Source organism: Homarus americanus, unplaced genomic scaffold (assembly GCF_018991925.1).
Source record: "Homarus americanus isolate GMGI-L3 unplaced genomic scaffold, GMGI_Hamer_2.0 scaffold52512, whole genome shotgun sequence".
NCBI lineage: Eukaryota > Metazoa > Arthropoda > Malacostraca > Decapoda > Nephropidae > Homarus > Homarus americanus.
The window spans coordinates 1,815,873-1,874,272 of record NW_024735442.1 but is presented as its reverse complement, the minus strand read 5'-3'; the positions used below and the strand labels follow the sequence as shown (position 1 = coordinate 1,874,272).

The 58,400-nt window shown below is 43.9% G+C and overlaps 3 protein-coding genes across 5 annotated transcripts; all 3 read left to right on the top strand.

Moving 5' to 3' along the window:
* Positions 1–6,388: 6,388 nt before the first annotated feature.
* Positions 6,389–37,869, top strand: LOC121870982 (glutamate receptor ionotropic, delta-2-like). 2 transcript variants are annotated; one of them, XM_042372983.1, is made up of 12 exons: positions 6,389–6,428; positions 24,348–24,857; positions 25,070–25,215; positions 25,394–25,487; positions 26,092–26,247; positions 26,824–26,971; positions 27,371–27,528; positions 27,679–27,830; positions 28,027–28,333; positions 28,883–29,041; positions 29,299–29,403; positions 37,431–37,869. In XM_042372983.1, exons 2-12 carry the CDS (start codon positions 24,357–24,359, stop codon positions 37,611–37,613), a joined length of 2,109 nt encoding a protein of 702 aa, XP_042228917.1. In that variant the 5' UTR covers positions 6,389–6,428; positions 24,348–24,356; the 3' UTR covers positions 37,614–37,869. The 2 variants fall into 2 exon arrangements, with proteins under 2 accessions (XP_042228917.1, XP_042228916.1); XM_042372982.1 differs by having other exon boundaries at positions 29,260–29,403.
* Positions 7,417–14,025, top strand: LOC121870981 (ionotropic receptor 93a-like). The gene is made up of 11 exons (XM_042372981.1): positions 7,417–7,926; positions 8,143–8,288; positions 8,804–8,897; positions 9,187–9,342; positions 9,927–10,074; positions 11,355–11,512; positions 11,849–12,000; positions 12,197–12,503; positions 12,770–12,928; positions 13,326–13,469; positions 13,640–14,025. Exons 1-11 carry the CDS (start codon positions 7,426–7,428, stop codon positions 13,874–13,876), a joined length of 2,202 nt encoding a protein of 733 aa, XP_042228915.1. The 5' UTR covers positions 7,417–7,425; the 3' UTR covers positions 13,877–14,025.
* A 2,190-nt stretch (positions 37,870–40,059) lies between the features above and the next one.
* On the top strand, positions 40,060–43,468 carry LOC121870980. 2 transcript variants are annotated; one of them, XM_042372979.1, is made up of 4 exons: positions 40,060–40,184; positions 41,155–41,347; positions 41,839–41,976; positions 42,240–43,468. In XM_042372979.1, exons 2-4 carry the CDS (start codon positions 41,160–41,162, stop codon positions 42,367–42,369), a joined length of 456 nt encoding a protein of 151 aa, XP_042228913.1. In that variant the 5' UTR covers positions 40,060–40,184; positions 41,155–41,159; the 3' UTR covers positions 42,370–43,468. The 2 variants fall into 2 exon arrangements, with proteins under 2 accessions (XP_042228913.1, XP_042228914.1); XM_042372980.1 differs by having other exon boundaries at positions 40,093–40,184; positions 41,110–41,347.
* The last annotated feature ends 14,932 nt before the right edge of the window (positions 43,469–58,400 follow it).

The window sequence follows — 58,400 nt, the reverse complement described above, 5'->3', positions numbered from 1 at the left end:
GTTCGGATAGCACCTCCGCAAGTGTGGTAGAAGCATCTTGCATGGTCCCATCCACCAGAGGTTGTGAACACCAGAGGTGAAGCTGCCTTGATCAACGTTGTACTACTACCACTACTACCTACTACTAATAATAATAATAATAATAATAATAATAATAATAATAATAATAATAATAATAATAATAATAATAATAAAAATAATAATAATAATAATAATAATAATAATAATAATAATAATAATAATAATAATAATAATAAATAATAATAATCTAGCCTCACAGCCCACAAGGACTCCACACTACTTGCCACACCCTGAGGAGTGAGGACCTACCACACCACGAGGAGTGAGGACCTGCCACAACCCAGGTGTGATGACCTACCACACCCCCGGTGAGGACCTGCCACACCCCGAGGGTGAGGACCTGCCACACCCAGGGAGGACTCACACCCGAGGTGAAGACCTGCCACACCCGAGGTGGGGACCTGCCACCCGAGGTGAGACCTGCCACACCCCGAGGTGGGGACCTGCCACCCCCGAGGTGAAGACCACCACACCCCGAGGTGGACCTGCCACACCCGAGGCAGACCTGCCACACCCCGGGTGGACCTGCCACACCCCGAGGTGAGGACCTGCCACACCCCGGAGTGAGGGACCTGCCACACCCCGGTGAGGACCTGCCACACCCGAGGTGAGACATGCCACACCCCGATGAGAAAGGACCTGCCACCCCGAGGTGATGACCTACCACCCGGAGTGAGCATGCTACACCCCGATGGGAAAGGACCTGCCACACCCCGAGGAGTGATGACCCACGGAGTGAGGATGCCACCACACACCCGGAGTGATGACCACCACACAGGGTGATGACCTACCACACCCGAGGTAATGACCTGCACACCCCGGGTAGGGACCTACCACACCCGGGGTGGGGACCCACACACCCCGAGGGTGAGGACATGCCACACCCGATGAAAGGACCTGCCACACCCCGAGGTGATGACCTACCACACCCCGGGGGTGAAGACATGCCACACCCCCGATGAGAAAGGACCTGCCACACCCCGAGGTGAGGACCTGCCACACCCCGAGTGAGGACCTGCCACACCCCCCGGGGTGAGGACCTGCCACACCCCGAGGCAGGACCTGCCACACCCTGATGAGAGAGGACCTGCCACCCGAGGTGACCTACACACCCCGAGGAGTGAGGACCTGCCACACCCCGAGGAGCGAGGACCTGCCACACCCCGAGGAGTGAGGACCTGCTACACCCCGAGGAGTGATGACCTACCACACACCAGCCACAGGGAGGACTGAAGGACACCTGAACAGCCCCAAAAAATTTCCTTCAACAAATACAAAACCAAATAAACCCTCACACATAATCTGTTTGTTTACATTGTGTGGTGTTTTACATTGTGTTTGTTTGCATTGTATGTTTGTTTACATTGTGTTTGTTTACATTGTGTGTTTGTTTGTATTGTGTTTGTTTACATTTACATTAAATTTTCTTAGCCGCGTAGTCTAGCTCTATGTGTTATGGTGTCTGAGTCGTGAGAGTCGCGTCTAAGACCATCTACATGGTTGACCCGCCCATGAAGATGATGGTCTGTACTGTAATGAGTGATTGTCAGACCAAACCTTACAGCCCAGAATTATGTCACATATAACAGCAAGTACACCACAGACCTCGTGGTACCACCACATCCGATTTGACACACCTCAGGTCGACCCAAGGGACTTGACCTGGCCCGCTAATGACGTGAGCCGGTGACCTACAACCGCACCTAGCCAAGACACCTGGCCAGGACCACACCTGCACACTTATCCAGATCAAAACCAGTTTAGTGTTGGTATTGGGGTCAGAAGCCGGCTGGGCCGACCCCATATAAAAGGCCTACAGTCCCGTCCACGGGGATTCCATATTCGGCATTCGATATTCCATTACCATTCTGATCGTCATTCTGATCCTGTTGAACATTCTGAGGAGTACTCTGGAGATTCTCAGAGTCAAGCTCACCCTCTCCCCAGGTCGGGAAGGGACTTCCCGACCAGACCTAACTAGCAAGCCTCTCATAGGAGGCAGCCCAGCCAGCACTCACTGGGCCTACGTCAGGGTACGTGAGTCTTGTCAGAACGTCTAGGGTGAGTTACCTACTGTGGGAAGTGTATTCATTCAGGTGTGTCGAGAGTCAGTGTCAAGTAACGTAAAGCATGATGTGTTAGTACCCCGATATAATAGTGATATTAATGTCCATGTCATTGGGTGAAGTAATAAATAGTTGTATTAAGAGGTGTTTAACAAGTTGTCCCTTTAAGAAGTGATATGTGTATAACATACGGGATAAGATAAGCGTAGTGACGCTGTGCAAATAACATCCAGGCCACGCTACCAAGTTTCCTATCTTTACATTCCTATACTCTATACTCTCTCCTATATATATATATCTTCCTCTTCTCTGTTTATTCTGTCTCATTACAGTACACTAGTGAGGTGCCTAGTCCTCACCACGGAAATCTCCACCAATAACGAATCGTTTTTGTTTTGTTTAAGCCCCGAGTGCTTCATGCAAACCGACCATGGGGCTACCACAGCATCGTGTACAGGGAAGTCCAGCCCAGGTCGGCATACTGACTGAGGCGCTCGGCCGAAATGAATCAACCAAAACCACCTTGAATTTTTTATTTTTTATTTTTATTGTATTTCAGTAAATAAAACGTACGATTTTTATTATGTAGATTCGTTTGATAGAGGAACTATATAGTAGTACCTTACGATGGTGTAGAAAACATGTAAAATGGTACTTCAAAAAATAAATAATGTTATCCAGTGCAACACTCACCAGCCCTAATGTGATGTAGATGTGTGTGGCTATGGGGAGGAGGGTGTTGTCGACTGGTATTCCACCGCGAGGTATACACTGGAACTGAAACTGTCTTGGCAACATACTTCTGCCTCCAAGCATGTTGATTGGCTTTTAAAACCCTCAAAACTGAGTGACAACATCCTGGTCTCCTTATTGACTGTGCTACGAGGTGCCTTTGTTATTGTTGGGCAGCACCATGAGACCCAGGCTATGCATAAGGCTGAAATTCCTATATATTTCAAGTCAAATTCACCTATATATATGAAGAATAAACGTTTCTAACCTCACTGATCTTAACACTCATCAAGGTGTAGCAACTTGGTTCCGTCATTATCCAGCCGAGCGCCTCCTGGACTACATCAACTTCATCACGGTGGGAGTGTGGATGGACCAACCTGGCCTTGATTGAGGGTCTCTTACATGAACCTGGAAAATATAATATATCTAATATAATAAGTTGCATATCGTCAGTCTTGTGAGTTACTCATATGGGAGGAATATGACATCCATTATGAGTGGTGAGGACGAGCGCTTCCTCCTCTTTGTTTACCTTTATCAACACACACACACACACACAACAAAATCCAGAGTTAAGCTTTCTGGCCCATCGAGCAATGACTCAATTTTGTATTTACTGAAACATAATTATGTGTAAGATATTTCCTCTCTCTTATCATTTTCGTATTTCAATTCTTCTTTTTCTTCATTCGGAAAATTTCATATATTCTGATGTACAATTTGCTCATCTCTGACTGAGCACTTTCCTTGACACAGTTTCTCACATTCTTTTGGGCTTCATATAAGTCAGAATCTATCATCATATCTAATACATTCCGCTATAATTACTTCAACAATCACGTCACTGGGCAGTATGTATGGTTCCATTAGCACCACTGGGCAGTATGTATAGTTCTGTCAGCATCACTGAGCAGTATGTATGGTCCCGTCAGCACCACTGGGCAGTATATATGGTTCCGTCAGCATCAGTGGCGGTATGTAGTTCCGTCAGCATCTGGGCAGCATGTATGTTCCGTCAGCATCAGTGGGCAGTATGTGGTTCCGTCAGCATCACTGAGCAGTATGTATGGTCCCGTCAGCACCACTGGGCAGTATATATGGTTCCGTCAGCACCACTGGGCGTTATGTATGGTTCCGTCAGCACCACTGGGCAGTATGTATAGTTCTGTCAGCACCACTGAGCAGTATGTATGGTTCTATCAGCACCACTGGGCGGCATGTATGTTCCGTCAGCATCAGTGGGCAGTATGTATGGTTCCGTCAGCATCACTGGGCAGTATGTATGTTCCGTCAGCATCACTGGGCAGTATGTATGTTCCGTCAGCATCACTGGGCAGTATGTATGGTTCCGTCAACATCACTGGGCAGGTATGTATGGTTCCGTCAGCATCACTGGGCAGTATGTATGGCTCCGTCAGCAACACTGGGCAGTATGTATGGTTCCGTCAGCATCAGTGGGCAGTATGTGATGGTTCCGTCAGTATCAGTGGGCAGTATGTATGTTCCGTCAGCATCAGTGGGCAGTATATATGTTCCGTCAGCACCACTGGGCAGTATGTATGGTTCCATCAGCATCACTGGGCAGTATGTATAGTTCCGTCAGCATCGCTGAGCAGTATGTGGTTCCGTCAGCACCACTAAGTGTTATGCATGGTTCCGTCAGCACCACTTGGCAGTATGGCTGGTTCATCACCATCACTGGGCGTGTTTATTGTTCCGTCAGCACCACTGGGCAGTATCTATGGTTTTGTCAGCATCACTGGGCAGTATGTATGGTTCCGTCAGCATCACTGGGCAGTATATATGTTGCGTCATCATCAGTGGGCAGTATGTATGGTTCTGTCATCATCACTGGACAGGATGTATGGTTCTGTCAGCATCACTGGGCGGTATGTGTTGAGTCAGCATCAGTGGGCAGTATGTATGGTTCTGTCATCATCACTGGGCGTATGTATGGTTCTGTCAGCACCACTGGGCAGTATGTATGGTTCCGTCAGCATCAGTGGGCAGCATGTATGGTTCTGTCAGCACCACTGGGCAGTATGTATTGTTCTGTCAGCACCACTAAGTGTTATGCATGGTTCCGTCAGCACCACCGGCAATGGCCATCACCATCACTGGGCAGTATGTATTGTTCCGTCAGCACCACGGGCAGTATCTATGGTTTTGTCAGCATCACTGGGCAGTATGTATGGTTCCGTCAGCATCACTGGGCGTATATATGTTGCGTCATCATCAGTGGGCAGTATGTATGGTTCTGTCATCATCACTGGACAGGATGTATGGTTCTGTCAGCATCACTGGGCAGTATGTATGTTGAGTCAGCATCAGTGGGCGGTATGTATGGTTCTGTCATCATCACTGGGCAGTATGTATGGTTCTGTCAGCACCACTGGGCGTATGTATGGTTCCGTCAGCATCAGTGGGCAGCATGTATGGTTCTGTCAGCACCACTGGGCAGTATGTATTGTTCTGTCAGCATCAGTGGGCAGTATGTATGGTTCCGTCAGCATCAGTGGGCAGCATGTATGGTTCTGTCAGCACCACTGGGCAGTATGTATGGTTCTGTCAGCATCAGTGGGCAGTATGTATGGTTCCGTCAGCATCAGTGGGCAGCATGTATGGTTCTGTCAGCACCACTGGGCGGTATGTATGGTTCTGTCAGCATCAGTGGGCAGTATGCATGGTTCCGTTAGCATCAGTGGGCAGTATGTATGGTTCTGTCAGCATCAGTGGGCAGTATGCATGGTTCCGTCAGCACCACTGGGCAGTATGTGTGAGGTTGTGTTACGGTTCTCTTCAATAAGTTTAATGACTATTTCTTATTCTCTGTCACCGAGGAATAAAGTTTTCTTTGTATGTTAATAAAAATAAATGATTCTGTTGCCCTGGTGACCGACATTCATTAATTTTATGGATTTTTCAGGAAAACTTCACATATCCTTCACCATTTAGTCCTAAGTGATCTACATCCTGCTCATCCATCTACCGAGTCTGTCCTTCTCGCCACACCAGTACTATGTGGAGAATTTCCTAATGATTCTCAAGTGTTTTTGCAGGAATCATAAAATAATCTGCCAACACTTCCCCATTACTCGTCCATATTGTGTGATCCCTGAGGTTTTCGTTTAATCATTATATTTGTGTAGTAATGAGTCCTCAAACTTTTCACTTGGTGTCACTGGTTAATAGACAGACACACAGACAGTTCCAGTCATGTTTATTTACGATCTTGTCTCTGTCTAACGGTCCAGCCACGCCCACCAATGATCCTGTCCATTGATCTAGTCAAGACCATTTGTCAAGGTCAGACCCGCCCACTGGTCTAGCCACGCCCACTATCCAGTTGTAGTCTCGGTCCATTTATCCAGCCACGCCCCCAGACCAGTGAGGGCCACTGTCATTGGTCCATCCTCGGCCACTGACCAATGAACATTGGCCAGCCTGCCCCCCCCCCCTCCATATGTTGATATAAAGACAGACACTAAGACGGACAAGTACTGACATAAGAACAACACTGCTGTACACTGACCCCCTATACTGCAGGTTAGTTTATATCTTGTTCACATAATAACTCTTTACTAACCTTCTGTATTCTCACACCAATATAAAACAACTCATATGTGTATAAATGAGTGTGGTTCTATAAATCTCTGTGTCTGTATAAATCTTAGTGTGTGTGTATGTACAGTATGTTGGGTAAAATAAAGTATCGCAATATTCTAACATTTAAATGTTTCAAGAATTTGTTGTTGCTTATATTAGATAAATATCACAGCCAAGTATTGTTGGTAATTATTAGTGAGTAGAGAGTAAGTTGTTCTCATAGTTTACGTATCATAAATACTAATAATGTTTTATTATTTATTTCCGTTTGTGTTCTGCTCATAGAACACACAGTATAAAGAGTATTCTCCTCACGATATTGTTGATGATACAGTGTTTGGGGGTCTCAACACCTCAGGTCTATAAGTGTGTTGTCTAAGTAACACACGAGTCATCAAGAGTTACATAATAAGAGACACCAGACACTACTCAACACAACTGGCAGCTTCCATTATTTCTTGACACGTTTTATTAATACAATCCTCTACCTTAATAGTGTTAACATAATGCTCTTCTTTTATATATGTATGATTTTATATACTCTATCTTAGCCCCTTAATCTGCTAAGTTATTATATTTTAGTTCAGACTCTAACCACAAAACGTCAGGGCTACCAACTGCTCAGGCCGTACAGTGTTAAGGGTAAACAACAGTCCTCTCAGGGTGTATGGTGATAACTCGTCTAAAGTCTATAGTTCTCATTTATTCTGTTAATACGTCAGTTAACTTCCATAATATCCCGCCATCCTCAAAGTGCTTTATTAAGTGTGTCTGTTTGTGTTTAAATGTGTTTGTACTTTCTGCTGTATGTTTGATATTGTCACATTTATCCCTCGCCATCCATGCTCTTCTATCCATGTTTACAGCTTCCTCCTGCATCTTGATTCTCATGGAAATGATTAATAAAATTTTAATCTTACATGTTTGGTTGAGTATTATGCGTGGGACAAATCTTCTTCCTCAACTGACGGTGATTCTGGTAGCGTCCAGTACGGTCTACAGTGTTTACAACAAGCACAGTAACCACACCACCTACCTGCACGCTGCCTCCTTCCCTCAACCCACCACTGCTAACGTCGAGGATAAACTGGAATCTCTGTCTACAAATTCACATCATCTTCCCTTCACTGAGATGCCGTTTAACCTTCACACTCATCCACCTTCAGTGTACCAACTTGCTACTAGAAGGTACACAGGTAAAGCGTCCACTAAACCCTTCTCTATATCTCCGCCACTTATCACTCACACATCTCCATCATCAAGACGATACCGTAGGATGATAAAACTACCTGTACGAGACGAAGACTCCCTGGCCGTGCTGCTGAGCGCTATCGTGATCGAGCAGTTGAGGGAGTGCGTCCTGGTGGTGGCTGCCGACCAAGGCTTCTGGAGGTCACCAGTGATGGACCGCCTCCTGCGACTCCCTAACCTGAGACAGGTCCGGATATTGCTCACACCACTTATGCCACAACACAACACAACACAACACAACATACTGTAGTCTATTATGTGTTTGTATGTGTGGAACTTGAATATTTTTGTCGTCAATAAACTTGTCTAGCCACACACACACACACTCACCTGTGATGAAATATACAAATACTGCCAAAAATATACACAGTGATGGTCAATTGTGTTTTAATGTACATAACAGGTGGTGAACGTGGTGGGTGTGCAGGACCTGCAGAAGGCGGTGTTGAAGGCACAGCAGTGTCGAGGTTACCTGCTGCTCCTGAGCGACCCAGCGCCGCTCTACACCTTGACCGACCCAGTGACAGGCGCCTGGGACTATGACGGCAGGTGAGACACTGGCTGGGGATGTTGGCTTCACTAGTCAACACAACACATTACCGGATAATAATATTCTGATTCACTTCTTTTTAGTCAAAGTATTTTACCGCTCGTGCATGAATGAACCTCCTATCACTGATCCTGTCTCGGACTTATATATAACTATTACAAATTCTCTTCCCTGAAAATGGATTCGATTACTGAGGTTCGCGGCAAATAGACTTCTACCTGTTTTTTCTCATAGTGGGTCAAAATAATCACTGAATTATGTTTGATTTTAGCAAAATGGATCTCTAATCATTGCTAGATTATGGCACAGTACTGTTAACGTTGGATATACTTCTGTAATGATCTGTTACAGTTCACTTGGGTGGGCGGAGTTCGTGAAGCATTACAAGGCAGTTCTGACACTGAATCTGTAAACGAAAAGCTACTTTGGTGGTGATTGTGATTCTAATATTATGTTAAATTCTGTAAGAACTTGGAATACCAGAAATTCACAACCCCCCCTCCCTCACCTGCAGGTACGTGGTGGCGGGCCTGTCACGGGAACAGCTGCACGCCCTCACCATCACTAACAAGGGCAGGAAGACTGATCACATCGTGGGCGTGATTCGGGTGAGTTGTGAGTGTGGTTCAGGTGAGCATGGGTGTGGTTCTATTGAGTTGTGGGTCTGGTTCACTTAATCTACTGTAGAAGAGTGTGTGAGAGGCCATCACTTATCACTGTAGCACAAGTATGAATTATGGGAGGACTGTTTCTCCGTCTCGTACACACCAAGAGGGAGCCGTGTAGTTTATGGTCACACCCGCGTCTTTGATCTATATATAAACCTTTAATATTATCTCTCCCTGTGTCTCCTACTATTATTTGTTTGCCAACATGGTGTGGTTGTGGTGGGGACAGTCAGGGGACGCGGGGCAGTACGTGGTGGTGATGAACCAGCTCTACCAGCGGGAGAAGATGGCCCGGGTGTTTACGTGGACCACCTCAAGATCCTCCACCATCCCCGTCAACCTCTTCCCGGACAAGATCACAGACCTGCAGGGAGCTGTTCTTAATGTGAGTCATGGAGGAACACTGTAGCCTTCTTCTATGGTAAGTCATTTTTCCAGGATATACGGGTATATACAGTACATAAGTAAAGGTATAATGTGCATAAGACCCTGCGGGCTACTGAGCACTGTGCACCTGCCGCCACTTTTCACCTTCGGGAGATTTTATTAAGTAGAAGTGTTTAAAAATCTGTATTATTGTCAATACTGAATACAGAATTTATTTGATCATTTCTAAATCGTAGTTTTGTTATAGTGCATCATATTACCTCCGTCTGCCTCTCCTACAGGAGGAGACATATGCTATAGATATGTTGGATTTTTTATCATTTATATATTGTCAGAGCTACACACACTGTAGTGTTCTCGAAGTACTTAGACACAAAGCAAATCATACACATTTTCTTTGTCTCAATATTCATAAGTTAAAAATAAGGGTTTATCAGTTTTTATGGCACGCGGCAGGTAGGCTTGATTATTACCATAGAAATACTTGTACCTGTAGCTCGCATAAAGTAGAATTATGAGATTCATGGTTCTAGTTATTATTCTCTATGACTCTTGGGTAATAACAATACGTGAGTGTTGCAGGTGATCACGTTTGAGTTGCCTCCCAACATCATGTACCAGCGGGCGAGGAACGGCTCAGTGCTCCACCGCTACGGCATCGACGTGGACGCCGTCACCGCCCTCGCTCAGGTCTTCAACTTCACCATAAACTTCAAGGAACCTCCGCCAGGTAGGTGGCGCCCTTCACCACCATCTGTAGGAGATCGATGGACTTGTTAAGTGAGCTACTGACAATAATGTGATAATATGATACTATAGCACTTAATATTATATTCATAAAGTGAAAGTTATTTGGTGTCTAAACTAACTGCCTTCAGACTTAATGATCTAACTCGTGAACTCTATAAACAAGGAGTTACTATTCCTTAATTATATCACCTTATAAAGACGAATTATATCAATATGTTGCTAAGAACAGGAACGTTCCTTTTATCATCTCTTTAAGCGGCTGTTAAGTTTATCGCAAAATCTAGATAATAACTCATATTAATAAGCAGCTGCCAGTGTTGCCATCATCGACCTGCATCAGTCAGTGTTGCCATCATCGACCTGCATCAGTCAGTGTTGCCATCATCGACCTGCATCAGTCAGTGTTGCCATCATCGACCTGCATCAGTCAGTGTTGCCATCATCGACCTGCATCAGTTAGTGTTACCATCATCGACCTGCATCAGTCAGTGTTGCCATCATCGACCTGCATCAGTCAGTGCCATCATCGACCTGCATCAGTTAGTGTGCCATCATCGACCTGCATCAGTTAGTGTTACCATCATCGACCTGCATCAGTCAGTGTTGCCATCATCGACCTGCATCAGTTAGTGTTGCCATCATCGACCTGCATCAGTTAGTGTTACCATCATCGACCTGCATCAGTTAGTGTTGCCATCATCGACCTGCATCAGTTAGTGTTGCCATCATCGACCTGCAGCATCAGTGTTGCCATCATCGACCTGCATCAGTTAGTGTTACCATCATCGACCTGCATCAGTTAGTGTTGCCATCATCGACCTGCATCAGTTAGTGTTGCCATCATCGACCTGCATCATTAGTGTTACCATCATCGACCTGCATCTGCAGCATCAGTTAGTGTTGCCATCATCGACCTGCATCAGTTAGTGTTGCCATCATCGACCTGCATCAGTCAGTGTTGCCATCATCGACCTGCATCAGTTAGTGTTGATCGACCTGCATCGTTGCATCATCATCGACCTGCATCAGTTACCATCACTGCCCATCATCGACCTGCATCAGTTAGTGTTGCCATCATCGACCTGCATCAGTTAGTGTTGCCATCATCGACCTGCATCAGTTAGTGTTGCCATCATCGACCTGCATCAGTTAGTGTTGCCATCATCGACCTGCATCAGTTAGTGTTACCATCATCGACCTGCATCGTTACACTGTTAGAGGAAGTGTTTCATTATAATCCATCTTCTTTAATCGCTTCAGGTGAACTGTGGGGGGAGGTGACGAGTAATGGTACCTGGAACGGTTTGGTGGGGCTGCTGGGGACAGGTGAGGGGGATATAGGCATCGCCAACCTCTTCATCACAGCCCTGGGCGGCCGGAAGGAGTACCAGGAGTACACCACCTACTATGAACAAGACGTGCGTCACAGAGAAAACTCAACCTTACAATAGATCCCTTTAGTAAATCGTAGATAAGTCAAAATAATAAGAAAAAACTTTGTTAACGGATTTTTTTGTCATAATCACTTTATATTTTGTTTTCAATTATTCAAGTATTAATCACTGAAGATACTTTCAGAGTAAACTTTAATTTGGGTCAGGTAATGTTTATACGAGTAAGTTACACAAAATGTTCACCTACCAGGATCACCACAAGATGGTGGCGTTTAGCGTCCTTCACACGAACATGAAAATTAGGAGTCTATACACATTAATGGTAAATTGTGATAACTCAGTAGCGTTATATTGTTACAGACGACGTGTTTCCTGATCCAGAGTGAGGCACAAATACCTCGGTGGCAGTCACTGGCCCTCCCGTACACTGCCACCACTTGGCTCGTCATACTGCTGGGCCTCGTCCTCACTGGTCCTCTCCTCTACTGTCTGACCAAACTTGCCTCTTTCAGGTGTGTGTTGAGGGAGTCTGGGTGTGAGAGAAGACTTAAGTGTGTGTGAACAAGTGTATTAATGGGTAGAGGTGGATGGGAAGTAAGTTTGGTATATTTGTCTTAAGAAGGAGGTGATGAGTCCTCCAGGGAGACTTGTGATTGAATGAATGAACAGATAAAGACATAACCTTAGGTTCTTGATAACATCCCACAGAGGAGAGAAGATGGCCAATAGCTCGCTGGCGTACACCAGCCTGTACACGGCGGGGATGCACTTCAGGTCTACTCAGCTCCAGGTGCCCACCTCCTCCAGCCTGCAGGTGTTGGTGGTGTTTCTGTGGCTGTACATCATCATCCTCACTACAGGCTACAGCTCCAACCTCACAGCCTTCCTCACAGTGGACCGAACACCACCCGGCATCAACACCATCAAGGAACTATACCATTCCTCGCTCACCGTCTATGGTCTGGGCCCATTCTTCGGCAACAATATGGCCCAGTCCAAGAATGACCATCTCAGGGTAGGTTTAATGTGTACCATCAGATAATATATTTAAGGAGAATATAACAACCTTAGTAATCTATACCATTCTCTTGTATATGAAAAATTCGTAGCTTCAAAATTTTAACGAATTCTTTCCGTCTCGAGTAAAATTGACAAATACTACATCATCATCATCATACACAAGGGCTACATCATCATACACAAGGGGCTGCATCATCATAAACAAGGGACTACATCATCATACACAAGGGGCTACATCATCATACACACATCTCACTGTAGGATCTGTCGAAGCGGTTTCTGACGATGAGAGACTTCGATGACATCCGCTCCCGAGTGTTGAGGGCTCAAGGGGTGATGATTCAGTCCCACCGTTACCTGGCCTACTTCAGCGCCCAGCTCACCAGCCCCCGCGGCGTGCCTTTGTTCAGGATCATGAAGGTGGGTGTGAGTAAACGAGTACGTACACACACACGCACTCAACTCTCATATGCACACATGCACTCAACACACACATGCACTCCACACACACATGCACTCGACACACGTCCACTCAACAAACACATGCTCTCAACACATGTGCATTCAACAAACATATGTACTCGACACATACACTCAACACACACATGCACTCATCACACATGCACTCACACAAGCATATACTCACTGTTGCGTATATTTTCGTCTCAGTCAGTTTAATTTGTCTTCGTTCTTACTTACAAAAAATAGTAATTAATGTAATGAAATACTATAACACCACCTCATACTTCTGCCTAACACCTGTTTTACTCTAAACACAAGATAAACATTTACATCAGGTTTAAACGTTTATTTCCAGGAGTGTTTTCTGCCCTTCAATGTCGCTGTTGGGTTACAGAGTCATTCTCCTCTGAAGAAAAACTTTGACCGCGTCGTCAGCTGGATCTATGAGAGCGGCCTCATGAAGTACTGGACCAAGCAGTCACTCGTCCTCTTCAAGAAGGTGTGTGTGTGTGAGTGCGTGTCAGTTGCCATGTCATAATAAAGCATTGTGTATTTTTCTTAAAGTTTCTCTCTTGGCGTAACAAGGAATTATAATACGTTTATTTTTTAATATAGTTTATTGTTTATGTTAGATAGTTGGAGTAACGTATTTTGTACATCACTGAACAGTACAAGAGAGAGGAGGAAGAGGTGATAGCGACCCCTGAGAGTGAGGTGGCCGGTGGCGGGGGGGTGTCTCTCACTCTGGAGCATGTTCAGGGAGTCTTCTTCATCCTGGGTCTCGGCTACGTGGCGGCTCAACTTGTGTTCATGTTGGAGATGTTCTTGTGTTCTCGGGGAAATACTCGCTACTGTAATTGCCTCATAGACCAGATTGCCTCACGCGAAGTTAAAACCTATATTTGATAATGAAATACTACTTATGTGTTGGTTAATAAAGAAACATATTTTGTAAACACACATGTTTGTATTTATGAATGTATCTACAGTATATAATGAAGGTATCTGATTACAATACCTTTATCTAAAATATTGCATCCTGATGTTTGCTTGTAATTATTATGGTAACTGTAAAAGGTTATGTTAAATAAATGTTGCATCAAACAGTTATAATAATTCACCTACATCCTGGAAACTAATTTACTACTTTCTTATGCAATCATAGTAAGTTACACAGTAGTTGTAATTTACTAAACATCTGTCTTACACGATACTCACCGCACGACTCCCTCACAACAGTTGATACATCTGTCATCACTTGTGTTGTCAACAAACGAGACGTCGCTCTGGTGTTGTGCTAAGTAATTCATCAGTTACCCGGCCACCACTCTAAAAAAAATCAACAAATTAAATGTCATAGATTTTTGGGGAAAACTTTGGTAAACTGACAGAGTTGTGAGTTGTTTCATTGAGGCTTAACCTAACCTGATCTAACTTAACCTAAGTCAGTATCTTATTGACGCAATCGTTCCCAATTTTGTCATCAAGTAACAACACGACTTATGTTCAGAACAGCGATTTTATTTTCATGAAAATAAAAAATAAAACCAGCATACACAGTCCTAAAAAACCAACCAAAAAGAGGAGACGAAGACAAGGGAAAGAATAAAGGACCACAGTGCATCAAGCGGTGAAGAAGACAATAAACATCGATACTAATAAAACATGCACAGGAAACAAATAACTAAGGAATGGAGGAAGGAATATACTGTAGGAGAGATAATAACGATAGGAAAATGACTGAAAATTATGATATTTTTTTTAAGTTACAAAATGTGGGAAAGAGTTAGTGAAACTATTTTGAAGAGTTTGGCCGTCAAAAATAATGAGGATAATAGGAGAAGAGATGGACCGGATACTGACTCGTTTGTTTACGACAAAGCACGTAAGATAGTACACCTTTTTTTTTTTTTTAGGGAAAGGAGGGGTGAAAGAAGATAAGAGGTGGGGGAAGGAAGTTATAGTTCGGAAATTGGAGAAATTTAGGAGGAGGTAAGAGAGGGCAGGCTGACCGCCTAGCTAAGCTAATAGTGTGTTAGGGTTGTGTCATGGGTTAGTTATTGTCTGTCGGTACAGGCACGAGACAGCCTACCCTGTCCCATATATGGGTGTTTTGAGGGCCTTATTTCATATTCCGCCGAAACCCTACTGGCGGATGCTGGTCTTGGGAGGTTGTCTATTGCCTGGCAGTGTAGATCGGGGTTGGTAACGAACCTTTTGAGTTTTGGTAACTTTTTGGGGAACCATGTATGGTTGTTGTCGTTATCTGGTGTGAGTCTTTGAAGGAGTTCTTGCTCTGATCGTTCTATCTTCTGCCAGATTCTGCTGGCCAGGGTGTGCAGCTGCTGGTTGATGGGTTTTCTTCTCAGGTCTCTATGTATCTAGGCTGTGGTTCTGGTGAAGGGGTATTTTTCACCTGTGACGAATCTTAGGGCTTAATTTTGGACCACCTGCAATTTTAATATTTGAGTGGTGCTCATAGTACGAAGAGGTACTGCTGGGTAAGTTAATATCTGCATGATAAATGATGTCACCAGGCGGAGTTTTATTTTCTCGGGAAGCGCTTTAAAGCGGTATAGTTTTCTCAGCTCTATTCTTGCCTTTTCCTCCCTACTTCCCCACTCAACCGTCCAACCGTCCCCCATCACCCCTCCTCCCCACCCAACCGTCCCCCATCACCCCTCCTCCCCACCCAACCGTCCAACCGTCCCCCATCATCCCTCCTCCCCACCAAACCGTCCAACCGTCCCCTATCACCCTCCCTCCCCACCCAACCGTCCAACCGTCCCCCCTCCTCCCCACTCAATTGTCCAACCGTCCCCCATCACCCTCCCTCCCACTCACAAAGCTAAGCCATAATGATGAAGGTCTTCTGATTTATTGTTGTAGTAGTAATGTATATTTTGTCTTTATAAATAATAGAAGTAATAAATCATAGGTCAGATGTCTTCTGGGATTAACAGAGAAGTATTGCCGTTTGCTTGTCCCCTAAATATCTCCTACCACAGATCCCCTACCACAGATCTCCTACCACAGGCCTCCTTCCACAGATCTCCTACCACAGTAGGGTGTGTCATACGGAGGCGAATTTTGTTTTTTTGAGTTTGAAAAATCGGCCCATGGTATTAATGATGTAGTTCTATGTGCAGAATCATGTGATATCTTCAGATTTGAAAAGTTTTCATTTTTTGCTAGGTAAATTTTAACTTGAAATCTTATGAAAATTCAGTATTCCCACCCTTTTACCAACACCACTAAATAAACTTATTTAAGTAAAGTAAATGTATCAGGTTAATTTATTAGGATGAAAATGATCCAGAATAGTGAAACAGAATGATCTTGACACATTTATTAAATTTAATATTCCTTTAGAAAAACAAAATCATCAAATACAAAAACCGGTTTTACTACTACGACCCGGTGTTGCTGCACACCATAGAGAACATGTCTTTCTTGCTTCTGTTTCTACTCATCACCTCCCTGCTGACCACCTGAGCTCGGATGTAGCCTTCCCTCCTCTCCTGGCTGTACACGTGACTGCTGGCCTCGCTCACTTGCTGTACACAACGCTCTATACTCTGGGTGTGCGAGGGCCAGGCAGGGACATGCATGGGGTTGTCCAGGAAAGCTCTGACTTGAACATTGGTGAGGCTGCAGGTAAGAGGGGGCTCACTGCCAGCCTGGATGTTATCCAGATCTATGAGATCAGTGAGGGTCTTGGCACCTAGATTGACTTCAGGAGTCTTCCTGACCCTGAAGGAATCGTCACCAACTGATTCGTCATGCCCAGATCCTCTCAAAAGTCTCATATCCAAGATCTTTTTGACTGCCACTCTTCTCTCCTCCTCATCCTTACTGCAGAGCATTGTCTGCAGAACTGCCTCGGGATGAGCATACCAGGAAGATCTCCTCACAGTCTGCTCCACAATCTGAACAACCTTCCTTGGCTGACTCCTCAGGAGCTCAAGCTGGAAGAGAACATGCCTCGGACCTTCGGAGAACGATGACTTGACCTTGGTGTTAACCAATTTGGCAAGTAGACACTCACGATGAATTGGACAATAAGTCTCAGGTTGTGAAGCTGGTTCCCTTTCAGTTTATGATGAGCGACCCAAATTCTGCAGAACCTGAGAGCCGTTGTGAGCCACCTAGAATGTGAGACTGGACCTATCTGCAGGTAAGCAAGTCAATCAGGCATGACCCCAGTTTTGATGGCACTGCAAATCATGTAACCATAGTACTGGTCAGTACTCAGGTCGTCAATGACAGTATGTGCACGCTCAACGAGTGGAGGGCCAACTGTGATTTTTTCAAAGCTCGGATTTATTTCTAACTCAGTGGCAGAGTCCAGCATCTTGCCAAGAGGACCAGACCATCTGTTGTTTGAAAGAGTCTTGCCACAAACAATCCAGACCAGCTTCCTCCCAATCTTCCGCTCTATCCACTGTATGACCCCCCCTTGCCACCCTGTGTTCGTGTTGGTGCTGTCCCCTCCAATGGCCTGCAGGGTCTGGTCTACGTTCCTCTCTCTGAGCCAGTTCACAATGTTATCTGCCACTATCTCAGCTGGTTTCCTGATGTCATCTTTCTCTGGAGTGAAATGCCACAAATACTTCCCTCCTGGTTCACTGCAGCAGGAGTAGTGTTCCTCCTTCACCATGGCAGGGAACAACTTGTCAGAATCTCCAACTTTCATGAACACTTTAGTGTCATCCCTTCTCCCATCAAAGAACAAACAATTGATTCCATTTTCTCTTATCCCCTTATCAAACTCCTCTTCTAGGTTACTGACAAGTTTCTCCTGAGCTCTCCTTACTTTGTTATGATCTATCACCAGGTGAACATCATCAGGTGTTACCAAACCACCGTCAATCCAGGCAGCTGTTGCTATCTCTGCAGTTTCTCTGAGACCAGTGTGGTGTCGCATGCTGGCCAGAGCTATGCTCAGGATATCTTTCCTATTTCGAATCTTATGCCTGGAAGGTTTGGGATCATTATTTTCTGGGTTAGGGACAAAGTCACCATTCTCCTGGTCAGCACTCGGATCAGCCATGGGGAAGTCATTAAACTCTGAATCAGCTTGACTCCAATCATCGGCCTTTTTTACCTCACCCTGGGCCTTCTCAAGTCTCTTTTCCTCGGCTCTCTCCTCTTCTGTCTCTCTGTGGCAGCCTCCTGTCTCTTGGACTCCGGAATATCTTGGCTAGAAATCATGAGAGCCCCTATACTGCCAGTCTTCTCTCTCTGTGCTTTGACAAATGCCAGTTCGATCACAGGAATCTTCAGTTCACGCTTGCAAATACAGGAGATGTGGGCCTCGGATTTACAGTCACGGTCGCATCCAAACTCAGGACAGAGAACAATTGGGCACTTGCAAGTAATTATGTCAAATAACTGGTCCAGTTGCTTGGCAAAGCTGTCCTTAACTGCAAGTTTTCCTCTCCCAAGAGAGATATTTCTTGCCTTTTCCCAACTGGCTAGCAGTCTCTCACTAATCTTCTTCTGACTTGTTATGACTGGAGGTTTGAACTGAGCGTTAGCCAGAGTGTACTGTGCCAAGACAGCTTTGGTCATATCACTGGCAATGTCTTTGTTTGTGTAAGTTCTTTGGTTCTTTTCACTGATTTGCCTGATTAAAACACCGTATCTCAAAGCATCTCTCAATGTAGGCAACTCCGACTTCAGGAGCTCTCTCCCAGACCCAAGATAGTGACTGAGATGGCTGGATTTTTGGTCCCTCGGCCTGACACAAGCAGCCATCGCAAATATTATCAACTTATAAATGCATCAGAATCTGAAACAGAAAAAAATATTGTTAGTTGGGTTGTTAAAGAATGAAATCAGAAAGCAATGTTCACTATTTAATTGTAATGCACTAATGCAGCTGTACGTTAGATTTTCGATAAATTTCACGCTAAAATTTATCTAGCAAAAGGTTGCAAAATATTGAAACTGAAATTATTTTCTGTTTATATACACTAAAATCTACCAAAAAAGTGATGGGCCATTAGTTTTAGCTGATCTTCCCTCCTATGACACACCCTACTACCACAGGCCTCCTACCACAGGCCTCCTTCCACAGATCTCCTACCACAGACCTCCTACCACAGGCCTCCTACCACAGGCCTCCTACCACAGATCTCCTACCACAGATCTCCTACCACAGACCTCCTACCACAGGCCTCCTACCACAGACCTCCTACCACAGGCCTCCTACCACAGGCCTCCTACCACAGGCCTCCTACCACAGGCCTCCTACCACAGGCCTCCTACCACAGATCTCCTACCACAGATCTCCTACCACAGGCCTCCTACCACAGACCACCTACCACAGACCTCCTACCACAGACCTCCTACCATAGACCTACCACAGACCTCCTACCACAGATCGCCTACCACAGACCTCCTACCATAGATCTCCTACCACAGGCCTCCTACCACAGGCCTCCTACCACAGACCTCCTACCACATTTTTCGACAAAGAGTTTAAAATCAGGGACGTACTGCAAGCTGCTGCCTCCCTATCCTACGAGAGCTCTATCTCGACTGAAAGCCACACAAACACAGAACTACATCAGATTTTAGCAGTGCAATAGGAAGCACGACTCTTACAAAAAATATTGTGACTCTGAAAATCTTTTGAATTGTCTTTACTTTAAAAATTTTATTCGTTCAACAAATGGGGTGGAGTTTTTCACGAAAACAATGAGTGAAATATTTATTTTCTGCCAAAGTGATCGAAAGTTGAATTATCCCTCAGTTGGAGAAAATACACTTAAGCATTCATGTGCACTTTTGCATTGTGAGTGGCACCAGGTATAGTTACTCAAAATACTATCTGTTACTTGGGGTGATCGATGAATTTCCTGTTGTCTCGGTAGGGTTGCCAAAATCCCTTGTCCGTTGTCATATTTTTTCAACACAATTTTGTACAGATAGTTTTTTAGTGACTGTACTTGTAAAGTGATCAAGGTATTATTTAAACAAGTCACATATAAGCACAAAATACCCCGGAGAGTGACACATAATTTGTACACATAAGTCACAAAGAGAAAGAAAATAATGACAATACAAAACCTAATAAGATGACACTTTGAACTAGACGAGTATAAGTATAATCGTTAACGACAGCGAGGTGGTGGTCACTGACGAGAGATACAGGATACACAAGTGACATCATTGGAGAGTGACTTACTGACCTTTATGCTACTCTCTGTTAAAGGTTTTGGAAATATTAAAGTCAAGAGTGAGAGTTTCTACAAAAGACAAGATGTAAGAGTCGTGGGTAACACTCAAGGCTTAATCTTCAGACACAACAGCAGAAGGCGACGGCGGTGAAGGTTAAGTTATTATCTTCCTGTGGTGGAGGTTGAGTTATTAATTACTTTTATTAACAGAAGAAAAGTTAGAATTTTTATAGCCGAGGTGAATTACTTGTGTCACAACCAGTACAAGGATCCTGACAGACCTATGAAGACATATTAAGTATTTTGTATGAGATAATGTGACACAACAGGCGAGCGATTATTGACAACTCTACCAAGACAACACGAGTTACTCCATGCTGTCTTAAACCCCTACGTTAAGTCATAAAAGATGTCGTTTTGCTTCCATTAATTAAATTGAATAAAAAACGACGAATTTATATATCCAGATATCGGGTCAATATTGATGCCAGGAAATTAAAATAATGTTATGCACAGCGTATTGCACAGTAATGCATTGCGTTATGCATAGTGAAATATTTGATTTGTGTATTTAACAAGCATTTCCCTACACTAGTTTGATAAGTGCTCGTTACCCTCCTCTTCCGTGTGGTGGTGGCGTTGGTGTCGGGATGACTACGTATCATGGTGGATTGTATGTTAAATATTTGATATTATTATTTGTGAGCAAAACTGGTACTTGATACCTAAAATGTTGTATGTTTAACTATTTTTGCAGCTTAATGTAGTAGTTGTTTTATATAAGTGCTATTTAGGCTTGGAGTTGACCGGGGCACAGGTGCATTTTGGGTAGTCACCATGACGTCTGGGTCAGTCAGTGGTGGACACCTTCTCTAATATTGTTTAGTTAAGTATTATATATTCAGTGCTGCTCTATTATTATGTATTGTGTGTATAGTGCAATTAATTAAAGTGTTATAATGTGGTTTATGGTTTATATACTGTGTACATCACTGTACATATTAATTGTTTATTAAGGATGGCAAACCAAGGGCAGTTTAACTTGGTAAGGAGTCTGTGTTTCACTCCACGGACAGCATACAACACCAGCAGAGCTCCTTTCATTTTACCATTGTTTGTCGTGTATTGAAATAACGTTAATTTTAAGTGATAAATATTAAAGATAAAGTTGTGCTGAGTTGCCAATTTGTTTTTTGTTGTGCCATATGTGCCCACATTATTATATTCAACTTTAAATTAACCTAAATTGCTAAGTTATGGCATAACAATAATCAAATTGGTGTTTTATTTTTATTTTACAGAAACACAAGAAGGTGAAGCTAAATTATTACCAGAACATTTGTACTTACAGGGATAAACTTCTTAGTGCTGTTGAGAACAAAAGACCAAATTTAGTCATCATTATTTCTTAGTAGCGAAGGCAACCTCTTCCAACAGTGCTCATCATATCTTACCTTCACTACAAGCACCATTACTACAAGACATAACTGGTCTTAGAAGAATAACACTTTTAACTATTAAGAAAATATTACACAATAAATGGGTATACAAGCATTTACAAAAAAATTAATATAAACTACATGAAATGTTTCATAAAATCAGTTGAGTTTCTGGTCATCTTCCTCTCACGTGTACAGTACAAATAGTTTTCATTTTAACAAAAAAAAAATAACAACGACAATATACTTCAGATTTCAGTATGTCGAGTCCTTCCCCTACATCTGAATCCACAAACTCTTCCTCAAATGTCCTTCTCTCAACTCCCAAGTACAGAGTTTCTCGTGGGTCAAGAATCTAGGGAGACTTGACCTATCTCAATTACTGTGTCCAAACATCTCGACACAAGGAACATCTGTTACTATCAACCTGTAACCATCCACCATCAGCTGCTTCCCGCCAGGCGATGTACCTGAAAAAAAAGTGGTTTTGTTTGATAAGGAAATCTTTTCACTTAGTGTTATTGGTTGATAGACACAGACAATTCCAGTCATGTTTATTTACGATCTTGTATCTGTCTAACGGTCCAGCCACGCCCACCAATGATCCTGTCCATTGATCCAGTCAAGACCATTTGTCAAGGTCAGACCCGCCCACTGATCCAGCCACGCCCACTACCCAGTAGAAGCATCGGTCCATTTATCCAGCCACGCCCCTAGACCAGTGAGGGCCACTGTCATTGGTCCATCCTCGGCCACTGACCAATGAACATTGGCCAGCCTTCCCCCCCCCCCCCTCCGTGTGTTGATATAAAGACAGACACTAAGACGGACAAGTACTGACATAAGAACAACACTGCTGTACACTGACCCTCTATACTGCAGGTTAGTTTATACATGTCACCAAGACTAAGTTAACTTTGTACTCTACAGCCCCACAATATTAACTGTGAGTGATACAGTGTCCAGAAATGTCCCGTTTGTCTCTGACGTCACTCATAGTTATGATATATATTTATCGTCTGTTGTCTGTCTGATAAGGTCAAGTATAATATGTTGCTAAAGGAATTTAGCAATGTCGGTATATAGAAATTATTTCCCCAATAAATACAGGCAATATTTACTATATTATAATGAACACAACGAAGTTTCTGGAGTTTACATCGTAAGCAACAGAACTTCATGTTGTAATCTCTGATACAGTAACACATCTGGTGAACTGTTCCTTAGCCTCTACGATGATGTATCAGGTGTGTGCATGACCACAGGTGTGTGCAGAACCACAGGTGTGCACAGGACCATAGGTGTGCACATGGCCACAGGTGTTTTTCCGTCACTAACAACACAGAACTGTTGCTCAACGCACAGTACTTCTCCGTTGATGATGGAAACGTAATAATTTAACTGATTTAGCGATGTGGTAATAAAATATACTGATCAGAGTTGTTAGACCAGAAGAACACAAGTTGGTCTAATAGTGTAAGTCGACAACATGACGAGTGAGATTGTGTGTTGTTGTCGGCAGTTACCGAGTACTGCATCTTAACACACTGTGGTGGCAGCCAATCATCCCCCAGGTGGACAAATGGTAAAACTAAAAATTCCAAATTGAATAAAGAAAATACTTTTTTTTCTATTATACCTGACGGTGAAGAAATATACAGATCGGTGAAGTACTAAAAATCAATCCTACAGACATAAGGAATTACTTCTTCGAGTTAAATTTTATTCCTGATAAACTCTCAGAGGACGATAGTACAGCCAGAGTTCCTTATGTTACTATCCATCTACCCTCGGGGAATATGTGAGACTGGCACGAGTTTTATAATAAACTATTTTATATAAAATATTATTATAGGGTAATGGAATGCAAGTGTTTAAAACTGTAACTAAATAACGTGTCTTAACATCACAGCCGAGGAAACTATTACAACTCGTACACAACAACGACGTCATCTTCTAAATTCCTCTCCTATTAATAGATCTTTTTTCAGGCCGTGGGAGGAAGAGTCTTTATAATGATCAATTTAATCCTCCCATTGTTCCCAGAGTCCAGCGAATCCGTAGTCCAGTGATATTAATACATCCTCATGTGTCTGTCTTAAAAATTATTATTATTATTATTATCTAACCATAAAAGGAAGAAATAAACTGAGATTGGTTGTTCACAGCGGTACTGTAGTTCATAAATGATTTGGTCCCGTAGTCCCTCGCCTTAGGCCTATGTGCAGCACAGTACATGTCGGCGATTCTTCCATTGAGGAACTTAATATTTTGGAAAGTTTGTGTGTTAGGAATTATTTCCGCCTTAAGTAATCATCTCTTCAATAACTCAAGATAAAAAAATCATGTCTTCAATAATTATTAATTGACGCGAAAATATGGTTAAAAAAGATCTTTCATTTATCCAAGAGATAATTATTTATAATGTTTATTAAACTGTAAAAATGCCACCTAACTCGAACTCATACACCGTAACTCTGTATTTTTAGGTCAATTGCTATACTCGTTCATCCTGCTCTGGTTCTCGTCTTCATCCACCGTTTTATCTCCAGTAACTCAGGTGTTCCTCCCTTTACGTAAAAATACGTAAAATTCATAATCATATACATTATCTTCTGTTAATTACAATTATGCCTGTGTGTGTGTGTGTACTGTTTATACTGTAGACATGACACAAAACATCATCATTCCCGTCTTCTGGTAATTACTAACAGTATGTTTATATCCCCTTGTGTTCCGTGTTTGGTGAAGTGTAGCGCTATGCGTGGAATATGTGTGTCCCTGCAACTGATGGTGATGATGGCGCCCTCCAGGACTGTCAACGATGGTTACAACAAGCACAGTAACCACACCACCTACCTGCACGCTGCCTCCTTCCGTCAACCCACCACTGCTAACGTCGAGGATAAACTGGAATCTCTGTCTACAAATTCACATCATCTTCCCTTCACTGAGATGCCGTTTAACCTTCACATTCATCCACCTTCAGTGTACCAACTTGCTACCAGAAGGTACACAGGTAAAGCGTCCACTAAACCCTTCTCTATATCTCCGCCACTTATCTCTCACACATCTCCATCATCAAGACGATACCGTAGGATGATAAAACTGCCTGTACGAGACGAAGACTCCCTGGCCGTGCTGCTGAGCGCCATCGTGATCGAGCAGTTGAGGGAGTGCGTCCTGGTGGTGGCTGCCGACCAAGGCTTCTGGAGGTCACCAGTGATGGACCGCCTCCTGCGACTCCCTAACCTGAGACAGGTTCGGGTTATGCTCACACCACTTATGCCACAACACAACACAACATACTGTAGTCTATTATGTGTTTGTATGTGTGGAACTTGAATATTTTTGTCGTCAATAAACTTGTCTAGCCACACACACACACACACACACTCACCTGTGATGAAATATACAAATACTGCCAAAAATATACACAGTGATGGTCAATTGTGTTTTAATGTACACAACAGGTGGTGAACGTGGTGGGTGTGCAGGACCTGCAGAAGGCGGTGTTGAAGGCACAGCAGTGTCGAGGTTACCTGCTGCTCCTGAGCGACCCAGCGCCGCTCTACACCTTGACCGACCCAGTGACAGGCGCCTGGGACTATGACGGCAGGTGAGACACTCTGGCTGGGGATGTTTTAGTTTAGAAAATTAATCTTGCACCTAATTTTTTATCACTCTGGTGCGGCAGCTGAAGTGGACATGACAGTGCCTCTCTAAAGGGCGACAAAACTAAAGCAACTGATATTTTATCTTCTTGAATAGCTACTAATCACCCCCCCTCCCTGCAGGTACGTGGTGGCAGGGATGTCCCAGGACCAGCTGCACGCCCTCACCATCACTAGGAAGGGCAGGAAGACCCAACACATTGTTGGTGTAGTTCAAGTGAGTTAGTTATTAAACCCACATTACCAGTTCACCTTCACATCATTGGTAAACACTGAACTTTGCTCTACGACGTTAATTTCTGTAAGAATGATTTAATAACATACAATTATTATAATGTATTGGACGAGTATAATGTAAACGCTTCTCTTTATATTCGTTTTAGTGTGTTCACCATAAAACCTGACCCCCACAATGTTTGTTGTCAGTATATTAAAAAAAGAAAAAAGTTTGTGAAATTCTTGTCCGGTATCAGCGATGCTGAGAATCTCTTCGTCAGCTTCTTGTACAATAAGCAGCTCCAGAGGTTGGGCTGACAGCGTATAAAATATACAACAATTATAATTAGGTAATAAAAACAGGTGGAACCAAAACTAATTTCGTGTACGTACATAAGCTTACGGCGTCTGTTTCTGAAATCAAGAAAGGTGTAAGAGCCATCACTGATCTCTGCCACCTGTCCTGGACCTCCCGTTGTGGCCATCTAGTTTATGGTCCCACCCGCGTCTTTGATATATAGTATATATAAACCTTTAATATTATCTCTCCCTGTGTCTCCTACTATTATTTATTTGCCAACATGGTGTGGTTGTGGTGGGAACAGTCAGGGGACGCTGGGCAGTACGTGGTGGTGATGAACCAGCTCTACCAGCGGGAGAGGATGGCCCGGGTGTTTACGTGGACCACCTCAAGATCCTCCACCATCCCCGTCAACCTCTTCCCGGACAAGATCACAGACCTGCAGGGAGCTGTTCTTAATGTGAGTCAAAGAAGAACACTGTAACCCTCTATATATTTTTGTATATTCTTTCACTGTGTTTTAATATTTCATGTTCAAATAAGAAGGGTTGTAGATAATAATAAATTCATTGATTTTGTGTAATAATATTAGCCGACTTTCCGGACTACAATCAGCTAGGTAATAAATCGTCAGAGTGTTTACTATAACGGTGAATGTGTCCACTGTGTTAATAATGAGGCGCACAAACCTTGATATATTGTTAGAAAATTCCTTTAACGAGACACCATAAAACTCAACCATTTCACAAACTCGCTACAAATTTCAAGGATGACAAGTATTCGCTGATGTTCACAGCGATTACATGAAATCCCTGAACATTTAAGGTATTACCTGAAATCCTTAATTACACAGGTTCGCTATAACGTATAAGTGAATCAAATATATATCACATGAAATTTATTTGTCAACATGAAATTTTTGCGAGACAAAAACATAAACTGTAGTCATCATTTTCTAGTTATTATTTTTTTTTACTTTAAACCATTAGCTACCCTTTGAATTCTATGATGATGATAAGATGTCGGGATGTTGCAGGTGATCACGATTGAGTTGCCTCCCAACATTATTTACCAGCGGGCGAAGAACGGCTCAGTGCTCCGCCGCTACGGCGTCGACGTGGACGTGGTCACCGCCCTCGCTCAGGTCTTCAACTTTACTATAAGGTTCAAGGAAACTCCGCCGGGTAGGTGGCGCCCTTCACCACCATCTTTAGAAATTTATTTAACTCATTACTCTTATACTGTAAAGTTTAATTTACATAAAAAATAAATCGTGAGCTAAATGAAAAAGCTAAAGTTATATCTCAGCAGATGCTTTTGGCCAGCCAGTTGTTCATCATTATCAGCTATTATCGGTTTACTCTTGAATAAAAGACTAATCCATAAGACTTCACGTTCTTATTTCACTAAACATTCACCAGATCTGAGCGACCCTCTGCTGCTGCTTATCCCCGGGAATCAGTCGATGACTGCCTTAGTCTTGGTATAAGTTTCTTAATCTTTCAATAATATTTGTCTTAGTGTTACAGTTCAACCATAAATAGATAGTATCGTGTAAATATTTAACGAATGAATGTTTTCAGGTGAACTGTGGGGGGAGGTGACGAGTAATGGTACCTGGAACGGTTTGGTGGGGCTGCTGGGGACAGGTGAGGGGGATATAGGCATCGCCAACCTCTTCATCACAGCCCTGGGCGGCCGGAAGGAGTACCAGGAGTACACCACCTACTATGACCAGGAAGTAATAATGATGTTAGCAATATTTATATACATATCTACTGCTAACAAATGGGTATGTGAAATATTTAATATTAGGTCAAATCATTTCCATTATTACTTTCACTCAGTTCCTCTTATGTGAAATTAACCCAGTAGCGTTATGTTGTTACAGACGACGTGTTTCCTGATCCAGAGTGAGGCACAAATACCTCGGTGGCAGTCACTGGCCCTCCCGTACACTGCCACCACCTGGCTCGTCATACTGCTGGGCCTCGTCCTCACTGGACCTCTCCTCTACTGTCTGACCAAACTTGCCTCTTTCAGGTGTGTGTTGAGGGAGTCTGGGTGTGAGAGAAGACTTAAGTGTGTGTGAACAAGTGTATTAATGGGTAGAGGTGGATGGGAAGTAAGTTTGGTATATTTGTCTTAAGAAGGAGGTGATGAGTCCTCCAGGGAGACTTGTGATTGAATGAATGAACAGATAAAGACATAACCTTAGGTTCTTGATAACATCCCACAGAGGAGAGAAGATGGCCAATAGCTCGCTGGCGTACACCAGCCTGTACACGGCGGGGATGCACTTCAGGTCTACTCAGCTCCAGGTGCCCACCTCCTCCAGCCTGCAGGTGTTGGTGGTGTTTCTGTGGCTGTACATCATCATCCTCACTACAGGCTACAGCTCCAACCTCACAGCCTTCCTCACAGTGGACCGAACACCACCCGGCATCAACACCATCAAGGAACTATACCATTCCTCCCTCACCGTCTATGGTCTGGGACCATTCTTCGGCAACAATATGGCCCAGTCCATGAATGACCATCTCAGGGTAGGTTTAATGTGTACCATCAGATATTATATTTAACACCACTACGATATTATAAGGTGACTATGGTCGGGTCTGTCTAACTTGCCAACAATAATAACCCGGAGGATGGAGAGTGTTTCATTGTTTACTTACTATCACTAATTCTTGGCTTAAGAAACTGATTCACTTATTTTTTAATATAACAAATCAATTGAGTGTTTAAATTCTTACCATGAAAAAATGTCAAGAGTAAACATGGCGACGATTCGGCCTAGTCAATTTTAACGGGTTTGGGTTATACAGATCATGGAGAAATGACAGCAGATGGCAGAACCAGCCTGGGTGGTGCACTGTACTCTCACACAGCGCCTTCTGTGGACTTACACACTCCAACATTACATTAGGTTATTAGAATGAGTTGTGTGTATATCCGTATTTTTGTTTACGGTTAACCCGAAACAAAGCTTCATTATCACTCACCAAATTTCTCTCGATTTTTTTTTCAGGAAAATTTTAAAAACGGAAGATGTTGTACACTACATCCTTTTATAGGACAAGTTTTCTGTTCAGGATCTGTCGAGGAGGTTTGAGCCTCTGTGGGACTTCGGGATCATCAGTAGTCACGTGATAAAGGGTGACGGGGTGATGATCCAAACTCAGCGGTATTTGACCTTCTCTAGTGCCCAGCTCACCACCCCCCGCGGTGTACCCAAGGTTAGGGTCATGCAGGTGAGGACAAACACTAGACACGCACACACAAACATACACATACACAAATAACACACACATCAGGCAGTTTTCTCTTTCATCTTTGGGACACCACAGAAAATTTCGTATGGAAATATCAATAACGTTAGACTTTAAACTTGTGGGCGTCAGGTAACTTTATCTGTTAATTAGCTCGGATAGATGCTTGTAAACACCTAAGGTCTTCCTCTACTTCCAAGGAATGTTTTCTTCCCTTCAACGTCGCCGTCGGGCTGCAGAGTCACTCTCCTCTGAAGACGAATTTTGACAAAGTCGTGAGTTGGATCTACCAGAGCGGCCTCCCGAACTACTGGCACAAGCAGACACTCATCCTGTCCAAGAAGGTAATGGAACTATGATGACTAATTTATGTTCCCCATGCGATTTGTATGTATATTTCTGTGTATTTAATTATACACATAACAGTAGAGGAGGAAATTATACTGTATGTTGTTACTCGTCCAGAAGCTTATTTATTATACCTGGACATGACTTAATGGTTTCTCTTCTGGCAAGTATGTTCTCATATGTTGCTTCACAGTTACAGGGGTGTGTGTGTGTGTGTGTGTCATAATAACAATTAACGGTTTATTAAAAGAGCATGGCAGACGGAAGGCTGAAAATATACAGTTACATAATTGGGGAGTGGTTCTCTTGATTTACAAATGTACAAGTAATATGTGATACAAATATGATATATAATAACTAGGTGGGGAGAAGGTCATACTACAGTGTATTTCAACATTGTGACAGTGCAAAATGGTAAGATTGACTGGGAGTGAATACACTGGTTGATTAGAAGTTATTGATAATTTTTACAATGGTTGGGACTGGGCTGTTCTTATAACGATCAGTACGTGCTCGTATGGGCTGGATGCGGTTGTGGTGTCGAACAGCAATTTGCGGACAAGGGATCTCCTGTAGAAGTAGGAGCCGGTGTCGAGGATGGTGCAGAAGCTTCTCACCAAATTTCCAGATGAGATCGTGGTGATGAACCTAAGAACATGAGAATGGAGGAAACTGCAGAGGGCCTATTGACCCATACTGGGCAGTCCCGTTTATACCCAACCCCTATTGCTCATATAAGCATCCAACCTATGTTTGAAACTATCCAGCGTATTCGAGTTAATGATGATATTTGGTAACTTGTTCCATTAATCCACTACTCTGTTTCCAAACCAGTGTTTACCTATTTCGTTCCGAAATCTAAATTTGTCTAATTTAAAACCATTGTTACGAGTTCGCTCCTGGTTGGATAGTTTGAGTACCTTTGTAATGTCCCCTTTGTTTAACCCTGACTTCCATTTATACACCTCTATCATGTCGCCCCTCACTCTACGTCTCTTGAGGGAGTGCAAATTAAGATGCTCAATCCTGTCTCTGTACTCAAGGTTCCTTATGCCCGGGATTAGTCTTGTCATTCTCCTCTGGGTTCTTTCCAAGGATTCTATATCCATTCTGTAATACGGTGACCAGAACTGAACTGCGTTATCCAGGTGTGGTCTCACAAGCTCTAGATATAATTTTAAGACGACCACGCTTGTCTTGTAACTAACACTCCTTTGTATGAACCCAAGTACTTTATTAGCCTTGTTACGAGCAAGAACACATTGTTTACTTGGCTTAAGATTCCTACTTATCATTATTCCTAAATCTCTCTAGCAGTCGGATTCCACAATGGCATCGTTGTTCATCTGGTAACTGGTGTATGTATATTCTGTATGCTGTATTTATATTATGCTATGTATATTATGTATGTGCTCCATTTATGTATTATTTATTTAGCCTAGCTAGTAGCGTGTGGCAATGTATTTATCAATGTCCCACATGCTTAATTAATGTGCCTGGCGACGTATGGAAGCTGTTAATGTATCACTTGCCATATGTCGCCTATAGAGCAGTTGACCAGCGGACAGGTTGAAGAGCGCTACTCCCCTTGTGTACATATCTCTTATCCAGTAAATAGAACCTACAAACATTATACAGGTGTTTGTGTTCGCTCCTGTATATTGAACTTATTACCCAGAACACGAACAACTGGTTTCCCTGTTTACATCTCCTATACTGAGTACTTTACATTTGTCCACATTGAATTTCATGCTGTCATCAGCAAATTTACTTATGTTGCTGTCTATGCCGATATCTATGTCGTTTATGTATGTAATAAATAATAATTGTCCATGTACTGAGCCTTGGGGAACTCCACTAGTGACGTTGCTCCAATGAGATTTAGTGCCGTTTATGCTCACTGGCTGTTTCCCATACAGTAACCACGCCCTAATCCATTTAAGGATATTACCTTTGATGCCATGCGCTTCTACCTTTCTAATTAGTCTTTCGTAGGGGACTGTAGAAGGCTTTGCTAAAGTCGAGATATACCACATTATAATTGTGCCCCTCGTCCACCTATTCGAAAACTGATGAAAAGAATGTTAATAGATTAGTTAGACATGAACGCCCACTTGTGAAGCCATGTTGGGAATCATTGATCAACTTGTGCTTCTCCAGGTGGTTTAGAATAGAGTTTGAAATGATTGATTCTAGTAATTTGCCTACTATTGATGTTAGACTGATTGGGCGGTAGTTAGAGGATAATGATCTATCCCCCTTCTTGAAAATCGGTATTACATTCGCTATCCTCTCGGATTCTGGTACTACACCTGTTTTTAATGACATGTTAAACAACTTTACTAAGGGCATACTAAGCGCTTCCTTACATTCCTTTAATACTCTGGCAAATATCTCATCAGGACCAGGTGACTTATTAGGCTTCAGTTTGTCTATTTGCTTATTAGCATCGTTACTAGTCACTACTATCTCGCTTAATTTGTTTTCTTCACTATCTCTGAATAGAGTCGGTGCCTCGGGTATCATGTTTAAATTTTCGGTGATGAAAACTGTTGAAAAATATTCATTCAGATTATTGCTCATTTCTCCGTCATTATCAGTTAGCTCGCCGGTATCTGAACGTATTGGTCCAATCTTGTCTCGTGTTTTAGTTTGATACATTTGGTAGAATCCTTTGGGGTTTGTCTTCGCCTCCCTTGCTATCTTCAGTTAATTATTTCTCTTTGCTTTTCTTATCTCGGTCTTAATCCTACCGGCCAATACCTTATAATACTCCCGGAGGTAAATTTCGCAACGATTTATCCTTCTACCTAGAGCCTTCCTTTGGCCAATACTGTTCTTTAAATAAATATTTATCCAATTAGGGTCATTGTTGTCTGATCTGAGTTTTTTGTATGGTATGTTCTGCCTTTGTGCATTAAGTAACTCATTATTTAAATTGTTGTGTAACTCGGCAATCTCAGATCTCGTTATCAGGACGGTGTCATCTATCAGGTTCACGCCCAAGCGCGACACCCCCTCTCCTAGCTGCCTCTTTAAAATATCAAAGTTTGCCCATCTGAAATCTGGGACTTTAATGGAATTCTCCTGATGTCTGAACTGAAAATCTAACTGGAAACTAATTTCTTTGTGATCGCTGATTGCAAGTTCATTCCCTACCTCGACATTGCTAATGAGGTTTTCTCTGTTGGACAGAACTAAAGCGAGTATATTATTACCCCAGGTGGGTTCGGTTATATGTTGACTTAGGAAACAGTCCTGGATCGTTTCGAGGAAATCCTCTGATACTGAGTTACCCATAAGGTTCAGTCCAATCTATTTGACCATGGTTAAAATCGCCTACTATACAGACTTTGTTGTGTATGGAAGCCCTGCACATTTCATCCCAGATAAGTCGCTCATTAACTCTATCAAGATTCGAAGGTCTATATATTACTCCTATGACTATTTTTCCCTACCGTCGATTAATTCTATCCAAATTGTTTCTGTATTCCGCTCAGTTTTTATTTCCTTATTTATTTCACACTTCAGATTATCCCTGACATAGATTGCTACTCCGCCTCCTTTCCTGGACGGCCTATCGGTATGGGACAATTTGTAATCCGCAATTTGGTATTCGACAGGTAACTCACGTGAGTCTAGGTTGATCCATGTTTCAGTGAATGCTATTACTTGTATATCGATTTTTTCGGTACATACCAAGGCCCTAATATCATCCATTTTGTTTCTCATACTTTTACTGTTCGCGTAGTAGACATTTAAGTTAGTCGTGTACCGAGTCCTCCCTTTACCGCGTTTAGGTTTAAACTCCCTGTCAAATTTAGTTTTATCATCATTCCTAACACTATTTCCCTGTAATCTTTCACTTTGTTTACCCGCTCCCACTGCAGTCTCCTCCATCCCCGTGCCCATAGTGTTCCCCTAGCAGTTTAACGACTTCGATATCTTTTGAACTGTCCCCTCTAGAGACCCAGCCCGGGTTGCCACCCCATCCCGAGACAGGTGTACCCCATCCCTTGCATAAAGGTCCCTTCTGCTGTAAAAGTTGCCCCAGTTGTCAATGAATGGGACTGATATTGACTTGCAATATCCGTCAAGACGGCTGTTGACACCAACTGCCCTTGACAACAATTCATTGCTAACTCTCCTTCTAGGCAGGACACCACATATAATAGGGATCCCTCCCTTAGTCCTAATACGATCTATGGCTGTCTTGAACTTATCAAGAAGCTCTTCACTCCTACACCGGCCAATATCATTGCCTCCTGCACTGAGGCAGATAATGGGTTTGTTCCCATTAACAGACAAGATATTGTCCATCCCGTCGATTATATCCCCCACCCCAGCTCCTGGCAAACATACACCTCATCCTATTTTTATTTTTACCACAAAAGGCTCTGTCCAAGTACCTTACCTGTGAGTCACCAACAATTAAAGTTTTTATACCTTCCTTGTCAGCCCTGTCCCTGACTGTACTAACGTCCAATTCATTTATCAAGGGACTAAACGAGTTGGTACACTTAGCTGTTGTTGTCGTTGTTGTCTTATCCTTGGTGTGTTTCTTCACCACCAGTTTGGTCGTTCCTCTCCTCACAGCCTTCCATTCCCCAGAGTCATCGTCATTCACCGGTGTAAAGGCCTGGGAATTAGGGATAGAAATCCCTTACCAGACTAATCAGGTTCTTAATAAAGGAAAGTCAAGGACCATGGTTTTCTGAGGAATAGTAAACAACCGTTTGAGATTGACTATAAAAAATATAATACAAAACTCTGACACCACTCAACAAACATCAAATAATTACGGGAGTCAAACAATTAATGCAGTCAATAGTTAATGGAGTTAAACAATTAAGGGAAGCAAACAATTAAAGGAATCAAACAATTAATGGGAGTCAGCAATTAATGGAATCAAACAATTAATGGCATCAAACAATTAATGGGAGTCAACAATTGATAGAATCGAACAATAAAGGGGAGTCAGCAATTAATGGAATCAAACAACCATAGAATCAAACAATGTACAGATATTTCCTAAGGCAGTGGCCCTGGGGGAAGGTCCATTCAACTCCACACTCGAGAGACAGCTGCAGATTGTCTTGAAATGGCAGGAGAACACCCCGGTACACACGGCTGAATGAGATGACTGATGGTCGTGGTATGTGGAAGTGGTAGATGACCAGAGAATTGACAGTCGATAGGTGAAGGTCTGGGGACACAGCCCACGAGTCCAGGACCTATGATGAGATCACAGCCAGAATTTGACGAACAGCAGGGTAGCTAGATAGTGACTGTATGGCGGGTGGGGTGAATCTCCCTGTGACCTGGGTAGCAGCTGCCGTTCTCACCTCTGCCCAACCACCCTAAGTGTTGTCAGCACCAGCAAACGAGAGTGTTAGCAGCGATAACGAGCAGGAAGATCGTTTCCTCCCTTACAACCGGCTTTCCTTGTCTCGTTTCTTCCTTCATCCTTGCTATCTCTTGCTTTAATTTCAAGTTTTCTTCCTCTAATTTCAGGTTGTTTTCCTTGGTACTCTCTAACTCGGCCCACAAGTAGCACTAGCCATATCTGATAATTATCCCCGGGAGCAGAGCTAAGCAGCCGTGACCTTTCCTCTAGTGAGGTCAGAACACAACTGGTCAGAGAGAGCCGAGAGGGTCGGTGTGTGTGTGTGTGTGTGTGTGTAATAATAATAATAAATAATAATGATAAACGGTTTATTGAAAAAGTTCTGCAGCCCGAAGGCTGAAAATATACATTGGACGGCTCCCGGACAGATGGCCGAAGGACATTTGGCCGAAGGACATTTGGCCGACGGACGTTTCATCGACGGTGATTTGACAGAACTGATCATTGAGCCGACGGACATTTGGCCGAACAGACAATAGACAGAACGGACAAATGGCCGAACGGACATTTAGCCGAATGGACATATGGCCTTTTTAATTTTTTTTTCCTTTCTTCTTTGCAATGTATTTTTTGCACATTTACTAAAGGGTAAAAGATATTAATTGTCATGTAATTGCTTCTTTGCAATTCCATGGTCTTAAAAGAAACAAATATTAAATAAAGTAATAATAATAATAATAATAATAATAATAATAATAATAATAATAATAATAACAACAACAATAAAAATATCGGCTTACCCTTACAACCTGTGAAAAGCGACTGCATCCGAGTCTAGGCAAGCAGGGCTAACGTTTGGTTGGTTTGGGGCGTGGCTACAAACTTCACTTGACTTAACATGACTAGTTACGTCGCCCTTTCTTTTGTGTTCGTGGTGGTGTTGGTGTGTGGATTAGCGGATGTCATGTTTTTGACCTGACCTCATGTTTTGTAAGGTCACCCTGTGTACATAAACCTCTCTCAGTCCTTGTAATTCACTAGTTAAATTGAAATTAGGGAAAACAATGCTGATTATTTCCGACGTCTACCAGATATTAAACACAAGACTGAAGAAATTTTTATAAAGCAATTACTTTACAATTAATATCTGTTATCCTTTAGTAAATGTACCAAAAATACATTGCAAAGAAGAAAGAAAAATAAAAAAATAAAAAAAGGCCATATGTCCATTCGGCCAAATGTCCGTTCGGCCATTTGTCCGTTCGGTCTATTGTCCGTTCGGCCATTTGTCCGTTCGGTCTATTGTCCGTTCGGCCATTTGTCCGTTCCGTCTATTGTCCGTTCGGCCAAATGTCCGTTGGCTCGATGTCCGTTCGGTCAAATGTCCGTCGGTGAAACGTCCGACGGCCATCTGTCCGGCCACGAAATTGGACATAAATGACTTATTACATACAGTGGTGGTTTAACAAAAGCCTTCATTAGAGAAAGGTGAAGGAACATACAGTGAACATACAGATTAATGTTTACAGCGGAGGTCACGTAGATCATGTGAGCTGAGGTGTTGAGCAGCAAACACGTAGTGTAGTAACTCCCTCACATATAAGGGGCATCACGTGGAGAAGTAGTTCCCTCACAGGTGGTGTTATGAGGGGCTTGACGTGGTGTAGTAATTCCCTCACAGATGGTGTTATGAGGGGCCTGATGATGGAGTAATTCCCTCACAGATGGTGCATGAGGGGCCTGATGATGTAGAAATTCCTCCTTCACAGATGGTGTATGAGGGGCCTGATGATCTAGTAATTCCCTCACAGATGGTGTATGAGGGGCTGGTGATGTAGTAATTCCCTCACAGATAGTGTTATGAGGGGCCTGATGTGGTGTAGTAAATCCCTCACAGATGGTGTATGAGGGGCCTGATGTGGTGTAATAATTCCCTCACAGATGGTGTTATGAGGGGCATCACATGGCGTAGTACTTCCCTCACAGATGGTGTTATGAGGGGCATCACATGGTGTAGTAATTCCCTCACAGATGGTGTTATGAGGGGCATCACGTGGTGTAGTAAGTCCCTCACAGATGGTGTTATGAGGGGCATCACGTGGTGTAGTAACTCCCTCACAGATGGTGTTATGAGGAACCTCACATGATGCTGTAGCAACTCATTCACTACGTGGTGTCGTAGCATCATGGGGACACCACGTGGTCTGTTGTCACAGGACCTTACTCACTCAAGTGAGTGAGATGTGGTCCCAGGCCTCCCCATCGTGGAGTCTCAAGGGAATTATTACTGGGTACCTGGGACCTCACTGTGTGAAGGTTAGTTTGGGTAAAACTCAACTGTGACTGCCGAGTTGTTTTTCACTGACTTAAGCACTGTTCACCACTATTCAACACTGGTTTCATTCCTTTCCCAAATGAAATAGTAACTTCTGACGAGAACTTATGTGTGTGTGTGTGTGCTTTCTTCTTGTAACAAACACCACTTTATTTTAGATCACTAACAGGCCGAGGAGAATAATTAATTTTACTCAAGCAAAACAATGTGAAAATCACCCCTAGTCATCATACAATAATTACATAAGTAATGAAGCTCTTACATTAATATTATTCTTCGGAATTGAAGTTCATTTCCTGATTTTTAGCCAGGACTAAAGTATTTTGTCCATCACTGAACAGTACAAGAGAGAAGAGGAAGAGGTGAAAGCGACCCCTGAGAGTGAGGTGGCCGGTGGCGGGGGGGTGTCTCTCACTCTGGAGCATGTACAGGGAGTCTTCTTCATCCTGGGTCTCGGCTACGTGGCGGCTCAACTTGTGTTCATGTTGGAGATGTTCTTGAGTTCTCGGGGAAATACTCGCTAACAAATTCCTTAACACACTGGGCTGAATCACAAGGAGTTCTTATGATCATATCTGAATATTTACGTGTAAACTTCACATGTTGGTCAAGTAAGAGACGTGTAATGTGTTTTAGTTGCAAATTTAGGTTTGAACATAATTATTTAATGACGTTTTTATGCATAGTAATTTACCTTGACTGTAAGTTCACTGAAGAATTGTAGTGTTATTCAGATGTAATTATTAGTGAAGTCGTAATAGAAATAAATGTTGCATCAAACAGTTATAATAATTTACCTACATCCTATGCTACCAACTACCTGTGGCCCAACCCAAACGACATTGTCATCTACATAATAACAACAACCAAAACAAAAGATCATCTTAATGTTGAGAATGGTGGTAAAGAGAGAGAGAGAGAGATGAGACACTCGCTTCTTCACCTGATTGTTGGGAAGATGATCACTATCAGAGGGTAGAAAGAAGAGAATAATTTACCTCTAATATTTAACATATGACCTTTAAGTTTATCACTTTTCTGACCTGAGCGAATTAGCTAACCAACTCACTCACTCTCAGGGCTGATTGTAGAGGTCTATTATGAAGAACAAGATTCTTCCTCATATACAGAGAAATTATAGGTAAAGTTAACATGCGCGTCGTGAGGTGTGAGCTTAACAGGTATGTATGGTTCACCTTGCGGTCTATGAAGTGTAAGTAATGCTTACTAGCGTTGGTGTGTTGGTGTGTGGCAATACAAGAGCTTAAAATCTTTACAGAATATCACCCATACACTTTCCTGCGGGACAAATATTCTTTCACCAAAAAATAATACCCTGTATTTGGGTGGAAAAATGTGTTAACCAGGTCAAATCTGTGTCCAGGTGTTTAGTTATGGTTGGCTTGACGGTTATTCAGGTAAACTTACTAACAGTATAATGATGTTATCTCTTGTTACCGTTACTTACTGTTTTACGGTTGTCCCTTATGTTTGTCACTTAACACTACACCTCCTACTTCTGTTATGACTCGCTCAACGGTATAAAAGTTAAGTTTACAGGAAATATTATTGTTCTCAGCTCATCCTTCTACAGCCGGACTTAACTCTGATTGTTGAGTCCTTTAACACACTGGCGGCTGTAAACGACACCACAACCTGGTGAAGGTGTGAGGTGCCCACCAGGTGCTCTCTTACGTGTTAAATATTTGATTTATTGGTGGTGTGGTCGGAAACATGACCACTGAAGCGTGAAACCGTAATGAGTGGATATCCTGTCGCAATTCTGGTCAGGTGTGCGACTACGTGGACGGAGAGACTAAACTGCGCAGAGGAGGCTTCGGCGTATGTCCTCCTGACCCTCTTGGTATGGTGTACAATCCTCACTCTCCTTCAGCTCTTGACCTTTATCAAAGACCAGATGTAGTGCCAGTATTAACATTGCGTGTCTACCAAACGTGGAGTTCTATCCCGTAAGTTTTACTCCGGTGTTGTTTCTTTTGACTCTCCCTTCTGCTCACCGTCTAACAGGAAGAGCTAGTCCAGATTTACTTGGTAGTCAGTCTGTCACAAGGAAACTCTTAAACCTTGACTTGTGAAGTGTGTTGCCTTATAAATTATTATGTTAATCAGTATCTTGATTCTGTGGCGAAAAGCTGCTTTTTGATATATTCTGCTCAGCTGTGTACAGGAACATCGTGATTAATGAAAAAGTTTCTCTCTCTCTCTCTCTCTCTCTCTCTCTCTCTCTCTCTCTCTACGTGTGTGTGTGTGTGTGTGTGTGGAGGAGACTACGACCGTAAAATAAAATAAGAATTCCCACGAAAGTTTTCAGAATTCACGTCTCACTTGCTGTAAACATCATCACCTGATAAGAAAAAATCCATTAAAAACCCTAGGGTGACACGGGCTGGTATGGGTGCACCGTGACTCACTGACCTGGTGACAAAATCCTCGAGAGTTGAGTGAGAGGGACACCACACACAGGAGGAATGTTTAGACAACGACAACTAACAAAAATATTAATCTTGTTGTGTTATTTTTGGTTTATGGAAAATATTTCTTCATCTTGGTGGGATATTTTGAGTGATCTGTGTGTGTGTGTGTGTGTGTGTCCCTAGGGCTCGTTACACGAGGGGCAACCATTATTATTCTTATAACTGTTAATCATGTTATTGTAATTATTCTTGTCAGGGTAACTGTATTATTACTGTTATAGTCAATTGTTATTATAATAAATATCTTCATTATCATGGCAGTTATATCTAAAGTTATTCTTTTATTATTATTATTAGTAGTAATTGTTGTTGTTGTAGTAATACTAGTATATCATAAGACTGTAATGTTTTTATCACTAGCCTGCACCTCAGTTACTCTTCCTCCTCCTACCCCCTCTCTCCCCTCACCTCCTTCACCCCCCTATCCCCACTCTGCCGGTTCTTGCCATCAACTGCCAGGGGTTTAATTTCAGGAAAGTATATATACAGTATATAGGGTAGTGCCCCTCACCAGCATCATCACCACAACCACCTCTCAGTCGGAAGCAGAAAGTCCATTGGAAGTTTAGTCCTCGAAGCCCAAAGGAACGTCTCGAGCAGGTGAGTAAAAGCTTCGTTTTGATCCTAGTAATCTAAGACAAACTCCACAGGTTATGGGTCAAAACTCTTAGAGACATGTGACACTTTCTAAAGTGGGCGGAAGCACTTGCCTTATTTTAGACATAATGTGAAGCAGTCTCCAACAGCTAGCCACACAAGTCGAAGCACTATAGACAAATTATATAAGCAACTCGGAAAATCTCTAGCAAGTGAAAATTTTGTCGGAACTCTTGGGGTAGTAAATTTATTATCACACTACTAAAGAAAACACTTGGTCCTAATGTTTGTTCTAGATGAAAGTCTCCACAAACATGACCAAAGTTCTGAGTTAACTCTTAACGGACATATCTGAAGAGAAAATATTTTCATGTACCAAAATAAAACACGAAATCTGTAACCATTTTCTTACATGTTGTAGTCAGCTCTCTAATAATTATTATATACTTGTCTAAAAGGAGCATGACTACATCAACAACACGTCACTTATGAGCGATACTTGATGTTGTCATTGTAATAAAGTTTACAGAAATCTGAAGACAGAAAATGTTGTCCAAAACTTAAACGAAAGATTCATCAACTTTGTTATTATATGTTTGAGTGAATAACATTACGTAAACTACTGTACATATAAGTGACGTGTGCAATAAGAAGTCTTCAGGTAGCCTTCGTTATATTTTATTTTATGTATAATAAATGGGTTACATGGAAAGCATTATAAGATTTATCATCTCATAAATATACAATTTACCCCTAACTATAGTTTTAACGTTAACAATATAGTAATAATCTGTTGTTGAAAGGGAATATAGCTTTCATTATTTTCATTTGTGATTTTTTTGCCTTTTTTTTATATTAATTACTATATTTTCCTTCTTCTTTGGTTGTCTTAATTATCATTCCACATCACTTCTTTTACATCATCAAGGTCGACCTTAATCGCAGTAGTTACTCACCATTACCTTCACCACAGCCAGGATGGTGACCGAGATAGTGATGATGGTTATGTTGGGTGTGGTGATGGTGAGTGCCAACGTGCCTGCTGAGAAGACGGACTTACACGACCTCTACCTCCCGGACTGTGGTGAAATAACGAAAATGGCGCCTGGGGAAACAGCCATCATCAATTCTCATCTACCAACTGAAGACCATCCCGACGAACATAAGTAAGACAACCTTCATCTTTCTTTGTTAATAACTTACCATACCTGCTTTATGTTAATGATCAAAATTAAGAACATCAATATCTTACGTGTTAATGACAAGTATTATGGGTTAGGTAGGAAGTGTTACCCATTAGTTATAGCCTTTACCTGTTCCTCATTAACCCACACACATACGTTCAGTTTACACCTGTGTTTCCCCCACAATCACCCTGCGAGTCACTGTATGTCAAGGGTCGTTTGCGTCAGCTTGCGCTATTAACTTTGAAGCGAGCCAGAAGTGACCTGACTCCAGTCATTAATTTCCATCACAGATATAATGTTTATTAATACCACTATTGATATAATGTTTACTAAGACCAATATTGATATAATGTTTACTAGTACCAGTATTATAAACCCCCACAACATTTATTCATAACTAGAGAAAGTACCAAGAACGTTTTTTCAACCTTTCACTCTTAATATCAACATTTGTTTTTAATTCTCTACAGGTGTGTATGGAAATTTGTCTGTAAAGAAATAAATGACAACTACATACGAGTTGAATGCCTTTACTTCGACTTAACATCAGCAGCGAATTGTGGTGATAAGCTGGTCATGAGGAAGTATAAACGATCACCGAAAACAAAGTAAGTTTCGATCCCATGTTTATCTGTCTCTATAATGCTAATATAATTTGTCTGTATAATGATAATGTAATAATGTAAATAACAATAAAAGTGATCTTGTTATCAGCGTTGTTGTGGCACTTGTTGTCTTTGTGTTGAGTTACCGAGGAGTTCAATGCTGTTTTATCTCTTGAAAGAATTGGTATAAATCTAATGTGTTAGTGGAGAGATATAGAGAGAGACAAGCAGGCAGAGGGAGATTATAGGGTCATCTCTCACCCCAGGTTCTGCGGTACTGATGGCCCTCATGGGGTAGAGAACAATCAGGGATGGATGAAACTCACCTACACTTCAGACGCTGTGGACGACGAACACAGTGGCTTCCAGTGTTACGTGAAATGTCTTGCGAAATAGACCACGGCTGAACCTTGATTATCCCTGATCATAGATGACCTTGATAATTGTTGATCTTCACATGTTTCCTTCAAAATATCTAAATTCACTCATAACACCATAATGTATACCAGTCAACTATATAACTCCTTGTGTTATCTTTGGTGTGTGGCCTCAGTAAGAGAGACTGGTGATAACTGTAAAATATTTTGGTATAAAAGCCAATAACATTTTCTTCTTTAATAATGTAAGTCTTTTTACTTATGGAAATGTCTCTTAATAACTCCGGGATCGAGAACCAAGTTGTAACCTAGAGTGAATTGTGGTACATTAGATGATATTATGTAATAACTTCAAATAATTATAAAATATTCTCTACTTTTTTACTGAAACTACACGTACAGGCTGGCATCACTTCGGCCTTCAACGCTGAGGTGTCCAGCCGTCTGTGTAAGCGAGGCAGACTCGGTAAACAACGTTCTTATGAAGGTGATCAGAGCGCCGTCTATCTACCCCATTATTCACACCGTAACAGCCAACCAGTCTCCCCAGTTAATCAATAATATAATTATAATAAAATGAATAAGTCTGCACGATGTAGTGAAGGAAAGTTGTTCATAATCATCAAATTGTAATGAAATATTTTACTCGTATATAAATATTATCTGTTTAGACTGACTACACATATTGTTGTTTGGTTTTAATGTTTATATAAATTAATTTAATAAGACTTAGAAAAGATAACCATAGTAACAAAACTAATATCCAGTTATAATTCTTGTAATATTGGGAATGATTAATATTTGGAGGAGACCAGAAACAACCCGTTTGGACCAGGTCAGGCGTTATAACATCATACTTATCCTGTGACCTAACCTAACCCAACGTAACCTAACCTAATGTGTTTTGTATCACTATAGGTTAGGTTATATTTAGGGCCAAATTACTTTACCCTGGTTAGGTTAACATAATCCATCGTTCACAAATGCTTGAAAATATAATTGTTGGTGTCTGATAATAAATGACAAATAAGGAAGAAACTTGAAGAAAACTCCCGAGTCGTGTTACTGTGCCCTCACCCTGTTGTAGATCTGGACCATAATAAATCACACCCCATTAACTGTCTATAATTTGCCTGTTGATTTTGTTCTTGTTTCTTGTGTAGTTTTCAGCGAGGGAGGCGGTGAGAGGCCCTTCATTATAACTATTGGTCAGAGAAGAAAGTGCTTAATATTTTACTAATAATATGAACTGTATTATAATTAAAAGAGTTTTCACAGGATATTCTCAAGTGTATTACACAAATGACGTTCATTCAGATATTTTAAAATGGTTTATGAGAAGGTTCTTTTGTAAGCGTCTTTGGGAAACTCACTGTATATGAAGAAAAAGTAAAAATATGTCTTAGATGGTTGTTGATGACTCTGAGGCACACGAAGAATTCACTGGGCTGTATACTGTATAGAGACTCAAAAAACTACCTGTACTCGGAGTGATCGATGACTTTCATAATAAACACAGCGACTCCTTTTGTCTCGGTAGGGTTGTCAAAATACTTCGTCCGTTGTGTCAATTTTTCAACACAATTTTGTACACATTGATTTTTGAGTGATTGTACCAGATCCTTAATGATTTCGTTGACGACTTTAGACATCAGAGGGCAGGGATAAGAAGAGGGACAGGAACAGTAATGTAAAGGAGTACTGCACAGATATGTGTGTGAGAGAGGTTCTTCCCTTGACATTGTACCAACATTGTCCTGGGTGCTGCCTCAGTCTCGTTCTGGTCCACAAATTCCAAGAAATCAGACATTAGAAAAGTCTTGGATAATTTGAGTCAAGTGTGTTTGTTCTTTAAGACATGTACTCAAGAGGTTAAGATATCGTACTCAAGAGGGTAAGACATCGTACTTAAGAGGGTAAGACATCCTGCACAATGGGTTAAAACATCGTACTCAAGAGGGTAAGACATCATACTCAAGAGGTTAAGAGATGTCCTTAAATAATGAACAATATTGGATGTGGTGAAAAAGACTTGGACATAACAACAGGAAATAATAACTCCTTATGCTGAACGCCATGGTGATAAGCTTTTCCCCCAACCATACTTTGTCACTCTTCTTATCCTGTATATATATCTCCACTCGTAGTCTGTCTAAGATCGATCGATTGATTGATTTATTGATTGATTGAGTGATTGATTGATTGATTGATTGGTTGATTGATTAATTGATTGATTGATTGATTGATTGTGGTAAATACATCCCTCCTGACACAACAGTTAGGTCATATGCCGCCGGTCTGCTTAAGAAATAAAGGAAATTTACTCGGGTTACTTTCGTGTTCAACAACTCAGGTGATTGATGCCTTGTTCCGTCACTACACTCGTGCTACATAACTTGGGTCTGGAGAAAGCTCGTCGTTAATGATGGACGTGGAAGTGTTTGGTTAAGTTATGAATACAAACACGTACGTTGGTGAGTCAAGTGTGTCACCAGAGATCGCTAATAATATGATCCCTAATTCTCACGTTACTGAAGATCTCTGGGAACTGTGGACAAATGCCAATGTTTTTGCTGGTCTCGACATCATAACACTGAGTCTTGTTTATGTTTACCGTGTTGTAGGACCCAAGATAGCGTCTTTTAATGGGGAGATTTATGTGTGAGTAAAACCTGAGGGAAGAACTTTAACTTTATAGTGATTATGTTAGTGGTAATGAGTGTGTCACATCTGTAGGTTGGGGCAGTAAGTCGACGATCTAGCTGTGCATATCTTTTATTCATATCATTTGCTATCTCTCTTTCCATTTATGTCTCTTTCTCACTCTATATGTATCAGTCTCTCTCTCTCTCTCTCTCTCTCTCTCTCTCTCTTATAGATCACCACAATAGTGTTACATAAACTGGGTCTGGAGTGTTATTATTGATGTCATTATATCCTTTACACACAGCAGGACCAAAATATTACCTTTATGGAGCGAAAGAGAAAGTAATAATCTGCAAATATGTCATCATAACCTATACTGTTAAGGGTTATTATAACACTGTCAACCCTTATTGATTCCAGAGAGTCAGGTGGCGGGGAAGTTATTGTTATGGTCATTCGTGTATAATGAACGGGTCGGTGCTGCGGGCGGCACTCGTCTCCCATCCTCGGCTCCAGATACACGCCTTCAGTAGTCAAATTCGTGAGCCACCCAGGTAAGTAGGCCTACCAGAAAGCCAATCAACGTAGGGAAGAGCTCATCCAATTATTGTAGAGCTCAGATGGCCAGTCAACTAAGACCCTTCAGTTCAGTAGACCGTCTTCGTTCAGAGTAGACACACCGACCAACAGTCACCGAACAAGGAAGACGTCCAGCCAGCCCAGCATCACGTAGACAAGAAGGTCAGTTAAATTATCTTTGTTCATAAATTAAAGCAAACTTTCCAACATGATGCAGTGTAAGGTATCAGTGTATAGATATTATGCACCTGCCTCACCTCCCCGCTATCGTCAGCAAGTGTCGTATAATATAGGTGGCGGAATATTAACTGTTTCTCTAACTCTTATTATTTAAAGTTGATGACAATTTATATATAAACATTTATATAACTCATTATTAAATATTCTGCCTGAGTTAAATGTATTTATGTGTACCCCGGGTCGATAATGTACAGTACCATGGGTGGGGCGCGCAACCGTCTGCAGTACTCACAGGTGTAAGTGAACGGGGCACCAGTGGTAATGGTGTCTCACTCGGAACCCGGTTACACCACGAATCAATGATGAAGAAGGAGAGAGAGTGGAAAATATAAGGTAGAATGAAAGCATAGGACGAAGATGTATGAACAATAAAAAGAAGTGAAAATGAAGAAATGGAAAGAGAAAGAATAAGAACAAAAAGAAGAGGAAGAATCAGGGAAACGAACACTTCATAATACTGTAGTGAAGTCTTCTGTACCAGCAGCGAGTGGACGACCATTAAGTAAATTAAAGTCATTTGATAACATTCGCCAAATTATGTATTATTCACAGAAACAGGATCTCACTTCTGCAACTATTTGTGATTCATAATTTATTCTGTAATGACGTAATTGTTTAACAAGCGTGGAGAACAAGCACAATAAAGAACAAACAGGTTAGGGATTGATTCAGGGGAGAGTTTGGTGTTTGTGAAGGAGGCTGGAAGGGAGTTTTGTGTTTGTTTGTTTGTTGGTTGTGAAAACAGGTGATATACTATTTGCTTGTTTGGTTTTGAAGTTATTGGTGGAGTGTTTGGCTGAGTGTGTTACGACCTGTGTTGGTATGCGTGTGTGTGTGTGTGTGGAGGAGGTGGTCGGGTCATGTACACACACAGTAATAGTGGCACTTTATCCTAGATGTCAATATAAAACGCCCCATAACGCCCATAAGGCTTGTCACACTCAGGTGGTAATGATGCGGGAGTCACACACACACACACACACACACACACACACACACTATTTAATCTTCTAGACGTGAATTAATGTTGATCTTTCTGTTTACGACGGAGATAGTTCGTTATATAATGTGATAGGATTTAGGTCAATGTCTCCGTTCAAGTAAATAGTAACATTTACCAAAGAAACCGACAAGAAATCATAAGTAAAGACTTGAGTAATGTTTATTTTATAGCCATCGACGCATTACGATAAATTCTTGCTTCCAGAAATCGATCAAAGTAATTACGTCTTCGAATCAGTTTTCTCGTGTTTGTTTTCTTTGATTTTGATTTGGTTATTAACATTAATATTTAATTATTTAAAGTTGGTCCCCGTAACTTAGGCATTAAGACGACTGGGCCTTAATGTTAGTGTTTGTACGGAAGGTCGATCATATTTGGATTAGATTAAGAGAAGCAGGAGGAGGTAATCTTATTTATAGCTCTGTAAACAAATGCACACATAGTCTGTATGTTGGGACGATCACTTGGATAATTATGATGCAAATTATAAATGCTAACCTAACCAAACCTAACCTAAATAACGTAACCTAACCTAATGTATTACAAATTTCTTTTGGTTATGATTTTATAGCAAATAGAATCTTTACTGAAAAAGAGCAGAGTTTACCACATATGAACTAATATATATTAAGCTTTAGCAATAAATATAAAATCACCCTTCTTTGGAAAAAATCAGTTGCTTGAGGCTTGTAGTGGATGTCTCCTCTACAAACTAACTGCGTAGCTGCACACCACCTGCTATCACATTCCAATGTGCCGCCTTCCCTAGCAACCAACCAGATGTTACCGTATCTTAGCAACGAAACTAGTCACCGGCTACTTCTCGGGTTTTCCCACCATGACTCATAGCGGCTGCTGAGGGGTATATAAGCTCTGTCTCTCCCTTGAGATTCAGAAGCAAGATGTCACGGGTTCGATTCCCGGGCAAGCGGAAGTTGTTTGGACACTCTTCCTAGCCCCCTTGGTCCCTGTTCACCTAGCAGTAAAGTAGGTACCTGTTGTAAATCGAAATGTTGCGAATTCGTATTCAGGGAAAGTTGTTGGAGCTTCTAAACTTGAACTACACAATCCGAAGGAGTGGTGACCCGAGGATCACACACCCAACACAGACAAAACCAAATACGTGCGCTATGCGCTAACCAAATAAACGCAGTCGTGTAAAGCCACGGCACTATCTCTCCCACTACAATTCCCTTCCTAACCTCCTGCTCCTTCCTCTGTCATCTTCCCCGCTCTGACTTTCGCTACCAACAACTTTTTTGGAGCTTCTAAACTTGAACTGAGATTCAGTCTGACCAATCTTCTTGAACAAGCAACACCTCCTCTGCCGCTGCCTGGCGACCCTCGCCTCTCCTCCGCCTGCCTGGCGGTCCTCGCTCCCGCCAGCGAGCATGTCCTTCTCTGAGCTTCCTCACCAACCAATTCTCATTCTGCCCATTTTCCTGAACAAGCAACATCTCCTCCAGCAAGCTCCACACTGTTAACATTTCATTCAACCAGGAGGCCAGCAACAGGCAACACCTTCTCTAACGAAGCTCCTGCACATCTACCTCCTTCAACAAGCTACTCACCGCACGTCTCTACCAAGCAGCCCCTCACCACACAGCACCTCCAGCACCAGACTGTCTATCATATAACTTATATATTATACAAGAAAACCACATTAGAGTTTCCTTCCATCCTGAGTGCTAGACAACATTAATATCTCGATACCCCTACAATGGTGACTCCCGGAGATAAGCACTCACACAGGATGGAGGACGAACGGATCTCTCTGCCGATTTTCAACCACAACGTCGAGGACTGGCTCGACCATGTGGAAGCAGCCCTCGCCGGTTCACGAGCTACCGACGGACAAAAGTATTGCGCCCTGCTTTGTGCCTTACCCACGGAAGTGGCCACGCGGGTCTCACAAACCATTTCCAACCCTCCAGATCACAACAAATTCGCTACCCTGCGGGCTGCCTTGAAGACGTGTTATCAACAGACCAGCCCCAATCTCCTGCAAGATCTATCCTCTACCTCCCTCGGGAACTCAACCCCGGGACGTCTATGGGAGGAGATGTGTCGGCTGAACTCCCGTCACACAGACAGACTCCCCGACTCTATCCTGCGCCAGCTTCACGCACAAAAGCTACCCACAGAAGTACGCAACATCCTGTCCGCAGTAGATTACTCTACGACACCGGAACTATATGCAACCGCGGCAGATAGAATTTTTAACGAATGCGCTGCTGCACCCCTTGCCGCCACGGTCACACCAGTACCTACCATCGAACTTGTAAGCCGGGTCAACACCCCTCAGCCGAGCAATACCTCACAAGACATCAAGGACCTGTTGCAAATTTTGAACCGCAGGATGGACACCATTGAGCAGTTCTGCTCCTCCATACCCGCTGCTGCGCCGGTTCCTGACTCACACACTACGCCCTACAAGTTCCGACACACAGCAGCCAACCCCCAGCACAACAAATTTACCCTCTGCTGGTATCACCAGACTTTCGGCCGCTATGCTCGAAACTGTGAGCCCTATTGCACCTATTCGGGAAACGGCAACACCGGAGGCTGGTAGACGCCTCGGCCTCCGTCCCTCCAGGCGTCTCATTACTGCGCGTCACCGACCGCACCTCCGGCAAGACGTTCCTCATCGACACCGGTTCATCTGTCAGCCTCATCCCTCCCTCACTACGAGACAAGTCAAAGCAACCCTCGTATGACCTGTTCGCTGCCAACGGTACCTCCATCGCCTCCTACGGCGTACGCACCCTCGCCTTAGACCTCGGTCTGCCCAAGGCTCTGCGTTGGTTATTCGTGATAGCAGACGTGTCTCAACCCATCCTTGGTTTCGACTTCCTCACCTTCCACAAGCTCGGCGTCAAACCAAGTCATCTATGCCTCATTCATGAGCCTACAGCACGCAAGATCCAGGGTTCTCGTGCCAGACACACGGACGCTATCACCTGTCTTGCGCCTTCCAACGAGTTCTCCTCCCTGCTCGACGAATTCAAGGAGCTTTTCTCACCCCGAGTCTCCCTACCCCCACCACCTACGTCGGGAATTTTCCACCACATCGAAACCAAAGGACCACCAGTCTTTTCACGCCCTCGCCGCCTGCGCCCTGAGCTCCTGTACACAGCCAAAGCAGAATTCAACAAACTACTGCAAGACGGCATCATTCGCCCTTCAAGGAGTCCCTGGGCATCGCCTCTTCACATGGTTCCTAAGCGAACACCCGGCGAGTGGAGGGTGTGTGGCGACTACAGAGCCCTGAATCTCGTCACCAAACCTGACAGGTACCCTATTCCGCATGTCCAGGACTTTCACCACAAACTTCATGGCAAGACTATCTTCTCGAAGATCGACTTGGAGCGTGCCTTCCACCAGATCCCAGTAGCGCCGGCAGATACCCAGAAGACAGCCATCACCACTCCGTTCGGACTCTTCGAGTACACTTTCATGAGTTTTGGCTTACGCAATGCAGCACAGACTTTCCAGAGGTTCATGGACCATATGCTTCGCGACCTCGATTTTGTCACCGTCTACATTGACGACATCCTCGTCGCATCTTCGACGCCTGCCGAGCACCACCACCACCTACAACTCCTTCTCCAACGCCTGCAGAACAACAACATGAAAGTTCATCCTGCTAAGTGCGTCTTTGGAACCTCGGCCATCGATTTCCTCGGTCACAGAGTCTCGCCCAGTGGCATACAACCCCTACCACAGAAAATAACCGCGATTAGGGAGTTCCCCAAACCTGAAACGGCGAAGAAACTCCGGGAGTTCCTGGGTTTAGTCAACTACTACCACCGCTTCATTGACAAAGCTGCCACCGTCCTAGCCCCCCTACACGACCTTCTCAAGGGACGCCCAAAGAAGTCTCACAAGTCTCTCATGTGGACTCAAGAGGCTACTACGGCATTCACCACTATCAAACAGCACATCACACGCCTCACCCTCCTGGCCCACCCCGCACCTAACGCCCGGACCACTCTCACAACAGACGCTTCTTCTACTGCAGTGGGCGCCGTCTTACAGCAGGAGATCAACGGAACTTTCATGCCCGTTGCTTTCTTCTCACAACGGCTTCAACCACCACACCTCAAGTACAGCGCTTTTGATCGAGAACTCCTGGCCATATACTTGGCTGTCAGACATTTCCAACACTTCCTCGAGGCCCGTCAGTTCACCATCTTCACTGATCACAAGCCCCTCGTCCACGCCTTCGCTTCAGCTTCCCAGTCACATACACCTCGTGTCCTGCGCCACTTGGCTTACATCTCGGAGTTCTCCAGCGACGTCCAACACATTAAAGGCAGCCACAACGAGATCGCCGACGCCCTCTCTCGTTGTATATCCACCATTCTTCCCTCATCTCCACCCATTGATTATGGGCAGCTAGCCGCGGCTCAAGAGAAAGACGAAGACCTGGCAGCATACAAGACATCCCCCTCAGGCCTCATACTCCAAGAACTCCCTGTTCCTGACACAAAGATAAAATTGTGGTGCGACGTATCCTGTGGACAGCCTAGACCGTTCGTGCCTCACGTCCACCGCCGCGCTGTTTTCGACCGCATCCATGGTCTCAGCCACCCGGGTGTGCGGGCCTCCCAGCGCCTCCTCACGCAACGTGTCGTCTGGCCCGGCATCAAGTCTGATACTAAGAAATGGGCTGCCCAGTGCCTGGCCTGCCAGTCCTCCAAAATACATCGTCACATACGGGCCCCCTTACAAGCTTTTCCTATTCCCAAAGGCCGTTTTCAAGTAGTACACCTCGACATCGTGGGACCTCTACCATCATCCTACGGTAGCACCTACATCTTCACCTGCATCGACCGTTTCACCAGGTGGACAGAAGCAATTCCCATGCCCAACGCTACAGCAGAGACTACTGTCCGCGCCTTCATGTCCGGTTGGGTTTCCCGTTTTGGCCCCCCAGCAACCGTAATCACTGACCGAGGAGTACAGTTTGAGTCACAACTCTGGCAGGACCTCCTACAGGTCCTCGGCACGTCTAGACAATGCACTACAGCATACCACCCTCAAGCCAACGGCATGGTAGAACGTTTTCACCGGCAGCTGAAGGACGCACTCAAGGCACAGCACGACCCTTACAGCTGGACTGATGCGCTTCCCTTAGTGCTCCTCGGCATCCTTGCGTCACACAAGGAGGATATGGATTGTAGCCCAGCAGATCTGACACTAGGCGAGCCCCTTCGGCTACCCGGGGATTTCTCACTCCCTCCTGATCCCAACCAAACCACTCCAGCCGTTCGTCACGACTTACTCCAAAAGCTACGACAAGCAGTTTCTGCATTCAGAGCTACTGCTCCACGCCAGCCTACTCGGCGCCCTGAACACATCCCTCCTGCACTACTCACAGCTGAGTATGTTTTCGTCAGGCATGATGCTCACCGCAACCCATTACAACGCCCCTACGATGGACCCTTCCAGGTGGTTACCCGTTCTGCAAAGTTCCTGACAATTATCCGGAATGGCAGACATGACACCGTCAGCATAGACAGAGTCAAACCGGCCACCTTACCCGTCGGGCCCCCAGCCCAGCAGCACCATCAACAAACTACGCCTGCACCAGTCCACCCGCAGTTACCACCGGCAGCAACACCACACCCACGACATTTCTGGGCACCCTCTTTTCACCCTCATGTACAACCTGCTCCTGTCATAGAACCTGAACCTGTAATAAACCTCCCTCCTATCATAGAATCTGCTCCTGTCATAGACCCTCCTCCTGTCATAGAACCTGAACCTGCTCCTGCCATGGACCCTCCTCCTGACGCAGCCCCTGCAGCAGCAGGAGCACAACAACCATTGCTTGTACAACCTCCTCTAATCCCAAACCCTGTTTCTCCTCCTAATTCTCCCACAGGTTTTGTGTCACTGGACGGAGTTGTTACACGTAGCGGTCGAGTCGTACATACACCTGCCCGGTATGTGTTATGTGTGGGACACAACCCGGACAACATCCAGCCTCCCGCCGCGCCTGGAGGGGAGGGGGAGTATTGTAGTGGATGTCTCCTCTACAAACTAACTGCGTAGCTGCACACCACCTGCTATCACATTCCAATGTGCCGCCTTCCCTAGCAACCAACCAGATGTTACCGTATCTCAGCAACGAAACTAGTCACCGGCTACTTCTCGGGTTTTCCCACCATGACTCATAGCGGCTGCTGCGGGGTATATAAGCTCTGTCTCTCCCTTGAGATTCAGTCTGACCAATCTTCTTGAACAAGCAACACCTCCTCCTCTGCCGCTGCCTGGCGACCCTCGCCTCTCCTCCGCCTGCCTGGCGGTCCTCGCTCCCGCCAGCGAGCATGTCCTTCTCTGAGCTTCCTCACCAACCAACTCTCATTCTGCCCATTTTCCTGAACAAGCAACATCTCCTCCAGCAAGCTCCACACTGTTAACATTTCATTCAACCAGGAGGCCAGCAACAGGCAACACCTTCTCTAACGAAGCTCCTGCACATCTACCTCCTTCAACAAGCTACTCACCGCACGTCTCTACCAAGCAGCCCCTCACCACACAGCACCTCCAGCACCAGACTGTCTATCATATAACTTATATATTATACAAGAAAACCACATTAGAGTTTCCTTCCATCCTGAGTGCTAGACAACATTAATATCTCGATACCCCTACAGGCTCATTAGGTTTCATTTATTACATTCTTTTATTTGACTGTTGTATTTTATTTAATATCCTGAATCTATAATAAAATTGTATATGTTCGGTGATGTAAGCTAAGACTGTGTTGTTTCCTGAGAATGGTCTGGGCTCTGAAAGATTCTTTAGTTATTAGGTCTGTCGTTCTTATTTACGTGTTGATTAAGAATGTGAGAAGAGTGCAGCACCGGCCATGCTGCCTCCTTGTGTACCCAAGGTCACTGCCTTCAAGATGGATGACAATATTATCATCATATACATAAATCACTTAAATATTCTTTAATTGAAACAAAGATGCAGTTGTGCTGGGAAGTCTGGGGTGGCTGTCACGTTACTGTAGACTTAATGTATTGGGGTGTGCTCTGAGGCTGTAACAATATATATATACAAAAGTTTCTCTCATGATCAGATGGTGATGAGGTGTAGTGGCTGGGTCATCCTATTGTGGCTCACTCCTCATGTGGTGGGGGAGGTGGACCAGCCTGTGGACCTGGTGTACCAACCCGAGGACCACATGGTGGGCCAGGTAATAGGCCAGGTAGTAGAGCAATACCTGGCTAAGTGTCACCTGGTGGTGGTGGACTTTGGTTACCAAGGTTCACTATTACAACATATTATACGGTGAGAGTTAAACCAATTAAGATTTATTATTATGTAGTGTCTAAATATCAATGTTAAATATTTTTAAACAATCATATGAAGATTGGTGACCCTCAGGTTGACCTGTACCCCTGAACATCCATAATGGAAAACGTAAAACAAAACAATAAGTGTCAAGGTGATCAGAGAATTACCTATGAAACAGCAATAAGTGTAAGTGTTAAGCGCGTAACGTATACACACAGCACAACAAGTACATATATATTGACGGTGTCATACAATATGACACAACTGACGAAATATTCTGAACAAAGGTGCGTCATGTTGGTAGCCCTGATTACCCGTTCTGTTAGAAACTGAGACTCACATTCTTTGTATGCCAATTTGTGTAAAAGTATAATTACTACAATACCATTTTGACTGTAACTCGTGATATAAAACAACAAACATTGTTATTATATTGCAGACTTGTATCTGATGACGCGGTGGGCTTGGTGTTGGTGGAGGCGTGGCGAGTGTTATCAAAGGACCAGTCAGCGAGGGACCACTTCCTGAAGGAGTTGTTTGAAGGTCCTACTCTCACTTGCCGTGCTTTCCTCCTCCTCCTCAACAGCGACAGCGACGACCACCTTGTCTTCAGGTACAGTTTTTGGTTTTAATGTGTGAAAGAAACTTTCTGTTGTACTTGTTTATCCAAGATTAATGTGAGGGGTCCTTATAGGGGGCCCTGAGGGTCCTTATACGGGGGCCCTGAGGAGTCCTTCTAGGGGGGCCCTGAGAGGTCCTTATAGGGGGGCCCTGAGGGGTTCTTATAGGGGGCCCTGAGGAGTCCTTATACGGGGGCCCTGAGGAGTCCTTCTAGGGGACCCTAAGGGGTCCTTATAGGAGCCCCTGAGGGTCCTTATAAGGGGGCCCTGAGGGGTCCTTATAGAGGGGACCTGAGGAGTCCTTATAGGAGGGCCCTGAGGTATCCTTATACGGGGGCCCTGAGGAGTCCTTCTAGGGGGGCCCTGAGAGGTCCTTATAGGAAAGCCCTGAGGGGTCCTTATAGGGGGGCCTTGAGGAGACCTTATAGGGGGCCCTGGGGTCCTGAGAGGTCCTTATAGGGGGGCCCTGAAAGGTCCTTATAGGGGGCCCCTGGAGCCCTGAGGGAAACTTATAGGGGGCCCTGAGGGTCCTTATATGGGGACCCTGAATGGTCCTAATAGGGAGGCCCTGAGAGGGGCCTTATAGGGGGCCCTGAAGGGTCCTTATATGGGGGCCCTGAAGGGTCCTTATAGGAGGGCCCTGAAGGGTCCTTATAGGGGGCTCTGAAGGGTCCTTATAGGGGGCTCTGAAGGGTCCTTATAGGGGTTCCCATCTGTTGCTGATAGAGATTTAGTCTCTGCCCGGCCAAGTAGTGCATAGATTACTCCTTTATAATTATTAGATAGTAATCATAAGTAAATCTTCAGTTTTGACAGTGTAGCAGTCGTGAATATATTAACTGTGGTGGAGTAGGGCCTTATACTTTTACTTCGTGTATTACCACGAGGTTTGCAGTTCTTTCACTTATAATTTATATAAGCGTAAACCACTATTCCTGACACCGCCCACAGGTTCTTGGAGTGGTGTGGAGTGTGGTGCACGCCAGAAGCGCGCGTTCTGTTCATAGGTGGGAGGAGCCGGGTGCGCACCGCCCTCCGCCACCCTAGTCTACGCAACACTCTCCATGTGCTCTTCTTCGCCCTCAACGACAGCTGGCAGGAGATTTCTGCTAGCTCACAGCTAAGGAAAAGAGGCGTTAAGAGAGGTAGTGTGTAGAGGCCTTTGTGAACTCCTGTAGTTGTTAACGGACATAATGTCGTGTTCAAGTCGTGCATGAAGACAGTGGTGTGTGTGTGTGTGTGTGTGTGTCCTACGTTTAAGTTTTTTTTTTTTATAAATTTAGCTCAAATATTTATTGTCGATCTTGTGGAGTCCCTAGGAGGTCTTACTGATGTAAGCACTATGAGTGGATACAGAAAGAGTGTTTTTGATATATGTTTCCCTTCTTTTAATATTGGCCTCATTAATAAACTATTTATTCGTGTTTATGTGAATCATTTTAAGTATAATAATATAATATATCCACAACGTTAATGGTTTTGGTCTACGGTAACTTGTATCCAGGTGGTGAGGATGAGCAGGTGTGGGTGTACGGGCGATGCCTTTACTGCAACGAGGGTGAACCCCAAGTCCAGCTCCTCCACCAAGGAAACCTGACCTCCAGCCTCCAGCAGGACCTCATACTGCTCCCAGGTTCGTGGCTGTGGTGCCCCGACGAGAAGGTTGTAGACATAAGGTACTGTTCACCCGCAGAATAATGGCGAGACATCAAAAATAATATCAAGAACAGTGACATACACTTACAGAACAACTGAAGGACCTGAGAGGCCACTCGCTAAGGATAGCAGTGCTGCCGTACTTCCCCTTCACGGAATACGAGCGAGTCGAAGGCGGCTCCACCACCGTCACCCCCAAAGACTGCCTCGACGTGCGCATGTTGAATACTGTCGCTGCCCAGCTCAACTTTACGTACGTGATCCTTGTCCTGTGTCCTCCCTCCTACGTGTATCCTCCCCTGTGTCCTCCCTCCTACGTGTATCCTCTCCGTGTCCTCCCTCCTACGTGTATCCTCCCCTGTGTCGTCCCTCCTACGTGTATCCTCCACTGTGTCCTCCCTCCTACGTGTATCCTCCCATGTGTCCACCTTCCTACGTGTATCCTCCCTTGTGTCCTCCCTCTGTGTATCCTCTCCTGTCCTCCCCTCCTGTATCTCCCGTGTCCCCTCCTCATGTATCCTCCCCTGTGTCCTCCCTCTACGTGTATCCTCCTGTGTCCTCCCTCCTACGTATCCTCTCCTGTGTCCTCCCTCCCTACGTGTATCCTCCCTTGTGTCCCCCTCCCTACGTGTATCCTCTCCTGTGTCCCTCCTCGTGTCTCCCATGTCCCCTCCACGTGTCCTCCTGTGTCCCCTCCTAGTATCCTCTCCGTGTCCTCCCTCCTCGTGTATCCTCCCTGTGTCCTCCTCTACGTGTATCCTCTCCTGTGTCCTCCCTCCCTCATGTGTATCCTCTCCTGTGTCCTCCCTCCTACGTGTATCCTCTCCTGTCCTCCTCCCCCGTGTTCCTCTCCTGTGTCCTCCCTCCTCATGTATCCTCCCTTGTGTCCTCCTCCTACGTGTATCCTCCTGTGTCCTCCTCCTACGTGTATCCTCCTGTGTCCTCCTCCTGCATATCCTCCTGTGTCCTCCCTCCTGCGTGTATCCTCTCTGTGTCCTCCCTCCTGTGTATCCTCTCCTGTGTCCTCCCTCCCCGTGTATCCTCCTGTGTCCTCCCCTCTGTCCTCCTGTGTCCTCCTCCTCATGTGTCCTCTGTCCTCCTCCTACGTGTATCCTCTCCTGTGTGTCCTCCTCCTCGTGTATCCTCCTGTCCTCCTCCTACGTGTATCCTCCCTGTGTCCTCCTCCCTACGTGTATCCTCTCCTGTGTCCTCCTCCTCGTGTATCCTCTCCTGTGTCCTCCCTCCTACATTGTATCCTCTCCTGTGTCCTCCCTCCTACATGTATCCTCCCCTGTGCCTCCCCTCCTACGTGCCTCTCCTGTGTCCTCCCTCCTACGTATCCTCCTCTGTGTCCTCCCTCCCCATGTATCCTCTCCTTGTCCACCTTCTACATTATCCTCCCTGTGTCCTCCCTCCACCGTGTATCTCTCTGTCCTCCCTCCTACGTGTATCCTCTGTCCTCCCTCCTGCATGTCTCCTTGTCCTCCCTCCTACGTGTATCCTCTCCTGTGTCCTCCCTCCTACTGTATCCCTCCCTGTCTCCCTCCTCGTTGTCCTCTCGTTTCTCCTCCTGCAGTGTCCTCCTGTGTCCTCCTCCTGTGTATCCTCTCCTGTGTCCTCCCTCCACCGTGTATTCTCCTTGTGTCCTCCTCCTGCATGTATCCTCCCTGTGTCCTCCCTCCTACGTGTCCTCTCCCTGTGTCCTCCCTCCTACGTGTCTCCTCTCTGTGTCCTTCCCTCGTGTATCCTCCCCTTGTGTCCTCCCTCCCTGCGTGTCCTCCCTTGTCTCCCTCCTCGTGTGTCCTCCCCTGTGTCCTCCCTCCTGTTCCTCCCTGTGTCCTCCCTCCCCAGTGTATCCTCTCCTGTGTCCTCCCTCCCTACGTGTATCCTCCCATGTGTCCTCCTCCTACATGTATCCTCTCTGTGTCCTTCCTCCTACGTGTATCCTCCCTGTGTCCTCCCTCCCCTGCATGTATCTCTCCTGTGTCCTCC

What these genes read in the sequence shown, in the direction of transcription:
- LOC121870982 (XM_042372982.1), top strand. Translation starts at nt 24,357, where the DNA reads ATGCGTGGAATATGTGTGTCCCTGCAACTGATGGTGATGATGGCGCCC. An exon ending in ACATTGTTGGTGTAGTTCAA is followed by an intron (nt 25,488 to 26,091) that starts GTGAGTTAGTTA and finishes TGGTGGGAACAG; the next exon opens with TCAGGGGACGCTGGGCAGTA. An exon ending in CCACCTACTATGACCAGGAA is followed by an intron (nt 27,529 to 27,678) that starts GTAATAATGATG and finishes ATGTTGTTACAG; the next exon opens with ACGACGTGTTTCCTGATCCA.
- LOC121870981 (XM_042372981.1), top strand. Translation starts at nt 7,426, where the DNA reads ATGCGTGGGACAAATCTTCTTCCTCAACTGACGGTGATTCTGGTAGCG. An exon ending in GACTCCCTAACCTGAGACAG is followed by an intron (nt 7,927 to 8,142) that starts GTCCGGATATTG and finishes TGTACATAACAG; the next exon opens with GTGGTGAACGTGGTGGGTGT. An exon ending in CCAAGAATGACCATCTCAGG is followed by an intron (nt 12,504 to 12,769) that starts GTAGGTTTAATG and finishes ATCTCACTGTAG; the next exon opens with GATCTGTCGAAGCGGTTTCT.
- LOC121870980 (XM_042372979.1), top strand. Translation starts at nt 41,160, where the DNA reads ATGGTGACCGAGATAGTGATGATGGTTATGTTGGGTGTGGTGATGGTG. An exon ending in GACCATCCCGACGAACATAA is followed by an intron (nt 41,348 to 41,838) that starts GTAAGACAACCT and finishes AATTCTCTACAG; the next exon opens with GTGTGTATGGAAATTTGTCT. An exon ending in AAACGATCACCGAAAACAAA is followed by an intron (nt 41,977 to 42,239) that starts GTAAGTTTCGAT and finishes CTCTCACCCCAG; the next exon opens with GTTCTGCGGTACTGATGGCC.